Source organism: Lepeophtheirus salmonis, chromosome 5, assembly GCF_016086655.4.
Source record: "Lepeophtheirus salmonis chromosome 5, UVic_Lsal_1.4, whole genome shotgun sequence".
NCBI classification, from domain to species: domain Eukaryota; kingdom Metazoa; phylum Arthropoda; class Copepoda; order Siphonostomatoida; family Caligidae; genus Lepeophtheirus; species Lepeophtheirus salmonis.
The window spans coordinates 27,009,084-27,081,172 of NC_052135.2; the positions used below are offsets into that span (position 1 = coordinate 27,009,084).

General features: G+C 30.3%; 1 protein-coding gene and 1 long non-coding RNA gene across 6 annotated transcripts; both read right to left on the minus strand.

Annotated features, from left to right (window-relative positions):
- Positions 1 to 12,134: 12,134 nt before the first annotated feature.
- Positions 12,135 to 26,004, minus strand: LOC139905564 (uncharacterized). Its single transcript, XR_011780430.1, has 2 exons — positions 25,796 to 26,004; positions 12,135 to 12,833 (listed from the first exon to the last, which is right to left on the minus strand). It is a non-coding gene; the product is annotated as an uncharacterized lncRNA (long non-coding RNA).
- Positions 26,005 to 31,106: 5,102 nt separating this feature from the next.
- Positions 31,107 to 37,406, minus strand: LOC121118899 (probable phospholipid-transporting ATPase IIB). Of its 5 annotated transcripts, none has more exons than XM_040713494.2 (11): positions 37,214 to 37,406; positions 36,739 to 36,872; positions 34,888 to 35,032; positions 33,764 to 34,804; positions 33,086 to 33,697; positions 32,848 to 33,018; positions 32,607 to 32,795; positions 32,388 to 32,532; positions 31,712 to 32,164; positions 31,452 to 31,655; positions 31,107 to 31,374 (listed from the first exon to the last, which is right to left on the minus strand). In XM_040713494.2, the coding sequence occupies exons 3-11, from the start codon at positions 35,011 to 35,013 to the stop codon at positions 31,241 to 31,243; spliced, it is 3,075 nt and encodes a 1,024-aa protein (XP_040569428.1). In that variant the 5' UTR covers positions 35,014 to 35,032; positions 36,739 to 36,872; positions 37,214 to 37,406; the 3' UTR covers positions 31,107 to 31,240. The 5 variants fall into 5 exon arrangements, with proteins under 5 accessions (XP_040569428.1, XP_040569427.1, XP_071744607.1 ...); XM_040713493.2 differs by lacking the exons at positions 36,739 to 36,872; positions 37,214 to 37,406 and adding exons at positions 35,604 to 35,843; positions 35,941 to 36,461; XM_071888506.1 differs by lacking the exon at positions 36,739 to 36,872 and having other exon boundaries at positions 37,214 to 37,366.
- Positions 37,407 to 72,089: the final 34,683 nt, after the last annotated feature.

The following is a 72,089-nucleotide window of genomic DNA, read 5'->3' on the forward strand; positions in this document are numbered from 1 at the left end:
TTTTAAATAATTGGTGTATTGTTGCATCTGTGAAACAAGAACTTTCCTTATTACAGAAGGCCAGTAGTAGTATTTTGTTCCACAGAAGAAGAAATAATCATAATTTCTTGGGGCAATTAAAAAAAAAAAAAAATGCAAAGTTCTCTCTCAAAAAAGAAAAAAAGAAGCTAAGCTATAGTACAAGCCCCTCAGGGCTCATAACACACTAATACTTTTGTATAATAACAATACACATAGAGAAGAGGGTAATACGAAGAAGCAGTAAGCAGCAAAACAGACATAGCACTGTAAAACAAACTAATTTAAACCTTTGAAAAAAATAAAATAAAATTGAAACTCGGTTAATTGTTTAGGTTTAGTAAGTAAAAAAAATACTTTTCTTCCAAAAAAAAAAAAAAAAAAAAAACTTAAATAGTTGTAGATCTAAATATGGAAATGAAGAAAAGAAAGATTTCTTGTAATTTATTCGAGTCAAGCAAGCATCAATCTACTAAAAAGTAAAGTAGAGCTTTAAAAAAATAGGGGGAAAAGCTTAAAATTGCAAGGGTTTATTATATTTATAGTTTTATTTTATTTAAGAAGCCCTTAAATAATTTTAAAGGTAGTAAAAAGGGTTTCCAATGCAGCAAGAATAAAATATACTTGAATTATGTTGTCTCTGACCATGAAGTATCTAAGTAAAATAGTGAAGTGAAAAAAACTTTATTGTTTTTCTTTTACGAAAATAAAGGATTTGGAGGTCAAATCATTTGTTAGCATAAAGAATCGAAATAAATAATTTTTATTAGTGAGTAAGAAGTAACATTTCATTTCCTTTGCATATAAGACAAGTCAACACAAAAACAATTTAGAACACAAATCAAGAAAAAAATAAGTAAAATCCATTTTTTTTACATCAAATAATACAATATTTTGTATTCAAGTTTTTGGGATGCGCTAAGATACCCAAAATTATTAAATATTGTTTAATTTGATTTATCATACTTATCCTATCAATTTATCGTTCCTTTATTGTAGTGATGAATTGTTGTTAGTGTAAGTGCAATTTGTAACCAATCTAAAGGATTAATCAGAATAATTTGTAGATAGAATTTGACGATAATTGGTATAAGAATACAAATGTAATAAAAAATTATTTATTAGAAAAATCATCCTAGCTTGTTTTTGTATTGATGGACCTCATATCTGCATCTCATTTTATTAACAGTGGATGCATATCCTATATCTAATAAAATTGAACTAATAGAAAAAATAATGAAATGTATATACTCAATATATTATATAGGTTTAGTTGAGCCCTATGCTCAACACTTTTTTATATGTTAACGTATAAGTTTGACATTCGTAGTGTAAAACTTAAAATTTTCGAGGAGATATCGACAGATATAATACAAGCAAGTTTAAAATACGCCTCTAAAATAGTTCTTATATGAAATGAGACGTTAAAAAAAAGAACATAGGAGTATTATAACTTTTGTTGAAACCATATTCTATATATATACTTTCTTTTATGGTTTACACTCACGAAGATTCCGACAATTTTCACATCCCTTGTTATCCATATTTAGGTTTGCAAGTACTTCACAGCTAATAGTGATGTTGCATTTTTTAGCATGCAAGTTTTTTTGTTGTTGCTGTTGGCAATTTGAAGAGTGTTTGTTTATAGTTTCTAAGGATGTTACCTTTATTCTTTCACTATTGAGAAGATAAAATCTAAGTATAAATTGTTACAAAGATTATGTGTGCTCAGGAAGAACGGAGAGTAATACTGAGGATTTGTAGGGGGGGATTACAACGATGGCTGTAAATTGTAAACATTTTCAGTATTTCATCATTTAAAAAAAAAAAAAATTAACCCTAACGATTAGAAGATGTTTTGATAGAAGAGCAGCTTAACTGTCATGACGTTTCATTAAATCATCCTCAAGTTTCTATGAGATTAAGGAAATAAATACAGGTCCCGCTACGTAACAAGCAAGGACAAAGACAATAACGACTCCGTTTTCGATACTCAATCCCAGGTACTCTGAGTCTAAATAGGACTCATAACTATCGAGAGCAAACCCTCATTGTTACTCTAAGTCATTCATGACCACACGCACTCTTAGTTACACATTATACTTGGATGTTCCTTACTCAAGAATTAAATAATAATGATAACAGCTTTAGAAAGTAACACAAAAAAACACTGTTCAGGTTGCTATCAACAACAAAACTCGAAAACTAAAAAAACTTAGGATGCATAACCTTAGTTATTTATAAGTGTAAGTCCCTGTTGGAGTCAGAGTAGAATTGAGGACCGACAGCGGAGTTATTCCCACGTATCTCGTCCTTGTTAGATATGGAGTGGGATTTGGGCTTATTTTCTTACTCTCATAGCTGCTTGCAGCTAATCTAAATAAACATGATGATAGCTAAGCTACTCTCCTTCGAAACATTCTTCAAATTTGTCAGATCTTCCATGCAATGTATTGGTTTTTTTTTTTTGTATCCCGACAATGCATACGATTTACAAACCTACGAGTATAACATATTTATGTTCATGGTTAGGATGAAAATAGGAAGTTATTCAAACATATTTACATTCATATCCATGTCCGAAAAGATTCATAATTCTTATTATTATTCGAATCATATGTACAAAAGGGCTTAAAGAGGATCAAATAATAAACGTTGTCTCGATTCTTCCTTGGCATATTATTACACACATACATGGAGGGGTTAAAATAAAAAGAGAGGAAAAAGATGATGGAATCATACATTTATATATATATATAATACGTATTTATATTTAATATGTTATAGAAGCCTGACAACTTGTATCTGGGGGCAATAAGAGATTAGTGCTACTGTAAATACTTTTTTTATGTATAAATGTATTAGTTTTACTTCTTTTTTTTAATCAATTGTATTTTGTTTCCTTCTCTTTCTTCTTCATCACTAGAAAAAGAAAGAGTCTTCGATGAATTGAGCGCAAACTGATTTTAAAATGCAGAAGGATTGATGATAAATTCATCAATTTATAGTTGTTCAAGTAATAGGAAATATAGTGTGTTTTCACTGACGTAATTGAATGAGACGCTATCTAATATTTCTACGACATAAAATAAACAAATTTCCAATAAATTTCGATAACTTCATCATTCATTAATAAAAAAGACTTAACACCTCATTGAATACTCTTTGATTCCTATGGTAAACAGTGATATTTTAATTAAATCAAAGAAATATTTACAAAAATCCTAATAAAATGTCTAAATTTTTACAATTATTATTTTTTTATGGATCGCATCGGGAATAGGAAAGTAGGATAATTAGAGAAAAAAATTTTAATCATTCCATTGTAAGAGTTATCTTTTATCTTCAATATCATATAACGATGTAATAACATATTTTTAATATGTATATATATATGGTCAGATATATAATAAAGCTAGGCAATTAAAGGATAAAATTTTGATAAAAAGTAAGGTCTATATCCTTTTATTTTTTGGTTCCGTTTTGTCATCCAATAGATCACTATTCTGTTTGGTATTGGGTTTTTATTCTTATTCAACTTGGATTGTTTAGGCACCCAAAATGGCGGTCGTTAACAATACTGACGTCACGTAAAAACGCACATACAAACAATCCGGTGTGATTCCTATTGTACAGTAAAGTGATGAGACATATTAAAAGAATTTCCTATTTTAAAATATGCAATAGAATAATTATACCTTATTATCCATTAAGTGCCCTGGATTGAAAGGTATACAAATATTCATGGAGTAGGTATTTACTGGTCAAGGAAATTATGCAAAAGGCAATTTTTTTTAGTAAATATTAGTGTTAGGGTTCGTTGTGGAAAGTCTAGAGCGGTCTAAGACTGTTATTGGTTTCAAAAATTAAACTTTGTAATTATATATTACAAATTTTGAAAACATAGTTACATTTTTTGACAATGACTGCTGTCTTTTCTACAAAATATTACAAATTTAACAAATAAAAATATTTAAACCGGCTCTGTAACAACTTAACAACATGGGACCGAAGCACAAACTGTATTTAGTTTACAAAGGTCACGTGATAGTTACAATACTTTGTTCATGCTCAGAAGAAGAGTTTCCCCGCTATTTTTTGTCAAAATGTCGAATACCTAGATTCTACTATATTAGGATTTTGTATCAACCCATGAGTCTAAAACAAACCATAAATTAGATGTAATACGTCATCACTCTGATAGAAAACCTTTTTTAAGTTTAAATAACCATTAATGACAGAATATAATATAAAATTATGCAATTAGTCATTGTACATTTTAGAATATGTTGCAAGCAAAAAATTACATTTATGTATATATGCAATACATATACGTTTATTCCACCTCTTTTCAATAGAATGAAGATACCTTGAAAACGAGGGGGGATAGAATAAGACCCTAGGCGACTTGCCACTTAATTAGTATAAATGTATATTTTCCTCATGCAAATGCATTGTACATAAATGTACAATGTACATGAAGTAAATGGTCAGTTTTTTAATATCTTTTTTCAAAAAAAAAAATTTAATCATTGAGTTAAAATGTTCCTTCATTGATTTTATTAACTTTTTGTAGATACGAGTACATTCTAATTTGAAGTAAGTGCTAATATATAAATAAATATAGTTTCAATATTGCTTTTTAAAATAAATCAATGTATTTAAAAATATTGTTCCCTCTAAAACAACGTCATAATTGATACAAATATGTGGTATGTCGATACAAAAGCAATCTTGAACAAAATTCTAAAACAAAAGTCATCAACATTCAATTTTGTGAAAGATAACTAGCTTTTGTATTGACAGACGACAAATAATAAAAAAAAACAGGTTTTTCTAAGGACTCATTTTGGTAGCTTTTAAATGAGGTTGACTCCTAATTAGCTAACTTCTTTGCCACAAGACAAATACCGAAATAGTTAAGTGACCAACTCAATTTACGTAGTTTCCAGAGCGTATTTTACGTAAGTTTTTTGTGAGTGAAAAACAGTTATTTTTAAAGCAAAAGTTAAAAAAACTATTTTCTTACAATCTATTGTTTTTTTAAATAATTGTCAAGACACCTTTTCCATAAGAAACATAAAACAGCAATATAGATTTATTTTTAAATTTAATTCATTTCTAAATATTATCCTCCGCCCCTCCTGTTTAAATTTACATTGATTTGGCCATGTGCTCTCTATTTTTTTAATCAAAATATAGTCACCCTACTATATAGGACAAACGTAGATTACAATAAGATTCAGAGTATTTTTTTTTTTTTCATTAATACTCAGAGTCGTATATAAGTCTCATTAAATTGTGACTTCAAAGTCGACTCAGACTTGAAGTTAAAACATTCGACATTGACAAGGATTTGAGACTTGAAACTATAATTATTATATCAGCGCCATTAATTTGATCATATGATTGAACGATCGAGTCAGACTCATCTTTAACATTAATATTCGAGTTAAACTTACAAATACCTCAATAAGTGACAACTTAAGATTCAAAATGAAAAGACTAGCAACTCAACATAGACTTAATCCAGGCCTATTAGAATTTTCTTGTGAACAGTTATGTTGCAACTGCAATTACTTTAACCTATTTGAATTCATTAGTGTTGGATTTGAATATTAATCGAACAAAACAAAAATTCGACTTACTTAGATCTACAATTTTTTGAAAGTTACTCGAACTCGACAGAAATATTCGAAATAAAATTGAACTATACTTGAACTCGAATAATCAAAATTTTAAAAAATCAGGTAATTATCATAAATCAACTTTCAGTTATCTCATAAAAGGTCAGTAAAACTACAATAGACGAGCTTTCCCTATTTAAATGTATTAAAAATGATAAACCACATTTGTACTTAATATGAGGAAATGATCAAAACTCGAACTCAACCTATCTCGAAAATTTTGACTAGAATCCAACAATAGAATTCAAACAATATAACTATATTTATTTTCATAGATAATTTTTTTTTAATAATGATCTATTTAACAATTATAATTAAAAATTATATATATTTGATTTTCTCCCATAATGAAAGTTCTCAAATGTACATTCTGTTTATATAGACACAACAAACTTTTATTGGATCAACAAGGGCCTTTTAAGGCATCAAAGGATTTAGGTTGTTTATTTACATACGAGTGTTATGTACACATAGTATGAATTATTATATATGAAAAACAACAACAACACAATAAGGTAAGTGCGCAAAACAAAGGTAAAAATTTATATATATAATTCAAATTCATTTATTACTGAGGCCTTCGAGGCATAAAAATAAAAGAAGAGAAATGCTGATTTTCTTGTAGATAGTTGGTATTATTCTGTTGATTTTTATAATATTATGGTGTATATAAGTATATTACATGTAAGTATATTCATACCCTAATAAAATAGTTTTGTAGGTACAAAAATATATTCATAGTTCATACCGAGAGGGAGGTTTTGAAAAGTTCTTCTGTATCATGTTTAGGCATGTAAATCGTAAGCATTATCTTTATGTAAAAATACAACCGGAAATTAACATATCAACAAACAGAGCTTTCAAACTAGCTATTGCGAGTCTGTTCTTCTTAGGATGGTTTTGACTTTTGACCATTTATTCAAAGAGTTGCCTATGGATATCCAAAGATTTAGATGATTTGGACGTTCCAGGCAAGACCGGACTGCTATGAATGAAGTGCATTGTGTGTGAACACAAGAAACAAATATAATATCGAATTGTAAATCATACATTAAAAACAAACAATCTACTCTTGATATCAGAGATACTGTTTGATTAATACCCTGTCATGACTATAAAATGAATAAACACAATAGAAAATCCAACTTTGTATGAAGTAAGGACATTCTTTAGAATTTGTTCTCGGATCTCCAACATGGTCCTACACTTACCCAAAAACTCCTTAGTTTTACTTACCGTCTTTGATGTGTATACACACTAATGATTACTGATTACTTAATATTTCGATGTTCTCTCTTCAAGAGTGAAAGAATAATGACAAAAGCTTAGGGATACAAAAAAAGCCACTCTATAAATTGCCAAATAGAAATAAACCTTTCAAGCTTAAATTATAATTTGGGGGAGTTTTAAGGAGGCAAGAATCCTCAAAGGTATGCTTGTGCTCGCCAACTCTCAAACACACATATTTCATAATTTAAACTTTACTGTATCAATATAAATGCTATCACAAGTAGTGATGGGACAATTAATCGGAATCCAAGTCGTGTTTTTTTTTCTGAATCGTAATCAGCATCGAAAAAAATATTTATTTTGCGATTTCTATTCTTATTTATTACTGGTATTTAACTTTTTATTACTTAAAAATTTAAATTCTTTAAAATATTTAAAAAAAAAAAAAATTGTTAACACCTGTGAAGTTAACTTCTTGTCAATAGCTATTGTGTATTGTGAATTTTTTTTCCCAAAAATTGAATTGTTCAATTTTTTTTTGAAAAATTTTATATTAGAAATTAAATATTTGAATTTTTTTTCTAAAAAAAAGTTATTTTTTGGGCACAACCGGGGATTTTGAAAAAAATATATATATAAAATTATTTTTTGATTTTTTATTTAAATTTAATATTTGAAATGTAATTTATGGAAAATATTTGAATTTTTGTTGCAAAAATTCCAAAAACCAAAACCCCTCCAAATATCATCTCTGGACGCGTTTTTATGCTAATTGTATTTTTTAACTATTATTTAAAATATTAAAGGAGCGTCATCAGGAATTTTTACTGGAAACGCATCGGAATTTTTTTATTTTATCGTCCCATCACTTATCACAAGCCAGTCGACCAACAAAGAAAAATTCTAGTCACTACTCTGGCCCCATCTAGAATTTGGAGTAGAATTTGGAAGAAGTTTATTTCCAAGGCTGTGCTATTTTTGGTGATTTTAGGATTTTACAACTACGAATTATTCTCAGGAAAGTACACATTTAATTATTTCATAATATAAGCTTCATTTAACTCGATGTTACTTCCCTTAAAATCATACCGTGAGTATTTCCCTGAAGTGTTTAGTCACCCCAACATTAAAATTAATATTTTAGGAATATAAAGTTTTATTTGTCTCAAGTAGTTATTATATATGAGACTTAGAGCTGAGTTGTTTATAATGAAAAAAAAGAGGCAGGAGAAGACGAGAGCAAGACATATGATACATCTGAATTAAGACCCTTGTAAAATATATGCAGTCGGTTATATGCTGGTGGGGGTAGAAAATGAATTACTGCTATAAAGAGGAGAACCTTCTACATTTAAAATAGAATTAGTTCAGAGAAAATATTGTGGCCCCCCCCCCATAATGAAGGAATTTTTTGTCTTGGAATAGGAACAATTCTAGCTCTGGGGAAAAAAATCGATGAGAAAGGGGAAATTTTCTTGTAATAATTTCCTTCATTGGATCAAATTATACAGCGGAGTAGAAAAAAAAACTCAAAAAAACCAAGCACCCTTCTCCAGAAATATAATCCTGCGGACGCCCCTGAATATACATAATAAATCCAAATGTCAGCTACTATTTTATTTATAACTATCAATCAGTGCAATAGCCAATACCATGTACATATATATTTCCCTTTTTTTATGTTGTTGTTGATGGGTTTTTGTCTGTCCAGTTATACTCTTGAGTTTTAGTTATCGAGACCAAGTCAAATATCGACTCTTTAACTATGAAAACAAATCGAGTTACAAGTCTTCAAAATATAGAGGCGAGTCTCGAGTTCTCATTTATGATTATCTCACTTCCCGAGATCTTGCTGAAGGGAAATTATCAGGGAAATAAAAAAACTTATTAGGTGCATACTTTAAAACAAATAAGATTTTATTGAGAGACTTTATGAATTGAATGATTGATAGGTAATCACCGTCGTCCTCAGAAGATAAAAAATTACAAAGATAATGATAAATTTTTGATAACCTCCATTCTCGTCTTACCCTTATTAATCTACCCTGGAGCATATAGGTTCAATATTATTATTCTCTTCATCTTTAGGGAGAGCTATCCACACAAGAAATTGATTAGTAGTAGATGGAGTACATACATATTTGTAATGTCATCATACTTCTTTTGGAAATGGTGGAGGATCGATAATAAATAATGTTGTAGAACACTCCAAACAAAGAGTTTTGTTACTACTTTATCAAATTATATTATTTTCAGACGGATCTCACTTCTTCTTCTTAGGTATTAGTCGCTCACTTTTGAAGATCAAACAACAAGAGTCGTTTTCTCGTTATTGTTATATTTTTTTGTGGAAAAAATAACATTTCATTTTTTTTAATTTAAGTTTTTTTTTCATATACTTTATTGTTTAGTAAAATAAATAAAACTTTTAGTCTAAAATAAAAATGGAAAATTAAAAGAATTCCCTTTTAAAAAAGTTCTTAGTTTTTGGTATTAAATTGAGAGGCAAGGGATGGAAAGAGCCTTTATGTATGTAGATATTATTCTATATTTATTAATATTACTCATAGAGTAGAATAATTACTTGGAAGGAAAGTAATTATTCTAGGGGTTACTCAATCTTCCTGCAAAACGAATATTACTTGATCTATACTTGCCCAAACCTATTTAACTACACGACAACTGTTTTGTCCGCTTGGAGCATTGAGGGTGCCATGAATATTACTATAAATGACTCTAAAACCTCCATGAATTCAATCTTTTAATTAAATTAACAAATTGAGTTCTGCTCAATGTAATTGGAACAAATTTAGGCAACAGGAAAATTTCATGGCAAATACAGTAGATTTGTTAAGTGACTCTCTTTCAGGTGACGTCATTCGGTGCATTTTTTGGAGTAAATGTTCATCATAAAAAGTAGTAACCTATTTTTTTTTCTTTTGATTCAATATTTATTAACACTATATTGGTTAACAGTAAAATGATTATGCTGAATGATTGCGTACACTTCCATTGGGATAATATTGTTGGATAGTAAATCGTAGTGTACATTATCATTGTGAGACAAAATTGTTGTGGGTAATATTATTGTGAAGCAAAATCATTGTAAGCAATCTAATTGTGAGTAATTTCATTGCAAGACAATATTTTATTGTAGTAATATATTATATTCGGACAATTGGACTATTGAATGATAAAAAAAATTAGACCACAGCCACTTCTCTGATCATCATGAACCACATCTAATATCCAAAAGTACATCCTGCTCTGAGATTGTACAAGTGAAGAGTCGGCTGTTTTTACTTCACCTCTGCCACGTTTCTGAGGTTCAAGGACCCCTTCTAATATGCTTTAATATAACCTGCCCACGAGTAATGCATGTGAACTGAGGGGCCGAGGCAATTTTATCTCCGCTCTCTCTCACTTATGAGCACACACACTAGAGATTACTTTATGCTTGAAATTCCTCTCTTTTAAGAATTAAATAATAATGATAACAGCTATAGAAAATAAAAATAAAACCATTCAGGTTAATACTACGAAAAGAATCACACGTGTTCTAGGTCATATGTTATACAACTCTTGTAATAATGCCCTATACACCAAATCTTTCTTTTATTGTTATAAAATAAATTTTAAGGAGTAAAAGTTTTTATTTTCCCTCTCTTGAATAATTTTGATTTTTTTAAATTCTAAGGTAGCTACTTTAATAACCTAATTTTACATATATTTATGTACACCATCTTAATAGTTAAAAGTATTACATATATTGAAAGATATTTAAATTAATTTCAGATCGAATAATATTTCTTGTATATTGTAATGATGAATTTGGATTCATAAATAATTTTGAATGTAGAAATTAATATTTATAAATTAATCGTATAATTTGAAATTATTCAAAGGATCAACCAAATTATAATTAACAGATTACCTGCCCCACTGTCTGTAACAACAATTCCTATAACCGTAACGTAAATGCATAAAACATTAAAATACAATTAATAGATAAGACATTAAAAAAGTATCACTGGTTTAAATTTCAGGGCGAAATAAGAATATTCATGGTCATTAAAAATAAATATGGAGTATGATAACATACTCCTGTCTTATCTACATTTCTTAATCCTTTTCTTTAAAAAAAAAAATGGACTCATTGCTAGTTTATAGCCATTCACGTTATTCGAAATCAGCAAATCAACATTCAAGGCATTAAAAAGAAATACGTAGAAGATAGCGATAAAAAAAAGACAAATAGTATTTATTTTTCGAGCAAAAATGATCGCTTTATCATCGATATATTATTCAAGTGTATATAAAGGTGATGTCATTAGAGGTGTCGAAAGTATTTTTGAGGGGCTGCGGTAGGGATTTCTCCAAAATTTTGACATAGTTTTTCAATTTTTTTTATAAATGGCAAATTAGACAAATAACTTTTTTTGGAAGAGAGAAACCCTTTTGGAAATTTTTTGTAAATCTCAATATTTATTAATTATTCAGACAAACAGATAATTTTATATGACGATAATTATTGTAAAAAATTAAAATTTGTTAGAGGCACTTGAATCTGCACCGGAGTACAACAGCTCTGTTATTTAATTAAGTATTTATAATGTAATTACATTTTTTAGATTCCTTAGATACGTTTTATTAGGAGGACCATTTTCCAATTTCCAAAAAAGAGGACACTTGGCGAAGGGGAAAGATGTTTAATATTTTGTATAGTTATAAATTTAAGAATAAAATGTCAGTTTTTTTTAATAAATATATTTGGGATGTTTCTTCCATTTACAAAAGATATTTTGGATATGATTTTAATATCTTTATATTAAAGAATTTGCAATGTCTTCAAAGTCGCGTTACTTGCGTTATTTGCCCCCATAAAATTTTACATTTTATTAATACCTAAAAAGTATACGGATAAGATAATAAGATGATATATCCCGGAGGGAAGAAGTTTTGATGCCCTAGTTTTGTACAGATTCAACGGTAGTTCAATGACAATAGAGTAAATAAATAGAATCCCCCCTTAAAAAGGGATATTCCATAGGGGCCTTTGCGAAGGGGTAGGGCGAGTCGATGTGATGACACTTATAATTTTTGACTATATAGATGAGGGATTTCAAACTCATTTTGGTTTGGGGCTGAATACAGATTAATCTTATCTCAAGCGGGCCAACCAGTAAAATCATTTCAAAATTGCATAAAATTTAGAACAAGTCTACTTTATTTCTTTATATTAGTCACTAAGTTTCAGGAAACACAATTTTAGCAGCCATCATAATGCAGTTTTTCACGAATTCCCCATCACTATAAGGCTTTGATGCTTAAGATATTTAGCTCATAATTAGATAACTGGCTTTCACTGATGTATCATTGGCTTTTCGATTCCAGATCAAAAAAATTTCCTCAGACTCATCATCATTTTTTACATTTTGTTTTCTCAATTATCCCTGCATGCTGTTCTATTCTTCACTATGATGAGTTTTATTATGGTGTGGAATATTGTATTATTTAAACACCGAAACTTACTGCTGGCATACCTTGCACACGAGTTTTCCACCATATAAGAAAATGTCCATTTTTCTTGAGATATCCTACACTCTCTGTGCCACTTTTCTCCTTTTTTTTAATTTAAAACATTACGTTGGTGAGGATACAATGCTAACGTCTACTAGTGTTATCCTTGCCATAATTCTACTTTCATATTGTCTGCGAGTACTTAATACTGAGTCCCTTGCGGAAAATAGAGGAATCACATATTTTAAAGAAAATTATAGTGAATTCATTCATTTATTTAAATAATGCAATGTTTTCTCCTGGGTCTTAACAAACCTCCCGTTGTTACATATCCATCCCTTGGTACATATATTTGACACCCCTGATTTAGATTGTGACCTGGAAAAAAAACAACAACATTACTTTCTAAAAAATAATTCGATATCAAATTTATCAAAAATTAATTTTTGGGGAAAACTTTTGACGACGTAATCTTATTTTTTTAATGCCACCTTATATCAAAGTCAGAAAATTTCAAAAAAAATATTTAAGCAAAAAGAAAAACCCAAGCACTGACCATGATTTACTGTACATTGTACAAAATATAATGTTGAGTTCATCTATAAGTCCCTTCAATATTTATTTTGGAAGATCTTCAACCTGCCGTAAATTTAATTATCATAATTTGTGATAAAATATGGGCCAATTTTCATAGGAAAGATAACATGGATAAAAAAAATATGTGTATATTAGACATTGAATCATGATAAGGGGAGCACAAAATCTCTTATACCGTGACTAAAGCATCATCATATTATACTCATATACATACATATATTATATCTAGGACTGGAACCATTTTCTTAAAGAAAAAGGAGGAGTAAAAAAAAACGAAAAAAGCAGAAGCACATCTCGTTGAACATACCTACTTATAGGAGCTTAGGAATAAGATGAAATTTTATGATAAGGAGATTACAACTCGTGCTATGTATAAAATAAGAATATTCGTATACGTGTATGTATGTTGTACCTATCTCTTTTAACGATTATGATTAAACATAAGGAAATTTTGTAAGAATGTTTCTCTCAAAAAATCAAAAACTAATATTAATTTTTTCTTTCTTCCTTTTTTTTGCAGTGTTTCTCTCCTACAACGTAGCCCGGTCTACCACCCAGTGAGAGATATTATAGCTTTTTTTTAAGGAAAAAAAAACCAATCTCCAATTATTGTTATTAATATTATTCAGTAACTTACTGTTGTTATTAAAGAATTTTAACTAGAAAATAAGCATAAAGTCTAATATTAACGAAAAGTATTCATAAATTTAATCAAATAACATGTCTCAAAAATTTCAATTGAAATCTACATTGGACTTTTTGAACCATGCATATTAAGATGATTTGAGTGATAAGGGCCCTATCAAATTGTACAGAAGTGGAGACTTTCTTATCGTGTTTTTTATATATAAATGAAAATAATAATGTGTAATTGAATCACTTCTCAAGCTAAAAAGTCTTCAAAAATATTTCATTGATAGCCATAACCATAAAATAAATGTAATTGTGATAGGGGGATCCTTAGCTAGAAGTCTGAGTGGAGTCTCAAGTCGATGCACACAAGCCTAAATCCTTGAATATGTATATTCATCATGTCCAATATTTGTATTGAGTCATTAGAATTCTTTTGAGCTCATTTCCTGTACATAATCATAATATTAGGCCTACAGTGTTAAGATTTTTACTTTAGTTCAGAATAAAATAGCTTTCGAATACAAGTCGAATTCCCGATATAAGTCGAGAGTTTTTGATTTAATTTGAATAACTTTAGTAAGTCTGGAGTCCAAGTTCCCACCTCTGGTAATTGTATTGAAAATATGTTATGTAGAGAAGAATTAAGCTTTCTCGATATTCCAGAACCAGTAGAAATATAAAAAATAACGCTTCATTAAATTTTGGGAGTAAGTTTGCATTTCAAATCATTTTTTTCTATTGAAATTATTACTCTGAATTTTAAATCGGAGGACCTTTAGTTTAACAAATACTGTTTCATATTCAAATTGGTCGGAAAGCTATTTTGTTTACCGAATATCTCATACATTGAAACAGGATTTGTTTTAGGAAGGGCCCCTCCTAAAACAAATCCTGTTTGTTCTACTCACAGTGTTCTAACGTAAAATAATATTCACATTTACATATACTTTGTGATTATATGGTCCAAGGGGCTGACTACAGAATAAATGGGGGTATAATTCCCTTGTCAAAAGGTATGCCATCTAATTTCTAATATGGTATACAGTGTTTGTTATCAAGCTTTTTATAAATTTGTCAAAAAGGAAATTATGTTATATAATGTTAGATGTTCAACCAATTTTTTTATCCAAAAATTTAAAATAAAAATATGGCTTCTATGAAATAAAACGTCATTCCAAAAAATTTGCCAAACAAATAAGTTTTTTGTTTTAAATTTTTTGTATTAAAACAAAAAAAAAATCATTCAAAATGTATCATACAAAAAATATATATTTAAAAAAAAAATCATAGTTTCCCAAGAAGAAAATCTTAGTCACAGCTCTGAAAGGGCTCTGCATTTTCTTTTTACCTCAACGCACCTTAGTATTTATTTTATTAACTATGCAAATATAAAAAAGAAAACTACATCAATTAAATTTAATTAAGAATAGATGACTCATAGTCATATACAGATCTTGCTTTTATTTATTTAAGATGAAACAGGTTGAATATGAGCTGATTACCCTCAAATACTTCCTCTGGGGTGGGTTATCTGTCTTAGACACTAAAATATTATTGAGATATCTTATATGTGTACCATATCTTGTTTCATGATAATGTATTATTTTAAAGATGATTTATCATCCTCTACCTACAGTATAAAAAATTTGATATATTTTACATATATTATAAATTGACAAAAATATAATGGAACAAAGTATCCAATATGTTCAGTGATGCTTATATTGTCATATGTAACCACTAATAAGGTTACGATTTCTATTTTAATATTGGGGCGGTCACTCACGTTAGGATTTGAAGGGGAGCGACAGAAGGTTAAAGCAAGGATTCGTGCACAATTCGAGATGTTACAGTACAATATTTCAACATATATCAAGTTTATGAAATAAAAGTTATAGGACGATTGCCTTCCCGAATATTAGATTAATCATTTTAAATCGAGTATAATCGTGGCCAATTTTTCATTGATGGCAATTTACCTATGGGCAATCCTCTGTACATGGAAATAAACGGCTTTATTTTATTAAATAATGTAATGCAGCTAATATTTGCTTATTTAATTATCTACAAAATACAATTAAATCCTGTCAATTCACAAGAATTAAATACAATTGTTAAGAAAATACAATAAAGAATGTTTTTACATAGTATGTACTCTTTTTTCCTTTGAAAAATGAAGATATAACATTTAGTATGTACAAAGAAAAGCTACATGTATTTTCATGTCAAATCCTTGGGAAATAGGTGTGTATAGTGCAAATAACTATTCAACCACTATAACAATAATAATAACAAAAACTAGGATCCACTATTTTTCCCAAACTACAACAAATACCTGTATCAAGTCTTCAATAAAATACATTTTACCAACAACGGTTTTATTTCCTCTTTTCCTTTATTCTTTATTCATTTTACCAGGACAAATTCAGAAGGAATTCTTTTTGAGACTCTTTTTATTATTTTCTAAGATATAAAAGCAAGATTTAATTTATATATAATATATATTAGGAGAGAGGATAAAAAAAAATATTGTGGTTCGACAATGGTTAAGAACCATAAAAAATGGTACCAATGCAATAAAAAAATTACTTCTTTTTTTAGTTATTTCTTTCTTTCTCATAAATGAGGATTTTTTTATTACATATGCATTTATATATTCTTGCAACGATTACTTTAGCCACATCACTCTATAATTAGAATCATCATCCAAATGATTTAAAATCCACTAATGGATCATTCTGCAGAGAAATCGTATATACAAAACACTTTGTGATAGATATTAATGTTACATATACATAGGTACTTGTATATGTCACGTCTCTTAATGTTGTGACTCAATTAGTTTTTGGTTAGGTATTAAGGTCTTTTTTCTAGATCGATTTGGACTGATATTTCGGTTTAGATCGAGATCTCAAACAATAGACCAAAATTTAATGGTCTTCAAATCGTGGGCCAATTTTGCCCCCTATCCAGCTTTGTGAATTGTATAAATATTATAATTTATGCAACACAATAACAAATGTGATGTTATTGTAGGTCGATATTTACAATTTTGAAACACAATTGACGTCATCAACAATTGATTGAGAGTCCTTTATGACGGAATTTTAAATTAGATCAGTCCAGACAGTACTTCTTAAAGTTAAAGAACTGATTTACTTTGATTCACAAATAATCATAACGGTCTCAGACTGCTCTAGGATTTTCAGACTGAAATCCAACACTAATATTTATGTAGTTACAAATATTTTGTATTGTAATATGTAAAGGCATTGCATGAAATAATTATTATGTTTGCTTGTGTTCAAAGAAGGATTAATCATATTTTCGATTTTGCTTCTTTTTGCAAGCAATTAGTTGCAAATTTTTTTGGAACTCGTTTCAATTGTTATTTCTATCATTCTTCGTTATTTGTAACCTATTTATGTAAGTATGCACGGAATACACTATCGAGGGATGGAAACGGAAAAATGAATATGTACAATTAGTACGCTCACAAATTAAATCAAAGAAATTTTTTCAAAATGTTGATATTTTGAAAACTTTTCATGAAATGAGATCAATAATAAGATCCTTAATGTTTAGTAACAATTATAAATGACTGAAAAGAACTGGAAAAGCAACATTAATATAAAATACTTGGCTAAAAATATTTACAATGCAGCATTTAATTTTGATATTTTTCTTTGGTCCGTAGTACATTATTTTTTATAAAAGCTTTTTCGCTTATTACATTTCCGAACATGATCTCTCTTTTCTGTTGCAAAGTTTTTGACTAATTCAGAGAGCATTTTACGAGCAATGATGTTTTCTTTACTACATAAACTATGAATTCTTCTTTGATATTATATTTATATCCATCTATATTTGCTGGGTAATGACATCAGCTTATGTAGATAGATGGTTTTCAAAATTTACAATTAATTTTTAGAGACTTTCATTTTTCCAAATTTCTTCAACGAAATTGATTACAAAATAAATATATTTATAATGGTGCAGAGAGGTCATTTCTATTAAAAATTTTAATACATTCAGCATTTTTATTCTCTTGGTATTTCAATGATAAGTCTAATCGGTCATACTTTTTTAATTACCTTTATCCATGGATATACCTCCTTGAGATTAGATAGGATCTTATGTGAACATAATATATTTTCCATTTTTTCATAACCTAAATAACTTGATTTACATTCCGGGGCAAAGCAACGATCTGGCATTCTCACAAAAAATAAAGTCCAAAGTTTAGTCAATTTTAAAAGGTAAAATGTTCATTGAAAAGAATATATTAACTTTTCATTCATTATCGAACTAGAGGGAGTATTTATATAATAGAAAATTAGACAAAAAAATATACAAAACACCTTGAGATTAGATAGGAACTTATGACGATTAATGAATGTCATGAAAAAAATATCTTCTTTTGATACTATCCTTCCCTTATAATATATATATACATTGTACAAATTAGCATTTGAGATTTACAAATATTCACCTAACCTTTAACCAGCCATGTTGTTAACTTTGTTGTATCTTTCAACTTTTCCATCAAAAAGCCCTAAATGAATCAGTTTTTACTGTAAGGGTGAGAAAAAGTGCTAATACTGCAAGTTCCTGTTGAGTCTCAAGTCTTTACTCACAAGCATAAGTCATTGAATATATTCATTGATTTCAAGTCGAATCGACCATTCTTGTATAGTGAGATCAAGTTGAGTTGCTAATCTTCAAAATATGGAATCAGCCACAAGTCGAACCGCAAGTCTTAAGTCAAAATAACTTTGGTGTTTCATCAATTCTTCTTCCAAAATATTGAATTATTATTCAATAATTCTTGAAAATTATTCAAGGCTCTTAATAAGAGTGCATATGAATTCAAATAATCAACGTTTAGACATTAATAATATAAATAAGGGAGAAAGCAGAAAAATCAAGCACTGACAACGAATACAGAATACATTTAGTGGTGTATAATAATGCTCAATAGTGCTGCATAAATATAACGCTGAAATTAAACGGAATAATATACTAGAAAAATACATTTTGTTCCTAGGATGACTCAACAAGTCCGTAAACATAAGCTATTTTTATTGGATTTTAAAAGGTTTTTAAGAGTAATATTAACTATAATGGTAAATTAAAATTATTATGATATAATAAAGCTTTCTTTGGAAGTTTTAATAAAAAGTATTCGTATTAATGTCAATAGAATGGGTTTATATGTATTTTGAAACAAAAAAACTTTATTCTACTCAAACTTCACAATTTTTACAACATTCTTAATTATTATGCTTAACAATCGTTTATATTTAAATGTGTCCTCCAAGACTTTTGAATCTTATTGATATAACTATAATTGTTAATTAAATTGTCTTGCCTAAAAAATTTTAAAAAATTCAAGAATAAGTCTATAAAAATATTAGCTATACCTAGTCAACTAAAAACATACTATTTATTATCTGGTCCCCAATAGAATTTGAATTAAGGTCCAGGTAAGGAACTCAGTCCTTATTAGTTTAATTTTGATCTGGAAATCCTAGACGGGTCTGATTGTGAGACAATTATAGTTTAATTAATGTGGTCCAACTAAAGTCTGGACCGGTTTTGTATTAAAATTCGGGCTACAAAATAAATTAATCTTAATTTTGATCTGTTAAGATAAAAATTTAGTATATGTGACATTTTATTAGCAAAAAAAATCAGTCCAAGGTTACAAACTGTGACCAGCATCGAAATATCCATAGGTCTAGAAAAAATGACTTAAGACTTATTAAATTTTTATTTGTTTTTCTAGTCCTTAAACCGGGTCATGAATATGTATTGCACGACATCTTTAACTATTTTTGAGCGGTTTAGAGAGTTTCAATCATAAAGTTGTGCACATTAGTGAAAAGCTTTTGTTTTTATCTTTCAAACGAGATATTGCAAACATATATATCTCACTTTTGGACTAATATGGAAACAAAAAGGTTGGAGATTGCAAATTTGATCCAAATCCACCGCAACAACATTGCCAACCTCAAGTCCTCATGAACAAAGAATGAAAAGAGAGAGCAGCAGCTACATCTCAGATGTGTGCGTACCGAGAAGGATTTCAAAGCCTATTGAGCACTTAGATAGTATATTATGTTGAAATGAGGTTCAAAATATGAAATTTTATCATCCAAATCATGCACACCCTGTATTTATATCCGTTGTTTTATTATTATTATTATTTTTTGTTTTATTCTTTGAAGATATAATATCCTGGAGGCATAGATGATGTTATTATTCATATTACTCCATCTTGTTCACGTAAGTTTCATTTCTTCTTCTCCTCCTTATCTTTTCCATCAGAGTAACGTGTATATGTAGTATGTATGTATTTATACTCCCGAGTCTTGAGATGATGGAGCTAGCTCCCTCCCCATTACTATGCAAATGCTTTAAGAACGGCAGCAGCAGCCCTCTTGCACAAATCCCTAAATTATGACCATTGAGGGAAACATACATTGAGCAATTAATCTCTTCCTTTTATTATAAACGATACATGATGGGTATAATTTGAATACATACTCTGAATTGTAATAAGATCAGATACTGTGTCTTGTTTTCTTTCTTATTGTGATGGTGTATAATAATACAAAATAAATTGGGGGACTCAATTCTTTAATTTATCACTTTCTAGGGGTTTGTATTGCGAAAAGAGAAGAGAAAAAATGACAAAATGATTTTAAACAAACAGAGTAGCCCATATACAGTAATTAAGTACGTACTATTCATATTGAAGTCACTTTTTTTTATCGGCATTTGATGTTTATTTTTTTTGTTCTTGGTGTCCATTAAAAATAATATAATTAGTAATGATGTTATTAATGGAAAGTTGTACAAATAAATCATCTTATAATTGATCCCATTGTCGTGGATAGCTTAAGGAGGATGACAATTATGGCAAAAATCAATTTAGAAAGTGAGTATGATGAAATATATACTCCCAATGTAACTGTTTTAAGATTTACATATACAGATGGTCCAAACTTATCACAGCTTTTTCCGGGAAAAAAGAATCTGTCTTATTTGAAATCCGCGTTGTGCAAGGACTTTTTTTAGTACTAAACTCCGTAATTTGAGGAGAAAGAGAACAATATAAACAAGGAAATGGCAAGAATTACTCCGATGTCGATCCCTAATTCTACTCTGAGTCCAACAAGGACTTACAATTACAACTCTGCAACAAATTCTAAGGGTTAGGCTCCGTATTTTATGAGCATGCACGAATTTTTAATCAGGTTTTGAATATATATTAATCTATCACGGCGTTACATCACTGGCTCACAAAAATACCCAATTTATTTTGCAGTCACACTTCATACGTCATGGCTATTTCATAGTTTATTCCTTTGGATAAATAAACGAAGGGATAAGTTATACAAAACTTACACACCGTTTCCTAAAGGACAGGAACACAATTTCTTGTTGATCCCTCAAAGTATATATATATATATTGGTCATTCTATTATTTATATGAAGAGATTTTGGCTATCTTATACAATTACAAATGCTTTTGATATAATAATTCGTAAAACAGTATCGAATAAAATTTCATCAAGGATTTTAATATTATAAAATTTATATTTATACATATATATCTATATGTAATTCATTTTAAAAATTATAGATAAATAATATGACAACGATAGTCTGGGATTACTTAAGATATAAAAAGTAGATGATATAATTGACTTATTTGGCAAAATACCGGAGGATTTTTTTTTGCATGATAAAATAAAAATAACGATGTATTATTTAGGAAAATATGTTTCCTACTTAGGAATTAAATAATAATGACAACTACGAAGGAATAGAAAATTCATTCTTCAGCTTACCAATTCCAAAAAATGGGCCATCTAAAAAATTAGTAATGCTGGGTACTACATTTAGTTTATTAATATAATTGCTTTTGTGGTTAACTAAGAATAGTGTAAAAAATAGCATTTATATAAAGTAACTATTTGATTAAAAGATTTTGATAATTATTTTAATTTAGATTTCACTATATTCTTGGAGAATAAGTAATTTTGTATTTCTTTTTTACACCTTTTTTTTAAATAGTATATTTTCTTCTTTATTGGTCACATTGGATCATAAATACAATGAAGCGTTGTAAAGTTATGATTATATACTCCTAACGTTTTTCGGACAGTATTGTGCTTGGACAGTTAAGTCGCAAGTTATTGCGTTGAATATAGAGGTCTCAAAGGAAGAAATTCACCATATTATAATACTTTTTACTAGATGAAAGGGCAAACGTATTATATCTGAAGCGGATTATGACTGGCCATAATAAATGGATAACTTACTTGAATGTCAAGCTACAGAGATTGCATTCAAACCCCAATAAAGCGGTCCAGATGGTGGCCATGCATGGATTGACTGCCAGGAAAGTGTTCCGGTGTGTTTGGTGGGATTGGCAGGAAAAATCTACTATAAGCTGCTCCCTTATGACTCAAACGCTGAATTCTGCCCTCCACTGGGAACAACTCGACCGTTTAAAACTGGCAATCGAACAAAAGAAGCGAATATTGGCGAATAGGAGATGAATCGTGTTTCATCAAGTCCGGATGCTTCAAATTCTGCATCAGATATGAACAAGATGCATGTTTCCTAGAATGTCTCACTCCATATTGAAAGCCATCCAAATCCTTTAAAATTTATGAAACTTTAGACTGGCAAAGCTATTCCTTCTCGCTATACCATCACAAAGTAATTGGAGTCCCTATGTAAATTAATGTCGTCAAAGATTACGAAATTAGTTTCTTAGTAATGATAATCTTCTTATCTTGGAAGAAACTATGATGAATGATTGCAGTATTGATTAGTTCTCTGTATGCTCATGGTTAGGTTTTCCTTATTTCATAAGCTTGAAAGATGTTAAGAAGGATGACAATAAAACAATTGAAGTCAAAAGTCTTAACAACATTTTCAGCTCAGACTTCTTTGGCAAGAGACTAAAGGTTTTCATTATCGATGTCATAGATTAATGTATAAAATCAGTCAAATACCTGAAGCAAAATTTCCAAATAATGTTGCACAGGCTACATTTCGTAGTCACTCAAGGGACTCGAATTCTCGGAGTTGTGTATCTAGAACTGTGAAGGTATACCTTCAATGGATCTCAGGCCAAATTATGAGTTAACTCTTTCAACGAATTTTTATGTGTATTTTTCTATTATGATAGAATTACATTTTAATATGTAACTTCATTTCTTAAATAAAGCGTGAAAGTGACGTACTTTCATTTGATTTGTAATAATTAAGAGTTAAAAGGATTTAATCTGCAATTGAACTATACATAGAAATTAGAACATTCAAATTTGATATCTTCAAAATACTATTAATTTATCATGATTATGATCCAAATTTTAAAAAAATCATCCATTAATTATATTTTTAAGGACCGGAATATTTATTGAGAGAATCACCACTATATGTATTATCAAAATATATTCCTTTTTATTGTTATGGTTCATGTTATTAAAATTTTCCGAGATTGTTTTTTTAATTCAACTATTTTGTGACATTGCTAATGTTTTGAAAAAAAAAAATAGCTACCATATGATATAATTCATAATATTCCTTTAATGTGTTAATAATTAAATCTTTTAAATCCTTTTTATTTTATTTTATTGAAATTAGAAGGATAAAATACATATTATTATATTTACATTACTTTATTGAAATGATAAACACTACGTTAAATTTATTAATGCTAAAAAAATGCTTAATATAATTCAAAATGTGTTAAAGTTCACCGCAATGGTTCTTAAATAACGTAATTTTTCGTTTGGGCTGTAATCTTATATTTGATTTATAATTCTATAATTCAAATCCATATATTTTTTGTGGGGGGTCGTATGTCATCAGTGATGACTCATCACCATTGTCCATGTCACACTTCTTTTTCTTGGGCAAGGTATCTTCATTTTTTAAGTATTAAATCAATTTCCATAAGTTTGGATGTATATTAGTAGTTGAACTTTGAAGCCCATCATGGAATCCCTCCATACTGTTGTTGGTCCTCATCATTCCTCTTTGAGACCTTTCGTACATGTTCCATAATTTGATTTGAAATGTCGCTTCTAATCTCCTTCGTTTATCACCATGACCCCCTTCCCCTCCTACATAGTGAAGTTCAAATACGAGACAATTTCTTGGGTATGTTGTCATCGTCTGTTAGTTCAACAAAACCCTCGACAACGTCATACTCTGGCAAAATGCTAAGGCTGTTAAACATTTTATTTTGTTATTAAATTCTGAGTCTGTAAGATATATTCTTTTAAGGCCAAGATCGACTACAGGTCGATAAATATTTTTCCCCATATAAAATTGTAACAAAAACTTCACTAAAAGCATTAATAATAGCCTTCTCAAAGTCTACCATCAAAGTATCAGGATTCAAGGTAGAGCACAAATTCTTCAAGACAAAGTCTCAAGACTTCAAGTTTTGAGGGATTCGAATGATGGTTAATGCTTATGCTCTCTAATAACATTACAGACTGATATTTCATCATTTTGAAGGACAGTGATTACTCTTACTTTACATCCAACACTTTCACACTTCCAGTAACTCTTTTCATTATATTTTTTATCTATTCTATAGACGTAATTACTATTATCTATCAATTTAAACCCACATCTATTACATTTAACTAACCTTACCATTCTTGCTGCCTTTCCTAAAAAAAAAAAAACTAACAACTAAATTTCGAAACAAATTATATAATTACATAATATCCATGACCCAAAAATACAGTAATTCAGATTTACTTGATAGAATGATAAAGTAAAACACTCAATTTGTAAATAAATGAGCCAACAAAGAAACAAAGTACACGTGTAAAATAAATTCCAGGAGGAGGCTAAAGCCTCTTATTTATTCCTCATTGAGTACTACTATATAAAATTTGTTCCAGAATATTTGCATAATGATAAAATTTAAGTCTATTAATTTGTGATAAATTGGATATCTTGTATTGGTCAATGTCAAGCCATACGCTCTCTTCCAGAGACTACAATGAATGTCACAAATCTGAATATAATAAATCAAAATATGTTTACTTAGGATTATCAGAACATGAGTATTATGTACAAGTTAGTATTTTAAAATTTAAACATATTAAACATAACATACTAAAACATTTGAGTAAAAAGAGAGACAAATTTTAAACTAAAACCTACACATGAAAAAAAAAAAGCAGATCGTATTTCTCTTTAATTGAAAGTTAGATAGATTTCACAGAACAGTTTCATAAATGCTTGAACAAGGAAAACTAGCATTTAAAGTATAATACCGTTAAGGGAAATATAAGTCACCTGAAATCATTGAAAACATAAAACCTTCCCATAGAGTTGACTCTAAGCATACGTACTGCAATTGACCAAGTGTCGAATATATTTATTTAAAGACATTTCTATAGTATTTAAATATGTATATATATTTATTCAATAAATTAGTTAACAGATGGAATTTAACACTCACAAAGGACAATTATTAGAAGTGAAGTGACATATTCAAATGTAAAATGTACTAGAAAAATACACATAAAAAATCGTTGAAATAATTAACTCATAACTTGGTTTGAGTTCCATTAAAGGTATATGTACATTCACAGTCCTAGATACACAACTCTTGAGTGTTTCGTATATTTTTTGTGTAAGAAAGGTTTACGAAGAGACAAAGACCATCGTTCTCATCTTTTTATTCAGATTCCAGATTTGATCACCTGTAGTGAGCTTTACAGTTTTCCTAGCTTACGTGTCTCCTTTCCTTGTGCTCTCCTACGACCTGACCTTTGAGTTTGCTTGTTCGTCCATCCATGAATATGTTCAAATATAAATAATCCATCATGTCGAACGATAATTGATAACGGATATATTACGAATATTACTTATAAACATTTCGTCCATTCGATTGAATCACTGTCGTGTTTGTTTATTATTTAATTTATTTAAAGTACTAGAACGGTAAAAGATCGATAAAATGTTATTCGGCAAATTGTCCTTAGCCAAAAATGTTTTTTTTCGGCCAATTGTACGCTCACGTTATAAAACAACCCATTAATTTAATTTTCACATACCTTACATCGTAAAAAATAGTTCATCATAACACTTGGCAAATTCTGGAGTCTCTGGCAGAATTCCAATTCGCACGTTTGATGGTATTGATCCATAATTTCCTTTGATGGATGTCTTTTGGAAAATTAAACATTTTTATGGAAGATAAGCCCATAAAAATGTCTTTTTACTCGAAGTAGATCTATTATTACAACACACTGCAGTATTTACAATCTCGAAAAATATATTACAATGAATAAGTATTGGCTAATTTTGATTAATAATTAAATTAAGTTCAGAAAGAAGTTCAAAAAATCCCTTCAAGACTTTTAAATTATACCTTATGGCAGCTCCCAATTTTAAGCCAATCAGCAAAGAGAAGGAAAAAACTTAATCTTCCTGAGCTGATAGTCCACTTTCTCCCTCGAGTTACTTGTCACCTTGTTTAAGACACAAAGACAGTGGTTATCCATGTCGGAATCCGCTAAGGAGTGTGTAACAACTCGCCTGCCGAAGCAACTAGTCCTGAAAATGGATGGCGCTAAAGCGTTTCACTCATACCCAACCCTTGAAGTACTGAAATTTATTTTTCGATTCAAAGGGAACACAAATTTTCACCAATGAAATTAAACATAGAATATAATTTATCTTTGAACGCAAAATCTAAAACTGATCTCAGTTTTTCTCTGGGTCGTCAGGTTTCAGAAAAAATAGTAATTCGAGACTATTATCGTTCAGAGACATTTTTCATCATCAAGACAATCACCAAATTGAAATAAAATGAATAAAACCAGGCAAAAAGGTATTTTATGATTATAAAAGTGTTTTTATTGATTCTGTATTTACTTCTGAACTTGGCATATTTCCATTTTTAGGCTGAAAAATGATAGAAACGACACTCTTCTTGAGACCATTATAATTTATTCATCATTCATAGTGATAAGGAGTAAGATAGCTCATATTATAGAAAAATATATCATCTTTTATTTAAAAAATATGGATCTCCAAGGACTTCAGTTCGATTTTGTATTTTTTTGAGTGACCCCATTTTTTAGGGGGGTGAACTGACAAATCGAAAAAATTATCTTAATATTGTTTACTATTTCAATGTCCTCATAATGACGTCAAACCTGTAATAATAGTATAAATATCATAACATAATACCACGCTTCGCACAAATTCAAATAAAATAATTATTAGTTACTAATTAGGTATATTTTGAACATTAAAATTCTCTACTCCTCATGAATGGATCTCTTCTCTCAAGTCATAAGTCATAGCTGACTCTATACGACTCATACCTTTTCAGCCTTTTTAGGTCATTTTGAACTTACTAAGTAGCAGAGCACTGTAAGCTCAGAGCCTGCAGCAGATAATAACAAATGCTATCTTCTCTCTCTAGAAAATTTATGTGGACGTATTGGAATTTTCTTTGGGTACAAAATCTGAAGAATGTTTTCCAGCACATCCTGAGGAATATATTCATATTAAAACATATCAAGGTAAGATTATATATTTCTTGACTACGTTATCTATTATGCTATTGGTAATGATTATTTTGTTTCATCTATTATAGAGCTTTTGCAAAAATTGAAAAAGGTAAAAGACATGAATTGCTCTCGTTAAATTCAACTAGAAGTTGGAAAGGAGATGATTGTTGAGCTGAAGAAAAAAATTCATCAAAGAGGGACTAGGGTCCGTAAATGCGAAGAGAAATATGTATATCTGAAAAATTCCCTCATAAATATTTAAAACTGAGACCAGATAAATCTATTGAGTGAGACCTCAAAAGTGAGGGCATATTCAGATAAGACGATTAAGAAATCTCTCCAATTGAGGCTATCCTGTGGGACAAGTGGCCATCAAATATTAATTAGTCATGGGTATCCACTTCCAAGCAATTGGACTCTACAGCGAAATCTGAAGCACATCGATTTTCAACCAGGAATCCTCCATACTGTAATGAACTTGCTCCAACTGAAGACCAAAACCATGGAAGATAGCAACAAGTATTGTGGTATTGTGATGGACGAAATGTCGATTAAATCAACTCTCGAATATGATGTTGGTGACCAATTAGTAAGAGGTTACGATACCGTTAAGCCGTCAAGTGATGAGTTGGCCACACATGTTCTAGTATTTGCATTAGTTGGAGTCAAAACTCGTTGTTAGCAGGTCGTTGCCTACCATTTTACTGGATCGAGTTTCAATAAAGAAGATGCCGCCTTGGCTTTAAAGGAAATAACAATTGCTGCTCATAAGCCCGGGTTGATAGTCATCCACATAACATCCTGCTTGATATAATAAGAAGTTCGACACCTCAATGTAGGATTTGGTAGAAAGTATAATTCCTTTTTGTACTAGCTTCCAAGTACAGTACATTCATTTTTGTTTCCTATTCCTATAGAACTAATTAATTTATTAAAATCTTGCAAGAAAATCACTGCCGAATAAAACTTATTTATGTTGGTCTTACTTAGCGCTGTTCCCAAGTTTCTTGATGTCATTAAATTAAACCAGTGACCAACTTGCTCACAAAACCAAGCAGCCCTTAAATAAGATTCCGGATAATCAAATTTATCAACCAAAAATCTTATTCCACTTCCAGTTTCATGACTAAGAAGGTCTGAAGCAAATAAAACTTTCATCTTTTCAAAATTTCCAAGATTAATACTCTTGGTAGAAAGACGAGGCTGGAATTTGGCTCCCGATCTCTTTGGAATAGTATTAAATCTTGGAAGGGCTGTAATGATATCGTAGATGAGGGGAATTTATACGTAGAGACTATGTCTGCTGCCAGTGTGATATCTTGGCCATTAGTAAGATGGTTACGTAATTTTTTTTAAGATATGAGGAACATCAACAAAAATGAAAAGATCCTTCAAGGAAGAAACGGGATTAGGAATTTTATTCCTATTGATTAAAATTCCTTCTAAACTCCTTGATTACAAGGACCCATATCTGATGTTATATCAGAAGAGGATAAACAATCAATAAAAACACTTTCATAATCATAGAATCATTTTACATGAGTTTTATTCATCTTACTTCAATTTGGTGATTGTCTGGATGATGAAAAATGTCTCTGAACGATAATAGTCTCGAATACTTCTCAAACATGACAACCCAGAGAAAAACTGAGATCAGTTCTGGATTTTGCACTCAAGGATAAATTATATTCTGAGTTTAATTTCATTGGTGGTAATTTTGACCCTCTAATTGTTCACTGTGTTATGTTTCAAGGAGTAGTCACTAGAAATTAACTTTGAAAAAAATATTGTCTTCTTTTTACATCATGTCAGATGACTTTCTTATAAATGAAAGAAATATAAGATTTTATGAGGAACAAAAGTTGTGAAACTACTTTAAATAAAAGTAAAATGAAAATAAAGCAAGACCAAAATCAAAAAATATTTATCAAAATATTATAATTATTTAATGTTGTAAAAATTAATAGTGCTTTAAGTAAAAAATATACTATGATACGAGCAAATTGCAACCTGTATCATCTGCTAATTTTCATTTTATATTCGATATATACTAGTCAATAATAATATATTTTTCTTTTATTATTTTCATAATTTCAAGGAATTTAAAAACAGCTCTAATATATACAGTGCGTTAACATCAAAACAATCTTAAATATAAAAGAAAATCCTAATTTATATATACATTATACATCAATATTTCATAGACATTTTACTGTTTTAACTAACTGTAGGCTTTGTATTTAAGTTTGCAAGATGAGTTAAGGTACCCAAGAATGTCAGCTATAGTTTATAATCCTTTATTTTGGTTATATTGGCCTCGATATAGGCTATCAATTTGTAAATCTTTTATTGTAACAATCAATTTTGGATACTTTAAGTGTCATTTACGGCGCCTCCAAAGGACAAATAAGAATAATTACTTGATACAAATGAACAATGATTCGTCGAAGAATAACAATGTAATTAATACTCAATTTTGAGACAAATTATTTACAGTTTGCTTGACTTGAATGTGCCCCACACATATAAATCAACTTAAGACTATTTACCATGTCTGACAAGAATTCAAATTAACATTAATTGATGCATACTTATGTTTTCTTGTTACAGTAATAGGAATACCACTGTTTTATACAATATCGGGTCTATAACTAGGGAGGGGGGGGGGCTGACTCTAACACCCTGAATAAAATCTTATAAAGTTTGACGAAAAAAATCTAAGTTTTGTTTTGTTGTTGGCAACTTGAACAGTATTTTTTTGTACTTTCTGGAACTCTCATCATTATTCTATTATCCTTTCATTCTTGAGGGGAGAACATCTTAGTGTAAAATTTTGACCACGAGCGTGTGTTCATGAATCACGGAGAGTAATGCTGATAATTTGTCGGGTAGTTATAAACTAGTTTAAGTCCCTGAGTAGAATTCAGTATCGAAAACAGAGGAATTCCTGCTTTTTTTCTTGCTAGATAACGAATGACACTAGTGTTTATTCCTTTTATAATAGCTAATTTAATGAAACGGAAAGGTAGCTAAGCTGTTCTCCTCTCAAATGTTCCTGAAATGGTTAATTTTCGGTTTCTTTTTTCAATACACCAAAAATGCTTACGATTTACAACCTTATCAAAATACATCAAATTCAATATGAAATAATGTAACTATAATGTATTGAGACAAATGAGTCAGATATGCTTTAATTTCATCAACAAATTGATCAAAATCATTACAAGTATTTGTTATTGTCACTTTTAATCATACAAATTTAACGATTATCATATTTTTTTATACTCAATGTTATAAAAAATTAATGTCAACATTACACTAATAATGCTTCATGGAATAGGATCTGAACAAATCGGAAAAGTGACGTTCCAGACACTGGCGGAAGTAAAAAATCACAACATACTATTACGTCAATGGTATTATGTGTTAGAATAGCTGAAAAAATGATTCAGTTTTTTTTTTCAGGTCAGTTAATTCATGTAAGAATTCACGTAACTTCTTTCTATATACATTTTCAGTACATCTCCCTTCTATTTAGGTACGTAAAACTCTCGAAAGGTCCACAGTGAATGTTGAATTATGAAAAAAGAATTGCTTTCATGAAATAAATTTACGTTGAAGAAATACATGGGAGAGTATCAGTTTTTACTTGTGTACATTATTCTTTAACTATATATAAAAAGATCATTTTAAATTATATGAAATCAATTAATTTTTAAGAAGAATATGTGATGTAGGCAACTGAGTGTTACTATATATCTAATTAGATAAAGTATTATTGATAATTTAAATTATGTAGTCAATGATCATCATCCAAGTGAATGAAACTAATGAATAAAAAAAATCAAATATATAGCTTTAATAAGTATCTAAATAATTGCATAATTTCTTCCATCATAAATGTCTTTGTCGATAATTTAAACATAATTACAATTAATATAATATCACAGTAAAATATAAATAACTATTTTTTAAATCTTAGGATAACTTTTGATAGGATGGAGGTGAGAAACGCTTCCGCAAAAACTTCAGAAAATAAAGAGGCAAACAAGATACTGCAGTTATAGTAAAGGTTTTCCAAATAAAGGGAAATGTTTGAATGAATTCAGCATCTGGAAATAAATAAGAAGAAAAGGAAATTAAGTTTCTATTTATCATGTATGTATATGTAATAAGTAGTGCAACTAACCAAAGAAGTCCTTTAAGATGACTAGAGAGAGAACATATATAATAACCGACATAAACTCTGCCAATCCCATCAGCCAATGCCATGTACTAATAGTTAAAGCTACCATTATTAATTCTGTTAATATTAAAGCCGTAAAAGAGATTGAAACGACGTGAACAAACTCATCTTCAAAGAGAAGTAATGCCCCAAACATGATAACTCCTCCTATAAAAATAATAATGAACACTTTTACGTACCAACTAACTGATTAAAATACATACCTTGATAAATACTTATAAGGACCCAAATGAAAAATGTCTTGTAAGTAAGAGATCTTCCTTTCGTTAACTCCTTGTATAGTTCAGGATACCTCAAACACAAAGAACTAATAACATCTTTGTCGAGTACGAGGGAAAATACGGGAAACATAGTATAGATTGTGGCATAGCCAACCATCAGAAACCCTTGATATAAAGAGACAGAGGAAAAGTAAAATACTGCAGAAAAAATGGCCTGCATTGTGGTTATAATAAGCCCACGATGAATAACGAATTGACTTAGAGCAGCTGATCTTTTATACGAATTCCTCCCATGAACTAAAAGTAATCTGGCAACGTGAGCAAATTGAGTAATCGAGAAATCAGCAGCCAATGAAGCCTGCTTCCCTTCTTTCCCAACTATTCCTACACCAACACTGGCAGATTGAATCATTGACACATCGTTACCTCCATCACCTGTTCAAAAATTCAAATTTATAATATTTATAAATGCTTATCAAACTGGATTCAAGTTTTCCAAATATTAATATATTGAAAATTTGTAATATTTTTGTAACGATTGAATATATTTTTTTCATCCTTGAATGAAGACAATATACAAGTTCCAACATAAGACAGGAAATTAGAGTACTTCACAAATGTGACAAAAAAATATTAGAATATTAAGTTACATTCATACCTATAGCAGCTGCACGTTTATTTGTATGTTGTTGAATAAGATGCACAACTTGAGCCTTCTGTTGGGGCGAACATCTACAGCAAACAACTGCAGGACACGCAGTAGCTAAATCCATAAATTCATGTTCGTAAAACTCAAGACACACCTTAATATATAAACAAATTAGCAATGAGAATAATCTTTTAATAACTCTGTTATTATTAATCTTTAAAAACCCACCTCCAACGAGTCACCCTTAATTACTAATGTAGTATCTTGGCGGCGCCTAAATGCATTCATTTCATGATGAGCCTCTGCACGATTAACAACGTCCTTAAAAATATGAACCCCTTGATTTTTTGAAACAAGACAAGAACTTTTGGCAATGCAGGAAGCAGTTTCCAATTTGTCACCCGTTAACATCCAAATCTGGAGAAAAAATATGATATAAAGTAAATTTTTTATATTTTTTATTTTTTACTTTCATTCCTGCATTTCGCAGAAGTTCCAATGTTGTTCTAACATTATCTTGAAGCTTATCCTCAACTCCAGTAACACATAACAGTTCCATGTCCCTTTCAAGTGATTCAATGACTGTAGTCACTTGAGCTGATCTATTCTCAACGGACAACTTGGCTGCCGCATATCTTTGCTATAATTGAAAGGATTGTTCGGATTAAAAGACCATTCAAAAAAATATTATGTATTTAGATACTTACTTCAAATTCTTGAAATTGATCGGCAGATAAGGTTTTTTTTGCAACAACAAGGGTTCTTAATCCTTCTCTAGCCATATTATCTACTTCTTCTTCAAGCCAATCATTATATTGAACAATTGAAGACATGACAATATCTGCACCTTTAACATAGAATGTTATTTCTTCGGTACCATCATCTTTTAAAATGATGCCCATCCGTTTGGACTCGGAGGTAAACGGAAAAATGTACAAAATTGTGTAAGAGATGATGTCATTATTGGGCGATTTCAATTTAAGGGAATATAGATTGCGGTCAATCAGTGTGAGTCCCATTTTTTCAGTCCATTGAACAAGAGCTATTTCATCAGGACTGGATGCTTGATATTCAACTTTACCATCAAATATTTTTTCTTGATCTGCTTCGGCATCATCTCTATTCGATATTTCATCAACATTGTATACTGGTGTTACATTATGGCATAATGCTAGGGCTTTAACAGCTTCACTAGAGCGAACTGCAGCAAGACGTCTGATTCTTGTTGCTTTTGCAACAGTTGGGTTTGCAGAAGGTGTTCCCTGATCTCCCAGGCTTAAGGGAGCGTTTAAAAAGTAATTGACCAAATTATTTTTCACCTAATCAGGAATCGAAAATATATTTAAAATTAATCGTGGTAAAAAAAACATACAAAATAAAGTCACCTCGTCGAACGTATCGTTTGAATAAGCTGCTGGACCCAGATGAAGTTTTTTAAAAATCATAACGTTTTGAGTTAGTGTTCCAGTCTTATCAGTAAGTAAATATGACACTCTCCCTAGTTCTTCAGGAATTGTGGTAGAACGAGCTACAGTACCTGGGATTTCTTTATCTTTCTGAATATTCCATGAATAATAAATTTTCCCCATATCCAAATTTACACGTAAGCTGATGGGTATCAGATAGGAAAAAAGTAAAACAAATCTGAAGAAATAAAAGTACCAGGGGCCATCAAATCCTTTTAAGCACATTAACACCAGAGATAATATGATAGTAGCCATAAATAAGACCTTTGTTATTTGATTGAGTTCCAGGTCCAACAAGCCAACTTTAGATCTTGGGAATGAATTATTCATTATAGCTCTGCATTCGGGTCCAGAGTATACTACAATTCCAATGGCAGTACCATTAGCAACAATAGTATTGGCCCATAAAGTATTTTCAATATTAAGAGAATCCTCCTGATTTGTATTGTGGCAAGTTAATTTTCCAATGAAGGAATGTATATCTTTCTGAGGTTTTTCAGCATAAATAGATGCCTCTAGTTGTAGTATTTTATCATCTGAGTCAAGTTTTTGTGTGTAAGGAACACTTAAGCGAAGTTTCCAATCTGTTTCTCCGTCTAGTTGATCCGTCCTTACAAAACAGGATCCTGTATGCTCACTAGTACGAAGTAAAACCATGTCTGCTGGAACACGAGATCCTTTCTCAACATAGATAATATCTCCTACTTTAATTTGTGAACTCGTAACCGATACACGACCCCTTAGTGTCAATTTAGAATAACGAGAACCATTGACTTCTCTATCTCGTTGATATCGTCTGAAATCATCAATTCCTTCACGAATGAGCGTAACAGAAAGAACAAAGCCAAGAGGACCCCAGTAAGTATAGAGATAGCCAATTCGTAGCTCGGGTATAAATTGACTACAGGCCATGACAAGAAAGAACATATTGAGAAAAAATTTAAATTGGTTGAAGAGAACCTGAAAAAAACAAAACAAGATTGAACCATCATTGAATACGTAATAGTATTGTAATATAGTAATTTCCAAATTTGATTACTTACAACAGGTATGAAAGTGAAGATATTATATTTTTGATTCCGTATGACATTGGGAGGGAATTTCTGAAGACATTCTCTTCCAATCCAAAGGGTTCGTGATGTAAAATCCTTTTTCCGACAACTTAACATTTTTGCGAGGAATGAAGATCTGCAACAATTTGAAAAATAATGTGAAGATTTACTCTTGTTGTGAAGGGAATGGACAAGGCGGGTTTTCTCAGAGGGATTTTGAGGTCTTTTATTATCAGTCATCATGTTTGGGGGAGAGAGAAGGAGAAGGACAGGGGGAGAGAAAGGACTCGAGAAAGAGGACAACACTATTCTAACTCCTCAAACCAATGTAATAAGAATGACAGGTATGAAAACTCTGAAGTGGTGATGTCTAAGGTAAAGCACATTAATAAGTAATAACACTACTTTGTGAGAAAAGAAAAGAGAGAGCAATAAAAGTAAAGTAAGTCCAACTACTAGAGTAATTATGAAATAAATGAGAGAGTCATGCAAGTAGTATATCCACTATGAGTTATCCCTCAGTTTTTAGTAGGACCAACTCGTCTGTCAGTAGTTAGTCAGTCATGTAAAATGTCCAATGTACAGCAAGGCAGAGGAAGAATGAGGCGTGCCGAGGAGAAGTGGGGCAGAAATGCGAGAAATGCGAGAAATGGAAGGAAGGAAGGAAGGAATCTCTGCTTGCTTCAGAGAATGAGTGAATGACTCACGTTGAGGATAAGGGCGACGACGACATCGAAGAGGAGGAGGAGGAGGAGAAGGAGGAGGAAGACTCCTTTAAATCTCTTTGTCTTCTTTTTTTCCCAGCACCTTCATAGTACTTGATATGAAAATCCTCTTCCTCTTCATCATCTCCTAGTAAGCGAGAACTCTCATCCTCGTCAGTCAAACAATTTGTAGATCTCAATTCCACTTCATCCATTGAAGGAAGGAGGACACTTTGGTCTGAGCTGATGGATCCACCAAGGAGAAGAGTGGGATTGCCGATAAAGAAATTAAATGAAATTAGACAGAAGGAGAGAGATTACTCAATATTCACGTCTTTACCTTTATTGGATCACCCAACCTTTCCTCACAAAAAAAAAAAACACACACACACACAGAGAAAAAGCCCAAAATCAGCTGGTAGCTAGACAATGCTTACTATTAATTATTGTTCAATCATTGTTGGGAAATGTCAATTAATAACTTAGAAAGAACAAATTCCAATTCTACCAATTAACGTTCAGAACACGGATTAGGAGAAAAGGAGCAGAAACAGGGGCAGCTGACAACAAAATACAATGTTACAGCGATGTAACGCCGTGAGATAGACTAAGAGGCACAAGTATTGAAATAATTGAAAAGAATACAGAAATAAACTAGCGCAAATGGCTCACGGAATGTATTTAAAATAACCTAAATCACTTTAGTAATTGAATAATGGATCGTGTTTCTGTTGTAGATGATTCTAATGACAGAGAAGAGACCTAATTCAATGAATTGAAGATGATGAAAAAAAGGGAAGAAGTTAAACAAGTGAAGGGACAGCTTATAATGATGACGTCATTTTTTCAAGATCATCATCAGTCGTCACTGCACCGGCCCTCTTCTTACTTAGTCACCCTACTACCACTACCAGCTTTTCTCCCTCTCCCTTTTTAATAAAATAGATGTGCAATACTCAAACTAAGTTTGGGGCTCACCAACATATTATTAATCCATCAATGAATCATTCCAAGCATATACGGATAAGCTCACTTAAACATAATTATAAAACAATTCGAGTCTAAATAGATGACTAACTTTAGCCTTTAGTACTAGGTATAATCGGATCTTATAAAAAAATATAGATTATAAACGTACCTCCTTATTTAAAGGTCCACATCTTCGATATTTCTACAATCAAGTGCTTGTAATTAATAATGCTCTTTCCTCTATTAGGATAGTTTCATACTCATGCGTGTTGGTAAATAGGGGATTCAAGGCCTGAAGTTATGCTACAATAAAAGAAAGATCAGCTTTCTACTGGATTTGACTATTATCTTACGAGTAGAGTTTTAAAAAAAAAACATTTATTTTGGGTTATTATTTACTCAAAGTGTATGCTTGGGGAGGAAATCTTAGCTGTCATATAAAATCTAATAAATGGATTGCATATTATAATGTAGAGAATATATTACATGAATTAATTTGCACAACCAATTTTCTATAAAGTATATTATTATAAATAAATAAGTCAAAGGAGCAACTGGTTACAAATTTTAAAAAAATAGCACTTAAAGCATAAAAACAATTTCTTAATGGATCGAATCCATAGGGATAAATATAAATTACTTACATTTGATTAATAGTATTGAAGGATTTATCGACTCAGATTACAAATGCAATAATGGTAGTTATGTATAAATATTAATTATAACAGAAAACGATCAAGGTTGCAGTCCATGTGTTTATATTCTTTGTACACTTGTGAATTTGTAATAATGTTAAATATCTACATATACAGATTACAGAACAGGTAAATAGGAAGCAATTTTGTCTTTGTAAGGAAAGGACTATTTACAAGAGCTCCCTGCCTCCAACTTTGCTTTAAAAATGCTTATGTTAATGTTATATATTCATAATTGAGTAATATTTAATTAATAGTTACATTATTGTTAATTATTATTATTAAGCAAGATTTATTAAATTATGAACTCAATGATTGTTTTTGACTAATTCACTACATAACAAGTTAAATATGTATAAGTTAAGACTATTAAATTACAATTACGATATTAGTATTCACTAAGTTTATTTATTTATGGATCATTCCATGAGGAAACAGATTTGACTCAAATTTGATATGATCAGTTCAAAATTAAAATTTCGGATTTGGATTTATTAAACAAAAGCAATAATTGATAATTATAATAAATCATTGAAAAACTATGAGTAAGCTAAACAATACTTATCTAATGATTTTTTTTAAATTCTTATTCTTCAAAAAAGTTAAGCATGATTTTAGTTTTTGACCTGTAATTTTCAAGTTTTACAGAGTATTAAAATACGAAAGGTCCGTTTATTAAGTTTATGGGCAGTGGAGAACATTAACTATCTTCAAAACATTAAATTTAAATATGTAATATCAAGATAAAAGAAAAATAAAACTTTTCTGATTTATGAAACTAGTTTTATTGAATTTCGGAAAAAGGAAGTTACGATGCTGCACCATTTATTGTATAATGGGTGTACTATCAATTAAATAAGTTAAAGGACTTTTATTTCATATAAATTTTTGTTTATTATTTATAATCGAATTAGTCTGATTCTAGAAGATTCTTGATTCTTCTGATTAATAATATACAACTTTTTTTTTGTACAAGGATGTTATAGTAATAATATATTGTTGAAATTTTGGGGACAATCCGTTTATATAAATAAATCATTTTTAAATATTACTTGGTTACTCAGACAATATTTTCAATCTTAAAACCACATTTTTTCTTTTTTTTAAATGTAGATATCTGTTTTGAAACGATTAATTATTATGATTCCTTGTGTTAGATGTAATTTACCTATTCATATAATTAAAAAAATATTATATTTTATTTTTACAAGGAATGAAATAAATAAAATGCAGTCATGATTTGAATTAATCTTATGCAAATAATGTTTTAATTGACATTAACAAATCTAGAATATATCTAAAAAATACTTTATGATTAAAAATAAACAAAACTTGTGAAATTGTAATGCATAACTCGAAACGAGTATACATAAAATTTCATATTTCTTAAAAGCATTCATCCTAAAATATGAACTTTTTCATATGAGATTTAATGTAATATTAATTATTAAAGTACCATGTTTTGTAGTTCCTGCATTGGCAGTCTTGTAAACAGGCCTACGTCCAAGGAATTCTAGAAGTGGCTAGAGCCGTGACTGGAATTTTTCTTTGTCGGTTGATTAGCTTGATATGATAATTTCATTTCTTCAATTTTTTATAGATCTTTTTGTATAAAAGCTTAAAATTTAACATTATTATTTAAAGAAAAGTCAGTTTATTCAACATTTATGACATTATTATACACCTCAGTAATCGTAGGTCTGAAGTCGGAGTGGGGGGACTTTTAAAAATAAAAGATTGTTAAGCCAACTAATTTCGAATGTAGTCAAAATTCTGAAGTTTTAATAGATAAAGATTATATCTATTATATTTATATACAAAAATTCAGGTACAATTATTGTCTTATGGGTAGTCACGCTTCCCTAATGGCCCCCTAGGAACGAAACTGTACCATTTGATGTAAATGTCATTCAGTTAGTTAAATTTATAACTAGCTCAAAATAAATTATATTTATTTAAAAGAAATTAACTAAATTGTTACAAAAACTTCAAGGAGTTAAAGAGGTAGCTTTATTAGGTTTTCTATAAATTAATTCAAATAATGGAGGAGATTTCCAAAATCTTTATTATGTTCTAACTTAACTTAGATAAGCGATGATTAGTGGATGACGTATGTCATTAATAATTCATTTATATGCATATATTAGTTATATTTATTTATTATAAACTAGTTTTATTTATAAAATATAATTATATAGGTACTTAATCATGTAGGAATCATCCGTGATTTTTTTACAACTACAACCTCTAAAAAAAGAAAATATTTTTATTTTATAAAGGTAGCTTGATAGCTACTTTTATCGATATTTTATACTTTTCATTACATGGTAGGAGGCACCCTTATACATATAATCAGTGTGAAATGTGTATTGTGTACTTGTATAAATACATACTCTCAATATCGATCACATATTACTCTCTCTGAATAAATGAACGTAGTTGTGTTTTATTTATTTGGTTATTTTATACTCTGTTGATTAATTATAAAGTGTTCATAAGGGATAAAATCTCAATTTTATTATTGTTATAAACACTCTTAAATATGTTGAAATTAGATTATTTTATATTTATATGTTATATAATGAGAACAAGTTGCGAATTAAAAATATAAAGGAATTTTACAAATTTAGGAATTTCATAGGGGTTTTTAGTGATATTCATTTGATTATATTTAAATATGACTGCTTATTATTGGCATCACATAGTAATCAATGGAATTGTGTAGTTTTTTCATTCATACATCCGTTTGATGGAGTTTAATCAAGATTTCTTGGGAAATTTGTCCATTTTATGTTGTATTAATATCAATTTTGAGCTCCCAAGATGGCGTAGATTTCAATTATAATACAATTTATGACATTTGTGAAAGCTTTCTTCACCATGGAACACTATTAATTACGTAAAATTTTTTTCCTAGCAAATTCTGTCAATTTTTTTCATTCTTGAGGAGAGAAAACGTCATATGAATGGATATAAATATAGGGTAGTTACGTGTGAGTGGGTACATGAAAAATGGAGAGTAAAATGGAAGATTTCTGGTGGAGTTATATATTGTATATATAATAGGGCGCTAGATAATTTTGCCTTAAGCTATTTTGCTTCATGACATTTTGCCTTCCACTAATTTTGCCATAAGGATATTTCCCCTTCATATATAAATACATGAGATTTATAGGTCGTTCTTCTTATTTTTGGCTAAAATTGATGTTTTCTTGGATTTTATAAATCACAATACGTAATGTGTATTTCTATAAAACGCATTAAATATTTTTTTTTTCTTTTGGAAAAATGATGGAATCATGCCCCAAACACATACATATTTAATACATACACCAACAAAATCTCATACTAGAGGGTACTCATGGATTGACGAACAAACATAATATGGAGCAAGAGCATAATTTCATCATTATTCCACCAGAAAACTAACCTTTAAATTTAATCCACTTTATAGTTTTAAATATTACATATTTTGATTCAGAAAATTCAAATTTCAACAAAATTACCGGGCACTATATAATATAACTGTTAATTCTTTTTTTAGATGCTGTATTATTAAAAAAAATTAATTTTAATTTTTACAAGTTACTCGTATAAATTAAAACTTGTACAACATTCCAATTTGTAAGTAAAATATTGTTAATTCTTATAGATAGTTATAAATTTCGGAAATTGTATAAAACCTTAATCACTAAACCTTTTAAGTTCGCATTCATATACTATTACTAAAACAAAGTATATCTGTATAAATGTATGTCGTTTGAAAAAAAGTCACAGGGTGTACTATATATAATGCTCTCTGATGTTGGTATGATATTACATATATGTGAATGAATAAAGTCCGAATTATTAAAATACAAACTACTATATTATGTAATACTTTCTTGTATCACAAATAGAATAAGACTGAATAAGGAGACGAACTGAAAGAGGTGTTACCCCTAGACCAGTATGTTAACTCGATCATTCCATCCCCTTTCGGAGATTAATCATAAGGATACAAATTCACGGACGTCTTGAATATCTATAAGATTGAATTTATTGAGCTTGATATAATTTTCTTTCAGGTTCGAGTACTACGGCGTTAAGTAATATTTAAAGTTGATAATATTGTAGAGAAAAACGCGTGCAAGGAGAAGGGGAAAAAAATACATATGGTATCATTGTTTAAAATACTGATGTGATTATCATCTGCCTGCTTTATTATGATTTTTGAGGGTATAACGAAAGTATTTATTAGCAAAATGTTTAATGAAGATATACTACGTACTTAGACGTTTTTTATCCGTTACAGTAGATTTGAAAACGTCACACTCCATAAAATTGTAATTTATTATGAACCTTATTCTCAGAATAATAGCTAATGCAACGACAAAGTAGAGTATTTCAAAGTTTAAAAAAGAAGGTTTTAATTAAATATAATCTACATAATACATTTATGTTAAATATACAAAATTAAACAATGGGACTAATAACTAATAACAAAAATTATATGTACAGAATATTGAAATAATAGATTGATCCAAATAATATTTTCTTGTTCTGACATCGGAATCCAGTTAAATATGTCATAACTTTAGGTTGCAAGACACAAGCGAGACGTGGAGTTTAATCAAAAAGATAATCCCCCCCCCCTCTTCTTCATGTGGAAGTTGCTATATACAATTGTGCACAGGATAGATATATCTCTACCGATGAAATCTAACTAATTGTTAATAATAAAGTAAATGTCAAAATCATAAAATTAGACAATAAATATACTAATAAATAAAATGTTAGAAATAAATCCATCTTAAAGATTTAGAGCAAAAGCTAATTATGTAGTAATGTTCGGCGATATTACTCCTTATTAAGAGCATCAAAAAAGATATTTTCCCCCCTATTTATGCTTATATAACAACATACTATTATCATGAAGGATATACACAATTGCTAATTACAATGCTACACCCAATGTAACTACCCCCGTTGTTGTTACCATTTAAGTAGTTGTTTTTGCCTTTTATGAGTTTTCTGAACACCATTTCTTGGAGCCTATCAACCATAGCTAAGCCTTAAGTGATAAAAAGGGTAATATTTATTGACTATGTAATATTGGAAAATCTAATTATCATACCCAAGTCTTTAAGTGAAGAAACTAGTCTCAGACAATCTAGTTATGAACCATCCAAAGCTATTACCCCCGTTGTTGTGACCGTTTAAGCAGTTGTTTTTGCTATTCAATGAGTTGTGTATCATAATTCTTGATATGTTTAGAATTATATTTTATGGTTAGATTTAAAAAAAATTGAATACTTACTGTTAGATAGTACGAAATTCAGAGTTCCATTTCGATATTAGTAAATACTTTTTACTCATAACTTGACCGTCATTTGGTGTGGATGACTCAAAACATTTTTATATGTATTTCTATAAATGACATCAGTACCAACATCCTTCATTAATTAAATGATGGTTCCACGGGAAGGGATAGGTTTACCCGTGTATTTCTCCATAAATTTTTTGAACGTAGTTGATTAGCAATGGATAAGCATCATGCAATAAGTATCTTAGTGAGATCAGAGTTAACGTCTGACTTGATGTATTGATCATTAACTTGATTTTTTAGATGAATATCCATGCTCTTGATATGAGATGAGGATAATGGGTAGCGGGTTATTCTAGACAGAGGACTAAGGGCACATTTATATCGAATAATCCGACAAACCATCTGTTTCTCATGCGGTAAGTATTTCCCAAATTCCTGGGCCTCCATTTTCAGAAATCCAGACAGAAGGTGACATTATTTTTGGCATTTTATTCAGTTCTCTATCGACTATCACCATCTAATATTATATTAATATTGAATAATAAAGGCGGGAATGATAACGTTATTGATTGATAGAAGAAGATGTATATTATTTAATCAATGATGCCATAAGTATTTCTTCTCTTCTCCTCGCACGCTTTTCTATTCTTACCAAAATTATTACCCTTAGTAATATTGAATTTCTTTGGAATTGGTCCTCAGATTTTTTTTCTTTCTTTAGAATATTTTCCAGAGAGAAATCTTAAATACTATCTTAGGAAATTTTGAGTTCCGACAACTTAAGCGAATCTATACCACTTCTTCATTAATGTTTCTTTGACTATGACGTGAGCACCAGTATAAACTGTGCTTCGAGTTTGTGTATATCTATCATAGTACAAATTTGCCTTGACTTAGTTTTTAGACGTCTTTGGTCTGCTTCCTTCAATTGAAGTTGGTGTCGTTTGTCAAAAGATTTTCAATGGGCAAGTACTTGAGATCTTAAAGGTTGACCGAATATAAGTTGAGCAGGAAATAAACCATCATTTCTTTGGGGAATTTCTTCATTTTAACAATACTTAGTCGAATTCGTTGCTATTAAATCCATTTGGAAAGTAGATGTTCAAGAATTTATACTATTGCCTGAGCATGGCCATTACTTTAATGATTGTGCGGTGATAAAGGTTTCCATAGCATGGACCATTCTCTTTTAAATTCATACATTATTTTTAACTAATATTGTGGGCCATTATCATTTTGGCTATGCCCATCAATAAAAAAATCTTCAAAATGACCTCAAGAAATCTGTCGAAGAAGGCGCATTGTAGTATTTTTCTATCAGAGGATAACCGGAGAACAGATTAATATGAACTAAATAATATTTTCTTCCATAGAAGAAGAAGTCACTAGTTGCTATTTCAAAGGAGTGTGAAGGTATGTCTTTTTGAATTAAAGGGTCATGTTGAAGATATGGTTTGAATGTTTGACATTGAGTATATGATTCAACAATTTTCTTAATGAGACGTAAATCCTGACCAAAAAATAGTTTGTCTTGCTCTTCATTTTGTCTATTCTACTCCTTGGTAGCTTGAGTGTAGTCTCTTCATGGCATCGTCGATCAGTTTAGGAGGTATAACGATCTGACATCCAGGCAGGACTAAATTGTCATCCACAGAGAGTTCATGCTTGATTGACAAAAAGGATTTTTCATTTATTTTGATGTAACCTTGACAGGTCTACAGTAATTTATATCTATATATGTTTTGTGTGAAGATGGCTTATAAACATATCATTGTCATATTTTTGATTAGGCTGTCGTAGTACTTCATTAGGATTCAAATTATCCTTAATTAATTCATTTGAGGGTTTTTTTGTCAACAGCAAGGTCTTTATTCATACTGGGTTGTCTATTGAAAACTGAACACTTACTAATTCAAAAAATTATTAAAGGTTGAGTTATTAAAATTAATTAATATTTCGATTTATTAAAGCATAAACAATTAGTTACATAACATAACAAATCTTGGTTCTCTAGCTTACGTACAAGTGGTGAAAATGTCATTTTAACATGTTATGTGAATTTCCATACGTATACTCCAAGCAGTTGGGCGTCTTCAGGACCAACGTTTACGCGTTAGCAAGTCTGAATCTTGGAGAGGAAGAAGGGTTATGTTAAAAATGCCAAAATGTCCCAATGTCAGACCCTCAACTCCATGAGAACCCACGCAAGAGATCTCGGAGTTTCACAACAGACTGTCCAGGGAAAAAAAGGGACTGTTAACCCTTTACCGGCTGAATTTTATCTAATGAAGTAAAAAAATAAAAATTCTTATTTGTATAAACTTTTATAGGCATCAGCATATAATATAAATGAATAAACCTCATAAAATTTTAATAACAAAAATATCTCAACAAGACTTTGAGATCCACTTGGTCACATTATTTAAAAAAAGTAAATATTTATATCTATGTACCATGCCATTGAAAGTACATTGGGGCGAATGACTATAAATATTAACACTAGAAATTCATTAAAAATAGTAAAAATATTCTAAACATAGAAAAATATACATAATTTCCTACAAAAACATATTCCTTATATGAATATATAAACATATTTCTTATTTTTATCATAAACTAGCTTCTATCACAATTAGGTAGAATAATATTTAAAAAGATACTTTGTAGCATATCCAGGCAGTAAAGGATTAAGAGCCTTGAGATGGTGGAGAGGCCACTTTTGACAATGAAAGACACCAATCTACCCCGTTGCAAGGCTCTTTTGAACTCTTTTTTAACACTTTTGGCCCCCCTTCAGCCCTGATGCCAACCTCCTCGACTATACTTTTTTGGGTGCCTATTGAGGGCTCGTCATCCAAAACTGAGGCCCTCAAAGCCATGGTGAGTCAGCACTGGGACTCCATGATAGAGGACTACATCCCTAGCGGATGCAAGGCGTTTCGCCACCACCTGGAACCTATAACTGCCACTAAGGGTGGCTACATTAATAATTAAGAAAGCTCAGGTACACATCTATTAATTTTTTTTGAAATTCTGTTGTTACTTGATAAATTATATCTTGTTGAAGTTTAAAATTCAAAGTGTATAGATTTGAAAGGACCTCTCTGTAATTAATGTTTAAAAATAAAAAAATAAAACTAATAAAATAAAACTTCACATATTCATACACACACTATTGTAATTTAAAAAACGGTTAAGAAATGAATAAAGACACCTTTTCTGAAATGTATAAGACATGAAAAAATAAGAATGATAAAATACTATCATTTTACAACAAGTATCATACACTCAGACTTAAATTTTTTTGAATTGTCTTTTATGCTGTCTCATGATAAAAGTTTCAAATGTCTGGCAGAGACTGATGAATAAAATTTCACAAAATTTGTGGCAAAATCCAAATTTTTTCCGCACTTCTGTGGAATTTTGATTGGAATACATTGAAAATCTTGTTGCTTCTTTAATATCTTATGGATCGATAAGTTTTTCTTCTCTTAATTTTTGTGTCACAATAGCTTTGAAACTCTGATGGCAAAATTCAATAACAATAACATTGTAGCTTTTAAAACATTGGAATGCGTTACTTTTAAATTCAACCTTAAAAACTTATTGACTATCCATAGAACGGGAAGACAAGGTGTGCAGGGTATTATTGTACATTTTCCCACAGTCTAGGAATGGGTTAAAATAACTTATTATATCATTCGATATATGTAACTGAGAAGTGAATTCCCTTCATTGACAAAGTTTTTTTCTTCTCCCATGATATTAATAGATCTAGCGATGATATATATTTTTTACAAATGTTTCCCGTTTCCACAGAATTTACAACCCCATAATGAAATTTCATATACCATAGAGGTAGGTGTATTTTCAATGTTCTCTGAAGAACAAAAAATAATTTTCCACCATTAAAATAGGAAAAAAGTTTTAGGTCGTGAACTGTGAGAGTGTTTTCCAACACAGTAATGCTCTCAAGCTCCTCAGGTCCTGGAAGGTTTTTGAAGAAGTGTCTTCTATGTCAGTTTTGTTGGATAATATCAATTGTACTATAATTGTCAAATCTCAGAGTCCTGAACCAAACAATTTTTTTAGCAAAATCTCCGTATTTACGTAACAAATTAGAAGTCGTTAGTTCCATAGCTGCAACGAATAAGAGTAGACATACTGGGCAGCCCTGTCGACAACTTTTTATCAACTCCATTGGTGCACTCTGTATTCCATTGATGGAGATGGTTGATGTTCCATAATAAAGAAGAGCACGTATGGGTTTGAAAAAAAACTCTAGGTAGGTATTTCTTCACAGATCTAAAGATGAATAAATGGGAAATTGTGTATAACACTTTGCTAAAATCAATAGCAATAAGTGCACCATATTTTTTCCTATACCACAAAAAATCTATTCAAGCTTCAACATTTCTAGAAACATCAGCAATTTTTCTTCTCAGGACCTAGTTTCTCATTTAGAGTACAATCTTTTTTTTTTAATAATACTTTGGTGAGAAATCTGGATCAAAGGAATTTCTTAATCTTTTACTGAGAGAGGATTTATACCCTTTCAATTTTATAACCCACTTCGGGATTTTGCAAATCTATCTTTTTGGGAGCCAAAAATACTAATTCTACCATTTTGTAATCAGTAGATAGTTCGAATTAGTAGGAGTCTCTCCTCAAAAACGAAAAAAGAAAGTAGGATAGCATGATCTATCCGAGAAGAACGAAGACCCATCCTCTATGAAACCAAATACCCTCTGGACTTTACTTTTTATAAGCATCTACCAACTTTAGTTCATGTATTAATTTCAAAAGTATAGGGGAATTCGGGTTAGTATTATTATTTTTTGTCAAAATAAATGTTTAGGTAACTAATCAGGATAAGCAGAAGTAAATCACTTTTTTTGATTATTAATAATAGCTTGAAAAAAAAAAAGAAGATGACTTGATGTTAGTTCCATACGTGTTGCTCACATATAAGTCAGGGGATAACCCACAATCACCCGTTGATCTTGTAGGCATCGATCTAGTTATTGATCTCTAGGATATTAGTTATTCACTAATAGTAGCAAGCTTTTTGGACTTATTTGGTTTTGTCTGTTTCTTGTCACTTCCTCTATTTCTGAAGAAGACTTTTCTGGAAATGGATTGAGAACATCTATTTGTGATGACTCGGTCCTGCTCTGAGTCAGAGGATTAGCTTTACTCATAAAGTTTATTCTTTCTTCTCTTACAATTAGTTTATTACATATACTCTTATCACAAGATCACATTTCTGCTTCCAATGAATTGTTTTTCTCCATTAGGTATTTTCCTTCTCCATTAATGTTCTCAGTTACTTCAACTGAATGAGCACAACAGCTTTCTGCTTCCTTCACTTCTTTCACCGCAATTCCAAAACTATAATTATATCGTTTTCATAAGAATTAATGTCAGTTTCTACCTTTGAATGTTTATTTTGGACCATATCGATATGATATGATATTTTACAAATCAGTTGGCACAGTCCCTTGCAAAGTGTCCCGTCTGATAATGTTTAGCAAAGGTAATATCTTGTCCAGCATAAGTTATCCTGGATTTGAAACCCTTAATAGGAATAAAACTAGGTATTTAATATCTTAAGGTAGCTTTTGTCATGAAATTCCCATTCCTCACACCTTTAAGTGTCCTGCCTTGAAAGGTGAATTACATAGTGTGAACAATATTTTCTCCATATTCCTTGATTGCATCTTAAATATCCTCAGGTGTTACATTCTCATTACATAGATCTCTATAATCTTTACTTTCTGACTCTCCTATACATATGATATTTAATATCTATATGCCTGTTATGGAGGCTTCTGAGGTGAGACGTGATTATTTCTATTATCTTGTCCGAGTCCCTTCTCGTATGAGCTTTAATACTGAGAGGTTTCTAATGGATTAATTGATGTAAACCAGTGTCTTCCTCTAGAATAGGGGCGATTTGATGTTTAGTCTTGGTATAGTTTGCATGGAAATATTTTATTCCATTAACGTATGAATTTCAGGGGTTTGAGTTCTATGAAATTCGTCTAATTTGTTTGCATTAAAATCTCTATTAGAATTCTAAATTCCAGAGGAATTTGCTTTCAAGCCTCTCCTGGAGGCCTTGAGTTTTTCAATTGGATCATTAGGATCATTTTATGAGGAGAGTTTATAATAGAAGGTACAAATAAACACTCAGTTTAGTTGTCTTCAGTCTTCAAAGAGAGGAAAAAGTCAAGTTAAGACTTAAGTGTATGAAATCGTCTATAGTGACGAGTCCTTTATTCAGGCTAAATTTTAGGGAATATTCAAGGGTATGCGTGCATACTTCACATATAAAGTTCTTTGCAGATCTGCTGCGACATGGTATGGTTGTATGTGTGAATTAATAAAGACCGAAGGATTAAAATACAAACTAATATGTTATGTATTACTATCTTGTATGACAAATAGAATGAAAAGAGGAAATGAATGAAGTATTAATATATTACCTCTAGACAGGCTTGGACATGTTCACCCTTTTTCTGTTCTTTCGTACTTTTGTGAAAAGTTTATCTTCGTCGTTCATTCCTTCACTTTTTTCCCCGTTCATTCGTTCATTTTTGAATTGTGAAAAAAACAAAAAATCTAAAAGAATAAAGTTTTGTGGGAACGATAAAAACTTATGTTCCCACGACATGGCACCAAATCCAGTAAATTCAGAGCTTGTCAATACATATGTTTAGTACTAAAGGGAGTTATTAAGCGCCGATGAAATTCGTTTTAAAAATGTAGATATGTACTCTTTTTTTTTTAAATTTGATATTCTGGTCCTTAGCTAAACACGCTTGTTGCCAAACTTCATATAAACAAAAGAATACTAGAGTTATATAAAAGGTAATTCTTTTTAACACGGCCGCATTTTTTTACGTTAGTATTATTAAATGTATTACTAACATCCAATATAAGTAGTAAAAACTTAAGTTTTTCCCGATATAACATAAAATAAGCAAATCATAAAGATTTTTATTAATAAACTATATAAATAAATAGTTCATAATGTTTAAAATTATATAATTTATGACTGTGCCACTAACTTTTTTTTAAGAAGAACGTCATATGGACTTATTTTTCCTTTTACTATTTCCATGGAATAGAAAACTGTAGCGAATATTTTTTTGCAACTGGTTGTTAAGTCAATCAACAACAGAAGTTCTCATAACAGTAACAGTGTATAAACTTTAATTCAGACTTCAGAGGCACTTAAATAAGATCAGAAGTAAAGGAAATACAAACAATATATTACATTATTTATAAGTTTCAAGACCTATTTATTACCTCTTACTTGGTCCTTACATCACTGCCCTGCTGATGCATAATCTGAAAACAATCACTTCAGGGCACCCAAAAAAAATTACCGTACATATTTGCAAACATCGTCATAAAATGTATTTCATTTGGCACTACATTCACCATCTTGTCATAAATAAAATTGAATTTTTTTTAGCAATAAAAAAAAAATGAATAGGTATGTAGAAAATTGGACTCTAATCTGAAGTAGAATTCCTATTTCATATACGAGTATTCCATTTCATGTGATTTGGAAATGGTGTGTAGTGTGACATCTTATAGAAAGTAATCAATTTACAAAGTAATTGATAAACACAAAATTAGATTAATAATTTTTCAATATATATTAATTTTATTATAGGCAATCTTAATGCTTGAATAAAATTGACTCATAATTGAGAAAAAAAAGTAGTAATCTTTGGAAAAAAAAAGTCATTGGAGAATAGAATGGAGGGTATACTTCTGAATACATTTTCTTTAGGCTTCTCTCTTTAGAGAGGACTCTTCTTAAACTCCATTTCAATTTAAATATTTTTTACTGGGCAATTTACAATTCCTTAACTTTTTAAGTCAAGGAATTAAGCTACATATTTAATTTTTTGTTAATTTGGTTTATTTTCAGAAGGGTTTTTTTCTCTGGGCCTTTCCGTTCGGGATTTGGATCTGGAAAGTGAAACAACTTTTAACTAGTAACTTGGCTACAAAGTTATGAAGGGTAAATCGTTGTGTTTGCATTCACAACTCAATACGTTTGACCTAAGATTGAGTTGGAAATTATAATTTATCACATTGAAGGCACTGCGAAAATTATTCTCAGCAAGCCCCCATTTTTTAAACAGGTTCACAAATAGTTGAACTATAAATATTGCTTGCTTTTTTATTAGTTATAAGAGATAAAATACAAAAATAAATTTATAAAAAAATTGATTTTAATTTTTCAAGTTTAGCTAATCATAATTATTTTGTTCAAAATACCGTTGGTAGATTAAGTTCTTAATATTATTACAGTTTCACTTAATTAGCTTTTCCTAGGGTGAACTTTCAGTATAAAAATATATTTCATGCTCTTTGAGATAAAGTGAGTTTTTCTAAAGTTACAACAAATGAAATGCACATAAATAATCTGTCTAATGATTCTCTTAATAAATATCCACTTAGAAGCAATTTTTATGTCATTAATGACTGTTGCCCCCTGGAAGTTGTTTAATCTCTCTCATAGGTGTTGGTGTTTTCAAGACTCTATTGGTGCTCAGGAGAGAACTAAACAAACGAGGTCCAATCACAAGTGTGAGGAAGTCCGATCTGATGGAGAGCCTTGTCTCGTATCAACGAAACGCTGGCTTCAAATGCCCAGTTGTTCAGATCCTAGACATGGTTCCAATACCAATCTGGCATAATTATGGGGATTTTTAAAAGTATTACTGAATCAGATAGGAAGTATATTTGAAAAACTGTCCAGAGCTTTGTTTGAAAAATGTTAGCATACAAATTTCAGGCGTCAAAAAATGATGATGATCCTCGACCGGAATGTTTCCGTAACATACCTGAATTTTTTAAGGAGTTCAAAATGACCATCTTGAATTCTAAATTAAATACAACACGGAAATAAAGCTTTTGGGTCTGCAAGTCTGAAAACAACCATCCTCGATGAAGATTATTTGGCATAGCCCTTTACCCACTATTAAGTGGAAGGACTATGTCAAGCATCTGATCAGAATACCATAACAAGTTAGAAAAATACTAGATTACAAGCATCGTCTCTGGCATTGAAAATAGAACAGAAAGGGAGATTGACTGCCTCCCGATTTGGTGATATATGTGAATCATGTCACCAAACAGCAAAACAGCAAACTTTTTGTCCTTGATAAAAGAGTTCTGGTGTCGCATAAATGTAAAAAAATTAATTCGAAGCTCATCGTTTGAAAGATAATACAAGGACAATTATTGATTTTAGGGATTGTGAAACCCTCATTTTCTTAAAACAATTTCTCAACTGGATTTGTGAATAGGATAACTTAAATTAATTAGGTTTAAGCAAGGAAACTTTTTTACACTCTGAAACATTCGTTGGCTAGTGTGATTGAACTTTCAATATATTTATTAAAATTCAAATGAATGGATAATGTTCTTGTAGGAAAGATTAATTCTAATCTTATCGAAGCTCGCTTCTCAAAATATCGTCAGCTTGGAGGAGCAAAGTATTATATTTCAATAAAACAATTATTAGAAGCTGAATAAAAAAATATACTTTTGAGTCTTTCTAAATTGTCTAAAAAAGAACTAAAATGTGCTTCTGTTAAAGCTGAAGATCTGGATCAATTTGCACTAATTGTGAATCAAGCCCTTCCGATTATTGACAAAAACCACACTATTTTCCACGATGTTAAAGAAGTCGTCTTATATTTATCCGGATATATAGCAAGGTCCATGATGAAAGTCACAAAATGCAAAGATTGTCATAAATTACTAAAGTTCAGTGATTCGCCACCAATTTTTGATCTATCAAATGAAGAGAGTGATTTAGTAGAGCTGAAACATTTAAAAGAAAATTTTTCAAACATGAATATTAGAGGTGGATTAGTTTTACCTTCTGATATAGTATATCTATCTTTTGTCTTTACTGTTAAACTATTTATGGAAATTATGAATGATGATGAAACAAATGCATTATTTTTTTCTTTCTGTGAATCAAATGACTTATTTTCAAACAAATATCTTATCTGAATCCAAGAACAAACAGAGTTTAGTTCCATACTAACAATTGTATGTGATGAGGGTTATTCCTTTGTATATTTTTTTTGTCATATATCAAAAAAGTATGATGTATGATAAAAATTTTTATATCTATAATTAATGACTCAATACATTCCAGTAAAAAGCGAAAAGATATATTTAAAGGGAAAAATTGTCCTTCATCCAAAAAAGTTTCTAAATTATCTTTCAGTAACTTATAGTGGTAATACTAACATATTAATTGATTAGTCATTTTGTGCCTAGTTTTAATAAAATATATTCATATTCAAAAACGTAACTGTTCACAAATAATTTTTAAGACAACTAGTAGAGTTGAAAGATAAGCGCTAGTGAAGTTGAGAGTCTTTGGATCCGTGAGTTAATGAGTTTCAAGCCTAGAGTCTTAATAAAACTTTAACTTTGTATACGAGCTCTAGTCGAGTTAAGAGTCTTTTAGTCCTAGTCAAATCTTAAATTTCTTTTTTCGACTCCAAATCGAGTCCTCGTGGAGTTTGAAGTCCCAATTTAGTAAGAGCTAAATGCAACTATTCTTGAATTGAGAGATAAGCTAGTGTGAAATCTCAAAAGTAAAGTCAAATATAATACGAACAGCACATACTTTTAATAGGGTGTGTGAGCCATTCAAGTCCTGTAGTAAAATACGTCTTTGGGTAATTATGAATCTTTGCAATAACATATATAGCGTGTCATTCTAGAGACCTTAATTATATATAAAATATATGATATATCTATCACAGATATGTATTACATTTTCACAGGAATTATTTAATGAATTTATTAACAATTTCATCCAATAAATTGATATTTTACATTTATTATTTTAGACATAATGATTTGCTGTTGTCCAGATTGTAGGAATGGTTATCTTTAAAAAAAAACAAAAAAACAATCAAAATCATAGTGAGGAAGAAATTGTTCAAGAAAATCATTATCTTCTATAACTTTCCAAAAGATCCTGAACTTATTAAAGTATGGGTCAATTCCATCAGAAGAAAAAAAAAAGAATCCAAAACAATATTAAAAAATCTGTAGCAAGCATTTTCCTATATCAGCTTTTATTCATAAAAGAACGGAGACTAATTCAACCGGGCAAAAATATATAGTCCACTATATTAGTTAAAATCTGATGCTGTTCTAACAGTATTTACGGATAGTCCAAAAACTTGTAAAACAAACTTTTCCTGAAAGGAAAACAACATTATCTACTTTTACTAAAAAAAGGTTATACTTTATAAGATACATATTAACAATTCAAAGTAGTTTAAAGTTCATTGTTATTTTTTCAGATTTGAACAAGATAGACTTTGTAACAATTCTCAAATTTTATTTGTTTATTTCAAGAAAATGAGATTAAAAATTTCACGGATATAGAAAAAAAACATGGATTATTTGTGTTTACACAAAGCCTTCTTGTCTTAGAGAAATTCCTAATTTAATACATGTACTTTTATTTGATTTGAATCGAAATTATCCTCCTCTTGAGTACCCAGAGACAATACAAGACAATATATATATATGAATAAATTATTATAATTACTAACTTACAACTTAAAAATATCGCAATATTGCAAATTGTAAAGATGAAATATTATTTGATATGTAATATTAATAAAAGTATAAATATTAATTATAAATCTTATAAGCTATTATAGCTAAAGAGTACAGTCGCAGCACACAACAGTTGACGTAATCTTACGTGAAACTAGCACCATTAAGCAATCCATACTTAAATTAGCCCAAGCGACAGTGAATCACACCACCTTGCGGATAATATATATTTTTTAGCTTGCTCGTGCCCATTAAATTCTTGTGCAAAACTGTAACAAGTGGTACTTACAGTTTTTCACCAAAATTTTCAATGACAAATTGTAACAAGTGACGTATTTTTCTAACATTTTTTATGAAAATCTGAAATGTTTAATTGTGCCATCATTTTTTTACCACTCAACTTGATACTATGCTATACTGTAAAACTACACATAATATTTTGGAAATTTACACTATCAATTCAAAGTTTGAAAGTTTTTTATCTCAAAACTGCAATATTGCCCATCCAAAACTTTTTATCCAGCCACAAAATATGGTAGTTAGCCTTATGTATTTTTCTTGTTGCCAACTTTTAATTATTGTTTAGAGAATACTTATGAACTACCGATTATTTACATTGAATTTATACTTTTATCAAAATGAATATCAATATAAGAGTATGGAAGGACACTAATTCTAACCGAAGGTCTTTGATTAATAAAAAAGTTATGAATATATGTAATACCTTTTTTGAGCTTATAATACGTGAAGTCATCTGCTTTAAATCCTACAAGAGTAAACCTATGAAAATTAATGTCTTTGTTTATTAAAAGGTAGTGGTGAATCTAACCCAGTGATTTTTTTCTATATACAGGATCTGTCTTAAGGAGGTACTTACACCAAGCCCTGCTAGTACTTGATTTAATTTGTTAATATATACATCAAAATAATTTTCTTGTCGAAGATCCTAAAAATACAATAAGTATTGAATATTTATTTTTTCTTAAAGGGTCCTTTTAAGATAAAATGAAATCTTTCATCTTTATCTTAGGCCATCTCACTCTTAAATTGACATTGACAATAACTTTATGAAATTAGTGAATAAATTTATTGCATTATTCTATTTCATTCTTGATTCAACGTCTTTGATTTTATAATTGGTGAATATTTGAACAAATTTTCTCAACGATTTAATAGTAGACGATAATTTCTATAGTAAATTTATTCATAAGATTTACTAGTCTTACTTATCCATCTGTAATTATTAGAGTGAGAGTGAACTTAAAACAATAGATTTATATTAGAAATAAGAAAATGGAGACTCAAATAAGATATTTATCTTTATTCAAAGAACCCAGTAGTTGGTTGGTTGGTAAAAGCATACATACATGCATACTTAAGTATATTGAATATGTAAATAGGCTTTAAAAATTGATAAACCTTGAAAGTTAATTAAATTTAAAGGAAAAGTTATATGTAGGAACATACATACCTACGTTATACTAGTGCATACATATATAGAAAAATGAATTCTTAAATATATATAAGCACAAATTGGGGGTAATATGAATTGTGCTTGAATATTCATTGATTAGAGAGAGTCATTTAAAAAAAATCATGGGAAGGTTGTTTTGAATGGAGTTTTAAAAGAAGCAATTTTGCTTATACATTTAAAAAAAATTGATTTTAGTTTACCCCAAATAATATTTAAGTGTACATTCCTTAAAGATTAAAGCTTTATGTGAACATCTGAGATAGTTTGCGTCATTTTTATCTTCGAAAAAATTCATTCTTTGACACTTTCAGTGAAAATTTTTAAGTATCATAATAACAACATGAACGTTGGCTTCAAGAGTCAATGCAGCATCTTATGGATTCGTTTCTGTGGCAACCTCTTCATAAGCTATAACTTAAGTACTAGAATCATATAATGAATTGTCAATATCTTCTTTATCAGCACTGTCTGCTTGTCAAAAATGCTATAAATTTGGTTACTTATAGTGCTGCTAATAAGGTTAAAATATCTTATTCTTTGTTTTTTTTCCCTCAATTTATGAACAACTCTACATTCAATAATAAAGTATTAAAAAATTATTTGTATATACATGTATTAAATGCTAGTCTGTCAACTAATAGAGTACTTTAATATGAATACTCTAAAAGGACAAAAACCAAATAAACATGTCTCATCCTGAACCAATTTTAAAATCTAATAAAAAAGGAAAAAATTATCTTTGAAACCTAAAAACCAGTGTACCAACAATTTTAAACTGCCATAAAATTTGCATTTTTAATCAAAAAATAGCAAAATTTTCAAAAATTACTCCTTATACTAGACAAATATTAAACAAGCAATAAAAAATTTAAATTATGCATACATGACAAGCATATGATGAATAGAATTTTATTTTATGGAATTCCAAAAATGACCGAGTTTGAAGACTTTTTTTTTTTTTTTTTTATTTTTAATTTTTTTTTCATATTTTAGAGATCTACTATTACTCTTTCTAATAGTTCAAAAATATTTTAAATATAATTAAAAATAATGCAAGGACGATTATAAATAATACGAAAGGGCTTTAAAAAAATTGAGAGAAAAGTTATATTTATTCATAGTACAAAATTAACCTGGCTTATGCTGCCGGACCACACAAAAGCAAGCAAGTTAAGGGATATCGTTTACTACGCGAAAAGTATATTATAATCTTCTTTATTTTCAACCTGTTTATCTTATATATATATATGACTGATTATTCTTCATCGGTTTAAAGGGGGCTACTGAGCTCATAAAGTGGCCACCACATACGTTCCCCAGATGAAGAATGTTATTAATAAATAAAATTCTGGAGCAATTTTTTTGGCTGAAAGGAGCAAAAAAGGAGCTCTAAAATTTTGAAAAATGAGCACCAAAATACCAAATTGAGCTTTTTGAAATTAAAGAAAAATACAATTTAACAAGGATATTTTAAATGAATCGGTGTTGATTTATATTTATCATAATTAATTTCGCAATGTTATAACGACAAATTGAGATTTTAGAAAAATTTCCTTCCATAAATTTGTGTCTTCGATTCGCATTTGTAGTTTTAAACATATTCAAAGACTGTTCACGTACTCATTAGTAGTTGGAGCTAATTTTAAGTTAGCAATATATTCAACAGTCATCATAGACCGAGTTATCTCATTATCACTACCACTGATTATAAGTAATAATGAACGATCAAGATTTCTGTGAATGACAGACGTTATTTTTCTCTGAAGTATTTCTCCTTTTTCCCTAGGAATTTTTTTATCCTTTTTTTTTTTGGCTTGAGAAAGTATATTTGGAAAATAATGAATCGACCTTTTCTACTGTTTCATGTTTTGTAATAGCTGCTTTGTAAAAATTACAGATTAATTTTGATGAAAGACAAATTGCTTCTTAAGGCTGGATCTACAAGCACTTGCTGGCAATTCTCATTGGTGAGGGCATTATTTTGTTTAAATTCACATATAATTTTTTTTATTTCTTCAAAATAGATTGTGTAGTACATGGCAGCCTTGGCCCATGACCCCTAGCAGGTTACATCAGGTTCCGATGGGAGAGTTAAGTCATGGTATAATTCCTTAAAAAGGGAAGTTCGTCTGGGTGATTTAAAAAATCTTCTTGCTTTCAGCAATTGACTATTTACTTTTGGAAAAATCTTCACAATTTGATCACAAATGTTGGATAAATAGGTGATCTGATATGGATTTCTTATAAGGTTTTTTTAGCCTTCAGCATTTACGGAGTTTCAGTGTGTAGTAACTGAACATTTTCTGAATTGTTACCAGGGATGACATTTCGAAGGGTATCATTGACTAACTTTCACATATCTAAAGCTTGCAGTGCATTTTTTATAAACTCCACAGTCACTAAATGAGGGGGATAATATGATTGACTGTCTAGATTTAGCAAAGTGACCCTTTGTATAACTGGTCTTGTCAAGGTCCATCCGAAAAGGCCTATCAGATAATGCGGATTTTATCTTTGACATCGTTTCATCATAAATTGATCCAACTTATTTTTTTCTAAGTCTAGTCTATGAGTGAGGGAGAATAACACCGATATGCTTTTCAAGAATATTATTTAATACTTTGTACTCCAGTATTTTTAACGAGATATCTGCTGCTAAAAATACTTCAATGAAATCTTCACAAAGAATATTAAACTATCTGTTCTGAGGTCTTATTTTTAAGGCTAATTCAATTTGAATTTTGCATAGTTTTTTTCTTATGTTGAATGTTGTTTTTGTGCTTGACGGTGACCAAATATCTTCATAGGTTACATTTTTTGTCAGCTTCGATTCTTTTTTCAGAAGAATTACACCAAACAGCTTTTGAGTCTGCAATGAGAAAAAAAGGAGTATCTATATTTTTATTGAAATTACTTATCCGTTTAAACCTTATAAATTTGGACAATTTATTAAATGCGCTAATTATATAATTTTTAAGGATAGATTGCATATCCAATCAGAGTTCCGGAATATTTGGTGTAAAAGTATTTCTCCTTTGTTACAAGATTCAAGAGGGAGTATTCAACAATCAATTTTGCAAAAAATTTCCCCATCTTTTCATTGGCAGATATTGCAATATTGTTTCCTTACATATTCAGTCATCTATTCATAACCCTGATTGCATCTATCATATACATAGTTTTCCCGAAGAAGGAATACCCTCTTTATGGGATATATGGATACCTGGAAGTGTGCAGGATAGTCGGTCAACTCTTTGTGAATAATCAAGGCGTGTTTTCATGGAAGATTTGAGTAGTCGATGAAAATGTATTACTAATCTGTTAGACTGTGGATGATATAACGTGGTGTGGGTTATTTTATAGCCTAAAGTGAGAGATATAGTTTTTGCCAGAGTTGAAAAGTAAACTGAGAGTATTTGTTGAAGGTTATTTCTACTGGAAAGCTCAATCGAGATATTCTATGCAAGCACAATGTTCGTGCACATGTAGTCGCGTCTGTGACGTCGATACGAAGGGATTTTAGCCCATGAAAAAAATGAATTATTATTATAAAAAGACAGGTAAATCCGTGAGAGGTGGAAAGTGGGCTCACTAAATCTAAATGAATATGAGATAAACGTAAAGCAAAAATGACAATCTTAATGGGTGTTGATCTAGTATGTCAGTCGAGTTTTGACATTTAATACATTGACCATACCAAAAGTTGACTTTCTTTATTTATACTATTTCAAACATTTTTGTTATAAGTTTAACGGAAGAACGAGCTGATGCATGTGATAATGAGGGAATAATACCAGATACTGGCCGTTTCAAAAACTGAGGAACTACCGGGCTCAGAGTAGAGCTAGAAATATCAGATAAAAACATAATATATTTGTCTGAAGAACCAAGATATACCTTAGATAATTTAAGTTTTGATTAAGTTTTGCAGTAGGAGGACATTTTATCTTGGGTTTCGTATTTTACTAGATTCAACGACTGATGGTTAATCAAAGGAAATGAAGCCAAATTAATCCTCGATAATGCACCTGCAATGGTGTTATTTTCCCCATAAATGTGTTGAATATCCGTAGTTTATTCTGATATATATGACAGGCTGTTGTTGTTGACGTGAGGACCAGGGATCTAAAACTTTTGCCAAAGCATATGTCCAAAGTTTGTAATCTGTAAAGACTCAGAATTGCCAACCTTCAACAATATTTTGAAAATGTCCTGTACATAAATGTAGGATTGTAATTTCCGATCGAAAGTACTATATTTCATTTTTGGGGTTTGTTTTTGGTGTCTTGAAAAGAAAGATAAAGGTTTCTAAAAAGTTGTTCTAAAATATCAACAATAACCGTTTCAGAAGCATTGACAAAAAGAGCTAATGGTGCTTCAGGAATCGGATGTACAAGTAAGGCAGTATTAGCAAAGGCCGATTTCGCACGATTAAATGCTTGTTTAAATTACATATTGGGCTCAATCCTGTATTTGATGAGAGAAGCTCAGGTCTGGGAGCTCCTTTTAGTAGTTGAAAGAAAGGGCCTTGAAATTTAGCCATACCAGGAACCAATCGATGATTAAATGTTAAAAATCCTATGAATTTTTCGACTTTTGCAAGATTGAACGGAAATAGATATGATTAAACTGTTTTGAACTTGTCGGTGAGAGGTGTGATCCCTGATGAATTTACATTATAGCCGAAAAAGTATTTATTTGTTGCACCAAATTTACATTACAATTTAATTTGCATATTATGAAACTCCGGTTTGATGATTTTTTTTGTAAGCTATAAAAAATATATTAGAATTACGTTATCAGCTGGTCATTTTTTTATTACATAATGGTATAAGAATTACCAGTTTCTATAGAAATCTAGTATAGCATTATTTTTAATGTGTTAGTACTCTGTCACTATTATGGTACCTTTATACCCAACAAAAAAAGTTTATACTCATCCAACTCATGATTTGATTGCCATAGAAGACATACACATCTTTATATATTGCATGATATAATTATTTTATATCTTATTGATACTGTAGTGCTCTGCTCCACCTTATTCTATATAAATTACAATTATACAATTTGATGAATATTTAATATATGGTTTATTTTATTGATCATTTGATATTCTTACTGGTAATGTGAAATTTGATCTCCTGAAAATATGAGCTGCTATTTAGCAGAGCTGAGGACTCGAGACTTGTGATAAGACTGGAAATTGAGTCCGTATTATGAAGACTTGGGACTCGACTTGATTTCCCAGTCAAAGACTCGTGACTTTACTTTAGACTCGACTTGGACTCGAAAGCTAATTTTTGACAAGACTCAAGAAGGTTGTTTACACTATAGAATTTGAATTGGAATAGACGAAAATGTTGCATTGGACATGAAAATATTTCAGGACTAAGTCCAGTGTTCAAAGAGTGGAGACTTCATTTGGACTTGAAGTTTATGGACTTTCCCCGGCTTTGCTTGCTTTTTTGAGTGGAAGAGTGAGCTGTGTGAAAAGAATTTCATCTTAAAATAGATCCGGAATTCCCATCACCAATATCTACATGTAAGAATATATATAGGTTGCTTAAATAAAGATATATTTATAGGTTATGAATATCTTTTTTTAAATTGATAAAAATTTGTAAGCCAATACTAATCTTGCTTTAACATTAATATTATCGTCATGTTTGAGTAAAATTTGAAGCTTAAGTTTACTTTAGATATAATTTTCCTTACTTCAACCAAATAATGAATTTCAATTATAATAACCACTCAATTATCTTTTGCTTTTAATTAACCATTTGGGCCCACTACTCATTCTCACTGAAAGTCGTATTTTTTAGCAAAATTGTCACAATATCATGGAAACGAGTTGAACGCCCATAATACGTACAAACATTGAAAAATATTTGAGAGTATCTCGTACTTTCTGAGACTCTAACAGGGTTGCCAGTTTAACTTTTTTAAACAGTTTGGCCTTGAAAAATTAAATTTGGTTTTTATTTATATTTGATCTAAAATTAAAATACATTTGTATTTAATAGTTTTGTTTTATATAGCCATTTTTTAAGAAATTTAACTTAATAGGTTCTGCGGTCTATTAAATTATTTCAAGTGGTTATACAGCCCATTACATGAAAAGTCTAGACATCCTTGATCCAGTACATTTTTATTGCAATTTATATTGTATTCCGAGAAATAAACTTATAGTATGATAAGAAATTATCCAAAGAGACTCCATTTTATTTGAAAATATACCTCGGCCAACAGGTCCTGTAGGTGGATCAAAACCTATCACCACTACTGTCTTCAGTATCAAGGACCTCTTTCAATATATTATAATGCACCCGGATCACGTGTTACATTAGATAACCGCTGGGGTATCCAAGTCCATCGCCACCACTATACTGAGAAACAAGAACCCTTTCTAATATTCTATAAAACACCCCGTCCCACAGGTTGTGTAAGTGAACCCCTGGTCCAAAAGGTGCATTATTACCCACCGCTACTGCTTCCTTGAGCATCAAGGACCCTTTTACTATCCTATAATACACCTCAATCACGGGATGTGCAAAGGAGCCGAGGTTCAAGAGTTGCCATTAGCAAAAAAAAGAGGAAAAAAAGTTGGTGCATCATCTTTTTTTTTTGCATTAATTTATACATTGTCGTGCTGTTACCATCTCCTCTGGAAGAATAGTTTTTGCCTATCTTTTGTGTAAATTGTTTTAAAATATATTTAACTATAATTAAAATACTTATGACTTATGCTTTTTTAAAAGTAGAAGGTTCTCTTCACCATAGCAGGAATTCATTTTCTCCTCCCAAAATCATATAACAGGCAGCTGATGGGTAATGGGTAATGCCATAAGCCTCGCTTTTGGCATTTTTTTGCGTTTTCGAAAATTCCCTCCCTTTGCATAACTTAATATTTGGTACAATCGGTACAATTAAGGTACTTTCTCTAATCTTCATCAATTGTTAATAAAAATTTGCACTTATCCGAATTTAACTGTACTTAAACTTTCGTAATAAAAAGTCTTTTAAAAACATAAAAGTGCCTTATCTTGGATAGGGTAAAAACTCAATTACTGTTTTACTATCATAACACCATAATATTATAATATAATATATATATAATCTAGAACATTCTTACATTTAATCTAAACAGATTTGTCGTTATAATAAGAATTCCTTAGCATTGTCCTACCTTTACAAAAGTAAATTTTATCAGTGGACTTTAAGTATTAGATTTTTAATTAACGGAAATGAACTATTTACCCTTATTAAATAACGTAAACTTTCCCCTGAAAATGTATACAAAAAAAGGCCCAAAATCAATTGGTTGTTAGCTAATTCTTCTCAACCATGAAATTATTATTTAATAATTTCTAGGAATTGTTCTCAGCTTAAAAGGAGCAGATTCAACCAATCAACGTTGAGAACACTGAATAGGAGAATAGAAAAAAGTTGACAACAAAATACACACATTTATTGTATCATGCAAGGAGAAATAAGTTTTCACGGTCAAGAGAAGCCTGAAGGTTGCAGACGCCGTTCCGAGATTCGACTGTCCAGGTGGTATAACGGTCTGGACTCGTCAGGTGGAACTAGCTAAGATATTGCTGAAACTGACAGAAAGGACAACCTCTGCTCCTGGATGGAAGGGTCTTCTGTGCATTCGATCAATTAACAGAGGAGGAGAAGAAACAAGAAGGTATAAGCGTACTGGCGTAGTCGAAGGCGTTTTTGATGAGTCCATTTACGGCTTATGAGATCCTCAAGGTGAATAAATCGAGACCAGGGTAATCTGTTAAGGTTTGCTTGGCTGAAATATAACCCCTCGTTAGTTTGATGGGAGTCTCGGATTCATCCAGCCTAATTCATTTATGTGTCAGCTCTCCTATGAGAGTAAAGCCGGGACTAGATAGTATGAGTGAGAGCGACCCAAATAAATTTTAGAGGGAAATTATTTGGGAGAAACTAAATTTGAACGACACACATTGATCCCGCCTTCTTCTTTGACCTCATATGCAGACGCCCCTGATCAAAGCTAATAAAACGTTTCATCGCACCCAATGTTGCCTATCATAGTCAATAGAACTACTTTATTAATTAAGAAAGTTTTATGAATTAGAATTTCTTTTTTTCCTCCCCCCTACTAATAAAAATACTTGGAACCAATCATATTATACATATACATTTAATTTATGCATGTTTTAAAAGAAAAATAATCTTTGCTTGAATTATGATTGACCAAAAAGATAAATAGTTTATATATATTTTTTTTTAATCACATTTTTTTTTGGTCTAAAACAGGGATCACCAAACTTTTTTTCTTGTGGGCCTGATACTTGAAAGAATGAGGAGCATGGGTCACATAATTATTTTTCAAAACTTGCGTCCCATACGTTTTGGTATCAAATTTAAGTAGAGTTGGTGGGCCGGATAAACTGACATTGTGGGACGGATCTGGCCCGTGGGTCATAGTTTGGAGACCCTTCGTCTAAAATAATAAATAAATGTTTGCAAAAATTTAAAATATTTATAAATTATGAACAAAAAAAATTCTACACAAACAAAATAGTAAATAAATTCATAATGAAATCTTCAAAATAAATTTCTAAGGAAGAAATTTTTTCGTTTTCTTCAGAAACCCTCCTCTATTTCCAAAAGAAGATTTTTTCGGATAAGGAGAAACTTTTCCACAATCAATTTAAGTCTTTCATGGAAGAACAATATACTCTATTAGATTCTATGAAGAGACAATCATGCGAGCGAGGGCTTTTCCTTTTCATACCTAACTCGACTGTCCTGCTGGAGGAAGCTCAGGACAAGGAGGGCGGTAAAGATCTATTAATTGGAACCATGGCATCAAGGATTAGGGAGTGCGAAACTTTTGGAGCGTCCTTTATAGAACAATTATCCCTTCATTGAAGGGCAATGTGTTTTATGTAGCCCAAAGCCTACAGATGATGGAGACAGTCTTCAAGGATACAAGAAAGAAATTTATGGTTTCAGCCTTGAAAGATTCCCTGAAGGCACTGGTTCTGAAAGAGAAGGTGGAGGTCTCGGCTCCCAAGCATTGAGGGGTTCGGGGTTTCGTAAGAGACCTTTTGGGTCTGTGTTGGCCAAAGTGCCTTCGAACCCGGGCCCTTTTTCGGGGTCAGCTCTTCCACCTCCTGCATAGAAATTAATGGGTCCTCTGAGGGGATACGGAAGACCTCCAAGAGGATAAGTAATTATCGTTTTTTATTAATATTTCAAAAGGCTCGTGATCTCAAACACACTTCCTTGATTTATTCCTCCTTCAGGAATATTTTCGATTTTGAAACTTTAGATAAAGCAATTCAAATTCTTTCAGCTCTGGGCTTAAGTTCCCATCTGATAACTTTTTTCAGTTACCCACAGCGTGTAAAACTAATTTATGTTTAGATAATTGGTCAATTGTAACTAAAAGTGAGTTCATACTTAATATTATTGAATGTGGTTACAAACCACAGTTTTTCTCTTAGGAAACTTCCTATTCATTTGTGGGAGGGAATCCTCTTTTATGTACGGAGGCCAAAGAAGCTATTTAGAGAGAACTAGTGGAAATATTACTTTCCAGAGCTATAGAGACGGTTACTAAGAGTAAGAGTCCCTCATTTCCGGAATATTTGCAGTTCTAAAAAAGGATAATTTTCGATGGATAGTTATAATTAATCTCAAGGCCTTTAATAAACTTATTGTATAACGAGAACTGATAACTTCATTTTACCTGAGCCTAAGATTAATAACATGAGTGTAAAAATTTAAATATGTAATCTTGGCCCTGAATTCTTAATTAAATATTTTTGTTATCATTAATAATTATTATGTTACTATTTAATTATAATTAATAAAATATGTTCTTCATTTAGAACCACATATCTGTTTACTTCTCTTTCTTTAACATCTATTGTTTGTGACGATTAAATTTCCATCTATAGTAGCTCTCGATATATGAGGTGATTGTATAATTTTTAATATAAATTCTAAATAGATATAGAGATACTGATGAACGAGATATCCAATTTAGTAGAAACTGAGGGAATAAGGCATTAGTAGCGAACCAATTTAGGAATAAATTACAATTACCAAGGTTCCATTGTCGTCTTTCTGACCTTCATTGAGTATCTTCTAAAATTTATCCAAACTATGAATCAGATTTATCCATCCAAATAATTACAAAATAGTGCCTCTAGCGGACAAAAAAAGTTTCTGTGCCCCACCACTTTTTTTAGCTATTGATCACATGGGTCTTTGTTTCTCTATTTGGTTTTAGTTTTACCCTCGATATATTTATTTCTCTATGCCCTATACTGAGATGTTATCTCTTCAAGAATGAACGATATTGGATAATAAAAAACACTATTCAGACTACAACGCCAAAAGAAACTGCATATAATTTACAGCCATACATATAATTGAAAGATTGAATAATATTTATATTTAAATAAATAATTAATATTGATTTATTTTAATATAATAGTATCCTCAATATAATTTTCATACTTAATAAAATTAGTGGCCAAAAACTACAAGTTATAAGTAAACTTATTAGTTTCTTGATTATTTACATTATCTTTAAAAAAAAAAAATCACAATATGTATTTATGCTCCTTATATTTTGTAAATGAAAAAACTTCAACTATAATTTTAAATCCTTCTTCTAAATATATTTACAATGAATAGGCGAAAAAACAAATCTCTTAAAAAAAGTTTCAAGATTTATCTAAATATGATCGCTTTGCCTACGTTTTTAAATAAATATACACGAATATTTTGGATAAAAAGTATTAAAGAATTAGTTAAATTCTATGGAGTTTCTCTTTCATGCCTTTCAACTTATCTTATAAAATATGATTTTTTTACCATTTTTATATAATATCTACATTGTACAATACTACATTCTTTATCTCAATGAAGGTATGTATATTTTCATTAATATTTTTGGGTCAATTATGGGGATATATCTTCTTAATGAGGAAATAATATATGATTTACCAGGGGCTGTCCTAAAAGAAATTTAGTATTATTTCTATTATATAATATAGATTATCGCAATGGGTCACTCTTGAAATGTATTCCCAGTTACTGCATCTCCATATTATTATAAATAACTCATTTGTTATGGATCGATAAATCTTAACCTTTCTTGCTCAGTTCATGTCTAACAATGACGGGTTTGTTAAGTAAAACTTTAATTACCATGACATCGTAGTTATTTGAAACTACCCTTTATTGACGGATCTCTCGGAAATCACAATTTTGGAGGAAAAATATTTTGCAAGAAATTTTGCATTTTATTATTTCAAAATATAAGCTATGTGATTCACTCAATGAAAAGTTGAATACATGTTAAAATTTACTTAAGATAATGCATTTAACGGTTTATACTAGACTACGAATGATATATGAGTAAAGAAGGGATATTTGTAAAAGAAAAAACTAAGTTTAGTGATTAGAAAAGAAAAATGGTTGATGCTTTTGCTCTTTCTTTTTTTTGTCATGTTACATATACTTCTAAAAAAAATATTTCTCCTCTATCTTTGTTTTAAATTGATTAAAAAATGCATAATAAAAAATTTATATAGCAATTTAATTTAATTATTATATTTTCCCAGTTCTAATGCTATTTTAAATGTTGAAGGCTGTCCTCTTTATAAAAGTAATTCATCCCCCTCCCCTCTAAATCATGCAACAGGCAGCTGATATTAATAAGGGTCTTAATTCAATTATACCATATTTCTTGCTCCCGCTTTCTCCTCGCGCTCTTGCACAAATCCCTTCTCTAGGTATGAGTACATGAACAAAAAATGAGGCACAACGAAGCACCTAAGAATAAATCAACTCATAATAGTTAATAAGTAATTCACCTTCTACCGTAGGAAACATTAATAATTAATTTTAGATCTCTCACGACTAGTTTAAAATTATTTTGTTCTTCTAAAAAAATATTTTTAATATAGACTAGAGTAATTATGTACGCATTTAGATTAGGAGCCATATGGAATTAGTATATTAATGTGGGTTCAAAGTTGTCATAGAATGACTACCACTAATTTGGACTTAGAATTTGAATACTACAGATTATTATTGATAATTTGTATAATTTCAGCCAACGATTTTTAACTTTTGTATTAAACCTAAATTAGTTTAAATAAATTGAAGTCCAATACTCAAGTCTAGACTCAAATTTAACTTGGACTAAAAAAAAGTGTACTCGGGCATGACTTGAATGAGAAACCAGATGAAATTGGACTCAGAAAAGGGGGATTCGGATATAGCACTGTTAAATGCAAATATAAAATTAACAATAAAACCAAAATACATTAAAAAAATCCTACTTTGTAAGATATTGTATAGAGATCAAAATATAGAGTACAAAAAAATATTTGTGTACGATAGGTCCAATATCATTTTCTTATTTCCCAGAAAATTGTCGATAACCGAGATATGAGAAAACCAATTTGTAAATTTGGCGATCCCGGGAAAATTCGTGGTAAATAATTAAGACTTGAGAAAAGTCTCCAGTTTATTTAAGATATAAAAACTCCATTAAATGATGTTTCTAAAATATTTACGAAGAATTTTATCACACAACGCTCATAGAAATATGTTTATGAAGACTAGTTGAGTGATAATTAATTATATTCCATCTTTCTACTTCATGTAAATTAGTTACTTTATTGTCATTTCTTTAAAATGATCTATACTTTTTTTTTTCGCGTAAAAACTGAAACCATTTGAACTGAAAAAACATTTTTACAATTTAAAAGTTAGACCCTGTTCCCTATTTAGAAGTAGTTGTTTGATTTTCAAAGTATTTGACAAAAACTCAAATATTTAAAATCGAATATACTGAGTCCTGCAAAAGTTTTGAGACCATTTTTAAAACTTAATAACTCAGCGTATACTAAAACGATTTGGTTCTTTTAACTTCTACAGAGAACCTGAAGTCCCCTCTTTTTGTTTATGTGAAATTGAAAAAATAAATTACAGTTTATTTTCATGTCACGAAAACACTAAGAGCGAAAGATTAAAACCTTTCTTACCTTCTGAATGTCCCGAAAATCAATTATTTCTACAAAATATGGCTCTCCTAGGCAAGAGAAATCTCCAAGTGGTCTGTATTAGTCTTTCAAGGGGATGGATCCCCACCATGTGACCAATATGATCCAGGAATGTTTAGGATTTAATCATGTTTTCAGGTACCAGAAATATTGTCCACCCCATTACCAGATCTGAATCCTCTGGTATATAATATATTGTGGCAATTAGAGTTCCAGGCCTGCAGAATCCTATACCTTCAAGGATTATGTCAATAAGAAGTGAACTGCCACGTCAGAGGCCTACATCAAAAGCAACTGCAGATAATTCTCTGCCGCCTAGAAACCGTTATTTCTACCTTCAGTGTTGACATTCAATATTAATTAATAATTATCATTGTAATAAAATATATAAATAAAATTGTTTTGATATTAAATATATCATTATTTAATTCGTTCATTTTAGTTTCAAAACATCGACCTGGTATACATAGTCATGTCCAAAAAAAAAAAAATCTACAGCTATTAACAAAAAATTTTATTATTTGGATAAAAATTTCAAACATTAAATTTTTTAGTAAAAAGCAACGACGAGATCCTTATTGTATCTCTCAACTGTTCATTCAAAAAGAAAAAGAAAGAAAAGATGTACATATGTGAAGGAATGAAGTAGATAAGGAAGATTAAGTGCACTCATCCATTTTTTGTATTTAAATTAATGTCTCCAGATAATTTGAATAATTTGTATGAAGGGACGCCCAAAAGGCATAAAAATGTATTAAGCTTAAAGGTTAAATATTGGGAAGTAAATAAAGTTTTTTGCCAGAAAAAATCGCTTGTTTAGGTTATTTCATGATTTAGAAGAACAACACTATCAATTTTTGGACATACTGTACTCCATCTCAAGAGATGCCCTTAGTCTTATTCAGAACTCCGTATTCTACGAGGGACAACATAGAGAAAATATTTTCTGAAGAGAAGACACGTGTATTGTGTTTGTCTGAGAATTTAAATTGTTTTCTCAAGGACATAAACATCGGTGTTTGAATTTGTTTTACTGTAGTGTGTCTCTATTGTTGGAGTAGTGTTAGACAACTTTTTTTTGCGCTTTTGCAACTTTGGAGGCCACCATTGGGTGGTCTATCCCAATTATAAATATCCCTGCTTGGAGGTTTGGTAATTCTTCGTAAGAATTTTGCAATATTTACATTTTTAAGATGGGTGTTTCTTCTAATAGAAATACAAGTTCTAACTCGAATTGTTTACAAACGTTAAAAAAGAACTTGGTTGCAAAAGCTAATAGAAATGGTCTTATTATAGATCTGAAGTCTTTAGACGATGGCCAATTTCATAATAGGCCTACTGAGAAGGATATAAGAATATGATAACTGTAGAGCTAAAAGATGCTATCAATATTGGAGCAGTGTTAGCTATTGTAAAAGATGATTTCATTCTAAGAAGATATGATGGGAAATTGAAAGGATTAAAAAGAAGTCCCCGCGAAGTGTCAAGAATGGAAATCCTATTGTTTTTGAAAAGAGCGTATTTATACCCTCACCGTATGAAGATGTTTCCTCTAATGATATTGGAGACGCTATCAAGAAGTTTGGAGAAGTAGCAGTCCCTGCGAAAGAGCTTTGCTCCCAGAATGGAAGACTTACGGGAATAAGTAATGGGAACTTCATGGTAAAGTTAACTTTGATATCTGAAATACAAGTTTTCCTCCCGATTAAGGGGTTTAAAACTAGGATTACGTATGTAGGACAGACAAATTAAATATTAACCTTACTCCTTCATCATTACATACTAGCAAGAACAGTGTAGTATATGAGTCAAAAGAGTGTACTCTATTCAAGCCAGTGGATAATATAGGTGTGTCGCTTAGCGTCTGCATTATGATTGACCGAGCTAAGTGACGTCACATAGGTTGTATTCACTCAAAAATTAAAACAATAATATTAATATAACAACGTGAATTGAGAATTTATCGAAATTGTGGATGATACAACTCTCTTCAATTAATGGTATGGTAAAGGGATCTCGACTCTTAAGGCGAGATCCAATGAAAAATGTTTCACTTGGTAGATTTCATCTCATTTAATGGAAAGATTGTTCATTGTGCAGGTATATTAAGGTGACTTGTGACTTAATTTCTCATTAATAATTGTCGTCTACATAAATTACTTCAGATCTTCCACGGAATCATCGTATACTTCTTCATATAAGAACTAAGGAGTTCTGTAAAATGACAAAATAATGGACTTCGATACCCAGTGAGAAGCAGAGAGTTCTCGTCTGCCCCCCCCCCCACAGCTTCTTCTTTGACATTATTGAAAGTAACTCTGCTTCGTCTCCTACTCTAAGGAAACTATTTCATTAAAAAGAGTCCATCAGTTACCTGGATGTATTTAACGCAGAAATCCTTAATCTCTATCACATTGACATCAATTCCGTTTATAATTTGGACTTTGTGATATACTGCGTATACTGATAATTATATAAGCAGGATACTTCAAGCTCACACCTGATAAGATAATGTGCTTCTTTTTTCTCGATATTTTGGTCTGCAAAACATATTCTATTATGCTGTTACATATACATAGTTATTTGGAGCTTTTAAGTGATTATGTGTTTTACAATATATATAACAAACCTCTTAACTTCTGTAGACTTATGTTGAAATATCTGAATGCCATTGAAATTCCTATGCTTATAGAGTCGGGAATCCTTCTCCAAACAGCCAAATTGCTTGTCACAATATTGAAATATTACTCTACCAAAGATGGCGCTAGGTACTTTTGCCTTAAACTATTTTGCCTCAGAACATTTTGCCTTAAGGATATTTCGCCTTAATATATAAATAAATGAGGTTTATACGTTGTTATTGTTTATTTTTGGTTTAAATTGATGTTTCCTTTGAACTTTTTAATCAAAATATGTAATGTGCACTACAATAAAAACATTAAATGGTTGTTTTCTGTTGGAATATTTATGGAATTCTCCCCCTGAGATTATAATACATATCATCAAAATCTCATTATGTAATGAGTTCGAATCAGAAAGAAAATATGTAGTATTATTAAAGTAATAAGAAAAATGAAGGAAGCTGACAACAACTATTTGAATGAAAGAGTCTTCTCTTCTAGTCTCTTCTCCGTTATTAACTTATTAATTATCATTAGACATTATGGATTATTCATATTGCGAAAGAAGGATGCAAAATATGTCATAAAATCAGGGATTTCCACTACATTATGATCCAGGATGTGTCAGAAGATGAAGCGGTTGGTTGTGGTGAGACAAACTACTGAAATGATTGGGAGAGGCACTCAAAGGTAGGCATGAGGAAATGAGAAACGTAAG

Bases quoted from the DNA above. Each gene is read 5' to 3' on its own strand.
- LOC121118899 (XM_040713493.2), bottom strand. From the start codon at position 35,815: ATGGATGAAGTGGAATTGAGATCTACAAATTGTTTGACTGACGAGGAT. The intron at 33,698-33,763 runs GTGACTTTATTT...ATTCCTGATTAG, and splicing joins CAAACGATACGTTCGACGAG to GTGAAAAATAATTTGGTCAA. The intron at 33,019-33,085 runs GTAAGTATCTAA...TTTCAATTATAG, and splicing joins ATCAATTTCAAGAATTTGAA to CAAAGATATGCGGCAGCCAA.